General features: G+C 45.5%; 1 protein-coding gene across 1 annotated transcript; it reads right to left on the bottom strand.

Moving 5' to 3' along the window:
• Positions 1 to 8,740: 8,740 nt before the first annotated feature.
• On the bottom strand, positions 8,741 to 45,465 carry DLX4 (distal-less homeobox 4). Its single transcript, XM_060255831.1, has 3 exons — positions 45,108 to 45,465; positions 23,258 to 23,451; positions 8,741 to 9,000 (listed from the first exon to the last, which is right to left on the bottom strand). Exons 1-3 carry the CDS (start codon positions 45,463 to 45,465, stop codon positions 8,749 to 8,751), a joined length of 804 nt encoding a protein of 267 aa, XP_060111814.1. The 3' UTR covers positions 8,741 to 8,748.
• Positions 45,466 to 72,089: the final 26,624 nt, after the last annotated feature.

The raw sequence follows: 72,089 nt of genomic DNA on the forward strand, positions 1-72,089 counted from the left end.
GACAGCAAAACCAATGAATATCCGATGTAAGGTATCTGCTAAATATTCACACATCCAGAGATTAGTCAGGGAATATTCACTATCATAATTAACCAAAGAAACTGTGAGTGAAATCTGAGTCCTGTCAGCAGATGAGGGCAGGAACCTTTCCCAAGGGCACTTTTGAGATGCCGAGCAACTCTGGGCATTTTTCACACATAACATCCATGTGCATCTTCTCTGCACACTGCCTAGTTAAAGTCAAAACTGTTCCCAAAGGGAGACAAGTATTAGAAAAGACTCCCTTCTCAGTTAAACGTACATATCCAAAGAAACGTGAGTTTTACAGCTGTCTTTCAGACACGGAACAAAATATCTTGATTCAAGATATTTTGTCAGTCAAGAAAGTAGGAAAACTGTCCCCCCCCCCAAAAAAAAACAACAGTTTTTAATTTGAGGTGCTTTAGACTGAGAGGGAGAATGACTGAGCCAAGATCACCCAGCAAACCTCATGGGTAGAGCAGGGCTTTGTATCTGGGCCTCCTAGATCCTAGTATGATATGCTTTTTACCAGGGCTTTTTTGTAGCAGGAACTCCTTTGTACTAAGTACCTGTACTAACAGCCCTGTAAGCTCTTTGAAGATTGGCTACATCAGGGGTGTGTGGCCTCATATGCAAAGGAGTTCCTGCTACAAAAATTAGCCCTACTAATTACTACACCAGATTCTCCACTCAACCATGGTTCCAGATTCTCCACTCAACCATGATAGGTTTACCAATCTCCAGGTGGCTAGGATTACAACTGATCTCCAGATAACAGGGATCAGTTTCCCAAGATAAAAGGGCTACTTTGGAGGGTGGACTCTATGCCATTGTATCATGCTTAGGTCCGTCACCAAACCCTGTCCTCCTCAGGCTCCGCCACAAAGTTTCCAGGTATTTCCCAACCCAGAGCTGGTAATCCTAACCATGAAACTTGCTGAACATTTTTGAATCAGTCATTCTTGGCCAATCTAATCTGCTTTACAAGGTACTTGCGAGATGAAAATGGAGGAGGGAAAACTGTGTACACTGCCCTGAGTGTCATGAAGCAAAGGAGGGATAAAAATATACTAGCTAGCCCTTCCCTAATCCTTGGCTGGCCCATTGGGTCAGATCCTTCTTTTTCTAAGGGTGAAAAAGCAGGGCTTTTTTGTAGCAGGAACTCCTTTGCATATGAAGCCACACACCCCTGATGAAGCCAATCTTCCAAGAGCTTACAGGGCTCTTAGTACAGGTACTTACCCCAAAGGCAAAGCCAAGGAGTGTGCAATCAAACACTACGTGGGATAGGGACTTTACTGAGAAGAGGAATTGGGCAAGATCAAGAGAAAAGCTGGCAGAATCCAACCAAACCTGAAACAAACCCCAGCAACCAAACCTATATCAAGGGATGGGGACGAACTGGCTCATGAACTAACGTTCGTGATTAATTTTGGCTGATTAGTGGTTTGAAAACTCAAGTTCCGGCAGGTAAACCAGGACAATCTAAAAATATTAACAGGATAGTGGAGGGAAATTATAATAAAATCTGGGAGAAGATAGAGAGGGATATGCAGCAGTGGGGGAAAAGGACGATGAGCCTGACCACTAGAATAAAGAGTGTATCGATGTTTTGGATGCCAAGGTTGTCGTACCTTTTTCAAATGATACCATTGGAGTTAGATAAGCAAAAAATGACTAACTGGAACACTAAAATAAGGGAATGGATATTTGGCAGTAGGAAACTTAGATTCCCCAAAAAATTGGCATACAATCATAAATCGGAACTTGGATGGGGAGTCCCAGATATAGTCAATTATTACAAAGCATTTCAGCTTAAGGCATTATTAGAAATAGAGAAGGAAGGGGATCAGAAATGGATAAGGTTTGAGAATGAAGCTAATAATGGGGTAGGAAAACATGGCATCTTTACGAACATGGGAGCAAAGGAACTTAATTTAAACGTGGGACCAAGGAAAAATGGGCTAAATGTTTGGAAGAAATGGCAACCGAAATGGCTGAATCGGGTATCTAGATGGACGCCATTAGAAATGTTGATGGAAGGAGATAAGGAGCATAGGTGGAGCGAACTACTTAAGGCTAAAGGATTTAGAAGGGTAGAAGATTTGTTAATACTAGATAAGTTAAAACCATTACATGAGTTTCAAGAAGTCGTAGGAATACAATACTGGCTTAAGGCTACAGGATTGTATACTAAAGTTAAGAAGGAAGTGGAGAAGAGTAATTTAAATGAAGAAGAACCTATGGAAAAGTTTTATAAATTAATGGGTAAAACAAAAAAAGGATTAGTAGGCATCCTATACAGGTTCATGAATTCAGGTAACGAAGGAGCAATAAGCTACCTTCAACGGTCATGGAGTTTAGAAGGCCAAATAACGAAACAAACAGGGGAGAAGATAATGGAAGGTTTAAAAAAAAGTTAAAATACATAAGGTTAGAGAAATGGAATTGAAATTTTTCACCAAATGGTATAGAACTCCGGCTACTTTAGCCAATATGTTTCCTGGGTTGAACCCTAAGTGTTGGCACTGTAAGAAAGAGAAGGGATGGTATTCCCACATGTGGAGGGAGTGTCCTGAGGCCAAGAAACTATGGGATACGGTAGTGGGAATGATAAAGAAATTCTTTCAGGTAGAGCCGAGAATTAACTTTGAACTAATGCAGATGAGTTTATTAGGGAATGAAAAAATAGGGAAGAACAATCAAGATTTACTAAAAGCAATGATATCAGCGGGTAAAGCGGTAATAGCGGCAGGATGGAAGGATAAAAGTAAATGGAAGGAAAGTACTTGGCATAACTACCTCTTTGATTTTGTCCAGTCAGATATAGCCGCTATAATGTTGCAAGAAGAATCATGGGAAGAAAGAAGATCAAGAATTAAAGAAAAGTGGCTGACGTATCTGAAATGGGCGAAGGAAGAAAGGAGAGTGGACATTCAGTGGAAGCTTAAAGTCCTTTGCTCCTGGCTGGAAGAAGAAAAGGATGTATAGACTAAGGGGGGTGGGTTGGGGGAAAATGTAAAATGGATATCAGAAACCATGTAGAGAAACGGATAATGTATAATAATAATAAAAATATACATAGAGGGGGGAAAAAACAGGACAATCTTTCCACAAACTGTCAGGCAGTTTGTGGAGGTTCATGCCAATTCATGAACAGGGAACTGGTCATTGTGAGTTTACTAGTAAAATGATGTGTTGAATGTCACTTATTTATATTTGAGATAAAAGTATATAAATTGGTGGAAGTGTTTTCATTACTACATCATGGTATTTTTCTGTTTCCTAATTTCCCCGTGATTCTCCCATTTTGGTTTTTCAATTCATGAATTGGAACATTTACAGACAGACTGTCTCTGATCAAACAAAATGTTCACCAAACTTCAAAGCAACAGGAGAGATGGAATTCTCCAGCCTTGAAAACACTCTTGTCAGTTTCAAATTAGTCCTGTCAGTTTCAAGAGGGCCCCTCCTTTGCTGGGTTCCTTTGTATCCCCTTCCAATTTTCTTGCACAGAGCTTTCAAAATCCCTTCCCCCCCCCCCACACACACACACCGGCTTGGATTTGTTGTGACTCTGCTTTGAGAGCAGTCCTTTTAAGCTTGCAGTGCCACGGTGGCACTGGGATCAGCTGGACATTCTGTACAATGAACTGGTTGTGCTGAGCTTGAAAAAAAAGCTCCCCCTCCAGTTTGTACTGCACAGATTCTCTGATTTGACATTAGTCCCCTTTTACTAGTATTGTTACAGTGCTACTGGGTTCTTCTGAGCACTAGTACATTGCACTGGTTCTGTTGGGCTTGCACCACACCTAGCTTGGAAAATGATTCTGTGCGTCACATCAGTCCTGGTGTTTGTTGCGGGGGAGGAAGATAGAGGAGATTGTGAGCCGCTCTGAGACTCTGATTCAGAGTGGAGGGCGGAATATAAATCCAATGTCCTTGTCCTCCTGCTGAGCTGGCATTGCCACAATGGCACTACTGGGCACTAATACATTACACTGCTTCTACTGCACTTGCAAATGCCACTGTCTGCACAGAATCACACTCCAAGCATCTCCTGTTGAGTCGGCATTTTCACAGTTGTACTGAATTCTGCTGGGCACTCTGATTGCACTGGTACTTCTGGGAACTCTATACATTGCACCAGTTCTGCTGGACTTGCAAAAATGATGCCTCACTTCTTCCAGTTTCTGCTGCAGAGATTATCTGTCTTACTCTTGACCTTAGTCCTGTTAAGTTAGCACTGCCATAGTGGCACTGGTTCTGCTGAATACAATGCACTGTTTTTGCTGGCTTTGCGAAAGTGCCCCCCCTTCAATTTCTACTGCAGAGATTCTCTAGTTTGACCTTAGTCCTCCTTTGGTTTTGCACCGACACTTATTCTGCTGAATACAGAGATTCTCTAGTTTGACCTTAGTCCTCCTTTGGTTTTGCACCGACATTTATTCTGCTGAATACATTGCATTGGTTCTTCTGGGCTTACAAAAACACACCCCTTCAGTTTCTACTGCAGATATTCCCCAGGACTTTATGTTCTGCTGGACTTCTATTGCCCTTGCTTTTTTGCTGACCCTCCCTCCCTTGGAAACAAGGGAGGATAGGGGCATCTTCTGGGGGGGGGCATAGCTTGGATCCTATAAATTCAATCATTACCACACTTGGACAGCAGGTAGAGGAGAGTTGGCAGGAGATCCTCTGCAAGTTTGGTGTCTCTAGTATGTCGGGGTGGGGGGTGTTCTACCATATCATGAACCACATGAACAAGCTAATCTTTCCAATTCATTTAGCTCCTAAAAGCTTATGACAGTTTGTGGTTCACAAACCAGGAATGCCATCAACCAAACCAGATTTTCCTGGTTTGTGTGCATCCCTAACAATATCTGCCAGGGAAGAGGAAAGTTTTTATACCAGTTTTCTGTATCTTAAGGTGTCTTACAATAACTTGGACCCCGTAAATTCAGTCATTACCAAACATGGGGGGCAGGCAGAGGAGAGATGGCAGGAGATCCTTTGCAAGTTTGGTGTCTCTAGCATGCTGGGGTGGGGGCATTCTACCATATCATTAACCTCACAAACTGAACCCATTCATTCAGCTCCTAAAAGTTACCTTCTCTCTTCCCACAATAGTAACCTTGTGAGGTGAATTGGGCTGAGAGAGTTCGGAGAGAACTGTAAAGAAGAGGTTGTGGTGGCAAGTACAGTTCATCCAGCCGGAGCCTACAACTGAAATAATTTATTTATCTGCCAGTGACCTCTATTTTCTCTTGAAGCAATCTGTGAACATTTTAGACAGCTTTTATTGGATTATTTATTGCATGATGTTATACTGCTGTCCTTGCGCTGTTTTTAAACTCTTTGTAATCCACCTCAAGTCTCAGCCTGAAAGGCAGACTACAACCCACCCTGAGCCTGTTCTATAGGTAGGGCAAGCTAAGAATAGAATAGAATAGAATAGAATAGAATAGAATAGAATAGAATAGAATAGAATAGAATAGAATACATAAGTTTTTTAAAAAAAAATCCCTACTGATCTGATCCTGGTATTGGAGAAGGATCAAAACATATCTTATGATGGCCTCTTATCAATTTGTTATAAAACAAAATAAAAAATGGACTCCACAATGTTGTTTTGTACAAAAAAAACTTATTTATAGTTTTACATTCTGTTTATAAAGAAAAAAAATACAATATACCAAAAGTTTAATTTCAATAAATAACATTTTTTTTTTGCTGCTATACTTGGCAAAAGTTTGGAGGAGAAAAGTTAAATTAATTAAGACGTCGCTTCATTAAATAGACTCAAGTTATTTTGAAGTGGGGATGAGGAAGCATTGGAGCTGTGTTTGAACGCTGCAAGAAACAGCAGTTGATTCTGACCATTTGTTACATTCTCATGTGTCCCTTGCTCCTCCCACCTCCAGTTGTGCACAGGCAACTTCCTCAGAAGTGTGTGTGTGTAAAAGTGCCATCAAGTCGCAGCTGACTTGTGACAATCCTATAGGCAGGTCTTTTTTTGTAGCAGGAACTCCTTTGCACATTAAGCCACACACCCCTGAAGCTTACAGTAGGCCCTGTACTAAGAACCCTGTAAGCTCGTGGGGTTCCTGCTACAAAAAAAAAAGCGCTGCCTATAGGGTTTGCAAGGCAAGAGACATCCAGAGGTGCTTTATCTAGGTTGCCAGGTCCCTCCTGGCGATTGGCATGGGATTGGGGGAGTTACCGAAAGAAAGACAAAGGCCCAAGCCTCTAGCTGGCATTGCACAGGAAGTGACATCATCACACTAGTGATGTCCAGGCAACACTCTAGTATTTAGGCAAAAACTTTATGGTAAAGCAGGCTTCCACCATGAAGTTTTGCCCAAATACCAGAGCATTGCCTGGACATCACTAGTTTGATGATGTCATGTCATTTCCTGTGCAACACTGGCCAGAGGCTTGAGCCTTTCACTCCTCCAGGTAAGTTCCCCCACCAGCCAGCTGATTGGTGGCTGGAGGGCAAGGCCTGTCAGTGGGGGACCCCTGCCTGCACTTGGTCTGACAACCCTACCCTTGCCTCTGCACAGCAACCCTGGACTTCCTTGGTGGTCTCCCATCCAAATACTGACCAGGGCTGATCTTGGTTAGTTTATGAGATCTGATGGCATTGGGCTACCTTGGGCTTTCCAGATCAGGGCATCTTTAATGGATCCAGCTCCAATTTACCATGATGTTCACATTCAGGTGCTTCAAAGAATTGCAGTTCCTTTAATCCACACAAAGCAGAATTCTAAATGAGGATTAAGCAGAGGTTTAGGCTGCAGTTCTAAGGACACTTTCCTCAGAGTGAGCCTCACCGAATGACAGAGGACTTACTTCTCAGTAGACCTGTTCAGGCATGCTCCCTTAGACTCCCAGCTTGCACAGAATAAACTCCAGTTCACTACGGTGTCTGTGTTGTCATTCAGCAATGAAATACAGCTAGATTAACTGCTGGACGCTAGTGACAGAGGAAGGTGGAAGGAGCAAGGAGTCCACAGGAACACCAAAACAGACTGTGCATGCACCCCATCAGAGTTTAATTGCAACTTGCAGTCATCATGTAGGAGCTGAAAGAAGAAGACTGCAGATTTATACCCCGCCCTTCTCTCTGAATCAGAGACTCAGAGTGGCTTACAATCTCTTATATCTTCTCCCCCGACAACAGACACCCTGTGAGGTGGGTGGGGCTGAGAGGGCTTTCACAGCAGCTGCTCTTTCAAGGACAACTCCTGCAATAGCTATGGCTAACCCAAGGCCATTCCAGCAGGTGCAAGTGGAGGAATGAGGAATCAAACCCGGTTCTCCCAGATAAGAGTCTGCACACTTAACCACTACACCAAACTGGCTCTCAATTAAAAGAAGAAAAAGCACAATTCTTCTCTTAAGAAGAGTAGGGGATATGAAAGAAATACAGGGCTTGCACCCACAAACTTTCTAAGAACTGTAAACATAACCCTGGCTTGAATACAGTTTTTTAAAAACAAAAGATTTTAGTGACAGATAAACTTGGAGGCAAATTCAACTTTGCAGAAAGGACCTGAATATAAAAAAACTAATTTTTTCAGCATGAGAAAGTTGGGGTTCTGTACAGAAATCAACTATCTGGAACCATCACTTATTTCTCTTGGAAAAGGAGGTGAAAGCTGATTAAACTTTTGTTTGGGGGGGGGGAGAGTGAGTAAAAGCTTTGACTTTTTGAGTCTGAGGCTGAATTAGATCCAGTCATATTTTCCATCTTTTGACCTGCACGGACAAAAGCTCTGTGTTATGGATTGGGCAAGATTCAGTGGAAAAGCTGGCTGGATCTAACCCACTGGATCATTGTCTCCAAGCTCACCTGTATCCTGTCCCCCCAAATCATGAAGCCATGTAGTTCTACACGGTATGTCATTCCTTTTCTAATAACTTTTGGAAGGAGAATCTTGTGCAGAACAAAATCCTGCTACACTAATTAGGAATGCCACATTTCCCCCACCCCACCCCCAGCAATGCTCCCAGGGCTTTTTTTGTAGCAGGAACTCCTTTGCCTATTAGGCGACACCCACCTGATGTAGCCAATCCTCTAAGAGCTTACAGTAGGCCCTGTGCTAAGACCCCTGTAAGCTCTTGGAGGACTGGCTACATCAGGGAGGTGTGGCCTAATATGCAAAGGAGTTCCTGCTATGGAAAAAAAGCCCTGAGTGCTCCTGTACCATCAACAGCAGAAAACCAACAAATGAGGCTTTCCTCTCACCTCCCTGCTGGGGAAAACCTTCATCCCTGGGATGGCTGCCTCATTTGAAAAGGCAGAAAGGTGCTACCGGGGCAGGGGAAAGTGGCCATCCTAATCCTGCTAAGACAGCTAGAGGAAACAGCGGCCATTGTCTTTGGAACAAAACATGAACACCAGTCTTGTAAATCCCTGATAAAGAGCCGCTGCTTGAAATGGGAGCCAGACTTCTGGTCAAGTTTGACATTGTGTGGGAGATCTCTCCCAGTCTTCACCTCGCATTTCCTGCCGCAGTTGAGAATTTCATCTGTGAACAGTTCAGGAAAAAAAATCCTTTGCATCTTCAGCCAGACAGCGGCTGTTGGGAGAGATTTGCTGGTGAGTCCTTCAAGGAAACGATCTCTTCCAGACGCACTCCTGCTTCCACGCTCCAGGGGGGTGTCCCTGATCCTAGCTTTGGAGCCTGACGGGTGCAAGCTGCTTAAGCTCTTTCCAGGTCACATCACCGGAGGCCTCCCCATGGCGTCTGGGTGTTGTGACTGGTGGTACCAAGGTCCAAAGCTGTTGATGTAGCCGCTGGGAGGGAGAGGAGTTCCTTTGCATGCCATGGGGATGTCCCAGAGCGGTGGTATGTTGGGAGAGCACGGGGATAAAGAGGAGGAGCTGTGGAGATGGTCTTCTTGGATGCTGGAGCCCTGCTTCATGATCTTTTTGAACTTGGAACGCTTGTTCTGGAACCAGATTTTTACCTGTAATAACCAAGAAGGCGGAGGCAAGTCAGAAGAGAGAAACGTCTTACATAGAATTGAAACGCAGTTGGTTTGGGAGGAGGGGAAACCAAAATGATGCTCCTAACCTGGATTTGTTGGGCAAATACATATATTCTAGATATTTTAAAAAAAACACAACGGTTTGAGCCATGGCCCCTTTAAGACCAACAAAGTTTAAATTTTCATGTGCAAGCACACTTCCTCAGATACCTGCACACAAAAGCTTATACCCAGAATTAAACTTTGTTGGAATTAAGGGGCCACTGGACTCAAACTTTGTTCTGTTGTTTCAGAGCAACATGGCTACTTTTTTAAAAAATCAGTTTTGTTGAATTTAGGAGTTTGAGATTGAGAAGCTTGAGAAGACAAGCATCACTGGGAAAAAAACAAGAATGCTAGGAAAACTTGAAGGCCATCAGCACGAGGAAGACGGCACATAAGATGGATGGATGGACTCAATGAAAGAAGCCATGGCCCTCAGTTTGCAGGACCCGAGCAAAACTTTTAACCAGAGGATTTTTGGGAGATCATTAATTCATAGGGTCACTATAAGTCAGAAAGGACTTGATGGTACTACACACACAGAGCGAGTGGGAAGGTACTAAATTTGCAAGCTGGGATTAAATGTTATTGCACTAACACTAAAAGGGAACTTGTCTGAAAATACTCCAAAGGTCAAAAACATGAATTCTGAACTTTGCCCATGAGAAAGGACTGGGTCCTGACTGCTGTTTCTATAGGCACAAGTTCATCCACTCATGGAGCTTGATTTTCCTGACTTTCCCCTCCTGCGGAGTCCAAAATGACCCCTGGAATCCTTTTCCTGGGGGACAGGGGACTCCCAGAATGTGGACCTGAGAGCAATGCTCCCTCTAAGCTGTGGGGTCTTGTGAGCTACTGGCATTAAAGTTGTGAGCTATTGCATAAACTGGTTTGCTCTGGGGCCATCATTCCTGAGCTAATACAAAAATGTGTAAGCCAGAGGCTAAAAAACTGTGAGTCGGCTCACTCACACTAGTTCAGCTTAGAGGGAACACGGCCTGAGAGGGACATTTTGAATTGCCATGGAAAGGTAAGAAATTGTGCTTCAGGAGAAGAAGCACATGCATTTACAAAAGCTGGGATCCAGTCCATTTATGTGTCCCTATATATATATCCAGTTTTGTGTTGGAAAATACCCGGAGACTTTGGGGGTGGATCCGGGAGGGGGCAGGTTTTGGAAACAGGAGAGGAGGGGAGGGGCCTCAGCATGGCACAGTACCATAGAGTCCACCCATCAAAGCAGCCATTTTCTCCAGGGGAGCTGATCTCTGCCATATGGAGATCAGTTGTAAAAACGGGAGATCTCCAGGCCTAGGGTTGCCAATCCCCAGGTGGGGGCAGGGGATCCCCTGGGTTGGAGGCCCTCCCTCCGCTTCAGGGTCATCAGAAAGCAAGGGGAGGGGAGGTAAATGTCTGCAGGGAACTCTAGCATTCCCTATGGAGATTTATTCCCATAGAAAATCATAGAGAATTGATCCGCGGGTAACTGGGGCTCTGGGGGGCCTGTTTTTTGGGGTAGAAGCACCAAATTTTCAGTATAGCATCTAGTGCCTCTCCCCAAAATACCCCCCAAGTTTCAAAAAGTTTGGACCCAGGAGTCCAATTCTATGAGCCCCCCCAAAAAGGTGCCCCATCCTTCATTATTTCCTATGAAAGGAAGGAATTGAAAAGGTGTGCCATCCCTTTAAATGTGATGGCCAGAACTCCCTTTGGAGTTCAATTATGCTCGTCACAGCCTTGATCTTGGCTCCACCCTTAATGTCTCCTGGCTCCACCCCCAAAATCTCCTGGCTCCACCCCCAAAGTCCCCAGATATTTCTTGAATTGGACTTGGCAACCTTATCCAGGCCCCACCTGGAGGCTGGCAACCCTAAGTCCATAGCTTGTGTGTGTGTGAGAGAGAGCTACATTGAATTTAGGAGCCCTAACCAGAAAAGATACTAAATGTGCAAACTGGAATTTTTGGAAAGTGCCATCAGATCAAAGCCAATTCATGGAGACCTCCTAGAGTTTTCAAGACAGAGATGTTCAGAGGTGGGTTGCCATTGCCTGGACTTCCTTGATGGTCTCCTATCCAAGTACCAGGGGTAGAACTCTAGCAGGAGCTCATTTGCATATTAGGCCACACCCCCATGATGTATCCAATCCTCCAAGAGTTTACAAGGCTCTTTTTTGTAAGCTCTTGGAGGATTGGCTACATCAGGGGTGTGTGGCCTAATATGCAAAGGAGCTCCTGCTAGAATTCCACCCCTGTCAACTACTAACCAGGGCCAACCTTGCTTAGCTTCTGAGATCTGATGAGATCAGGGTAGCCTGGACCATACAGGTCAGGGATGTGAATTCTGAACTTTGGCCTGACTTTGACTACGTGGGATGTTAATTTCTGCTCCAGAATATGTCTGAAGAAGTGTGAACGCACATGAAAGCTCATATCTTGAATAAAATTTTGTTGGTCTTAAAGGTGCTACTGGACTGCTTCAGACCAACATGGGTGTCCATTTCGGCTCACCAGCGGGAAGCAGTGCAGGGCTGGCACAGATTGTACCAAAAGTGGAGCTCAGCTGTGGGATTAGAGGCAGGGAAACAGGAAGGTGCCACCAGGAAGTGGCGCCCACATTACAGCAGCAGTGTGTGGGCTGGACTATAGCTCCACCTAGAAAGACTGTGGAACCAAAAGAACCTCCACCTACATTCAGGGTCAAACAACACAAACACACCATGGTGCGCTGTGTGCCCTCAAAGATTTATTGTTGCTTTTTCAGTGGATTACAGTCTTGAAGGCTGTAATCAAGAGCAGAAGGGGTCAGGAAATGAAATCCTCCCAACAGTAGATTCAAAACCACTTCCTGACCCTGTTGCTTTCCCCCATCCATGTAGAAAAAGGTACAAAATAGGGAAGCTCTGAGTTGGGAAATGCCTGGAGATGTTGGGGGCAGAGCCTGAAGATGGCAGGATCTGGGGTGGGTGTTTTTTAGCGCTCTTTTCCCCGATTAATTCCTTCACAAAGTAGCAACCATGGTGCCCCCACACCAGGGCCGGTTCTGCTACTAGGCAAACTAGGCAATTGCCTAGGGCACCCAATTTGGTGCCCCCATGTGACTTGGTGATTTTATCAGTATGGGGAGGAGGGGCAGAAGTTAGTTTTGCCTAGGGTGCCAGACAATCTAGGGGTGGCCCTGCCCCACACACACCATCTCTAGTCCAGGAGCTGTTGTGAAGAGGAGGAAGACACAGCCTTTGAAAACATTAGGGACTTTTATAGACTGGCAAACTTTACCAGCAACTGGCCCTCACTTGCACGTTCAAGCCTCACTGTTGTGGCGCAACTAGGGTTGTCAATCTACAGGCGAGGGCTTCAGTTCTCCCAGAGTTAGAGCTAATCGTTCATTCATGGCTTTTTTTGTAGCAGGAACTCCTTTGCATATTAGGCCACACACACCTGATGTAACCAATCCTCCAAGAGTTTACAGGGCTCTTCTGACAGGGCCTACTGTAAACTCCAGGAGGATTGACTACATCAGGGGTGTGTGGCCTAATATGAAAAGGAGTTCCTTCTACAAAAATGCCCTGCATCATTCATTCATTCATTCATTCATTCATTCATTCATTCATTCCCCTTCTCCTGGAGAAAATGGCTGCTTTGAAAGGTCAACTGCATGGCATTATACCCCACCAATGTGCCTCCCCTCCCATATCCATACTCCCCCCCCCATCCACACTTCCCCAGGTTCCATCCTCAAATCTCCAGTTATTTCCAGGTATTTCTAAGCCCAGAGTTGGTAACCCTAGACCCGACCCTAGTTAACATTTGCAAAATGCTTTCTTCTTGCACAGTAGCTTTTGCAGAAGGATCAGAGAAGGCAAAGTGTAAATGCTGGTCTTCAGGGCATGCCCAAAGATGGAAAAACACAGGGATGGGGAGCTCCCCCTCCTCCCAGCTTAAAACTCTGCACCAAACCAAATCAGTTCCATCTGATCATCTGCAAATCTGGGGACAGGGAGAGGGAAAGTTGCATTTTTTTTAAATAAATAAATATTGGATACCAGTTTCAAATAAGCAAGGGGGAGGCGATGAAAAAATCCATTGTCAAAACAATAAGCCTACTGTCTTAGGGTGGGGGCGGGAAGAGTTTTCTAAGATTTCAAGCTGAAGCATTTGCCATCGTTTGCCTCGTGTCAGTTCCTTGTTCTGTTTTTCATGTATCGTCATCATCATCATCTATGCCCAGCCATTCTCTACAGAGGGAGCCCCAGTAGCTTACATCATTCTCCTCTCCTCCATTTCATCCTTATAACAACCTTATGAGGTAGGTTAGGTCAAGAGTGTGCGACTGGTCCAAGGTCACCCAGTAAGCTTCTGTAGTAGAGTGGGGATTTGAACCCGGGTCTCCCAGATTCTACTCTCACCACTATGCCACACTGTTTTTTCCCCCCCATTTCCTGCCTCCTTCGTTGCACTCTAATCTGCCCTCTATTCCTTACAGAATTCTTGCCATATCCCTTCCATGTTTTCCTTAGACACTGGTTCATAGCATCCTTTTCTTTCGGCTCATATCAGAGCCAACCCAGTGTAGTGGTTTGGGTGTTCTGGGTTTGAATCCCCACTCTGGGAAGCTCACTTCAGTGGCCTTGGGCAAGTCTTTCACCTCACCGCCTTCACAGGGTGGTCATGAAGATAAAACAGAGGAGAAGAGAATGAGGCATGCTGCCCAGAGCTTATTGGAAGGAGGGCAGGATTGAAATAAAAACCAAGGGCAAGACTTGCCCTCTCTTCAACATTTATGCATTACTGAAGGTCTGTGTTGCTTTCTATAGGCTTTCTGGGCTTAAATTTTCAATAACTGCCTTTTTACCAATTACAAAAATCCAGGAGGACAATCCAAGTCATAGCTGTCCCCCAACAGGTTAGCAGCTCTAAATACAGCAACTGTTGGTGTGTCAAATGGTGTGTCAAACCGATAATGCACAGACATTTCCCAAAATCTGCACTAAAGACTATGGCACATATTCCCACCATTTGTGATGCAACTTCTGGGAAGGAAACTGAGCCCTAAAGAACACTAGTTCTGGTGGGATGCAGGCCAAGGTTGCCAACTCCAGTTTGGAAAACTCTTGGAGATTTGGGGTGATGCTTGGGGAGTACAGAGCCTGGAGAGCAGTCCTGGCAACTCTTCCTGCCGGAAGGCTGGTAACTCGAAGGCCAACAAGTCTTCCCCAGATGGCAATGATAAAATGGTGATGGTGGTTGATTAGTTATGCCTTCCTTCCTCCCCCTTTTCTGTAAGCTCAGAGTGCTTCTCCCCATCTCTATTTTACCTCCCCAGAAATCCTATGAAGTATTTATTACTTTCAATTTCTATCCTCCCCTTCCCTGGACAGCAGGGTTCAGGGTGGGTTACAACACAATCAACAGCTACAATTATAGCATTACAATAATAATAAACTATCACATTTAATTTACAATAGTGCATGATAAAGCCAATGCATTTATAATTGGTGGCCTGTTGGAGAAAATACGACAGAGAGTGGTTCTGGAATGACCACATTTTGTTTGTTTTAATTATTTAATTTGGCTAAGCTCGACTCATATATATTTTACTTATTTTATGCATATTAGCTCCCTATGTACTCTATAATCTAGGATTTTATATTATTTATATTGCTATTTTACTGCTAAATCTGTTTTATGCCAACAAAGGCTTGCTGTTTATTATTATTGTGATAATTGGTGACTATCAGGAACAGATATCTGAGAGGAGACTGAAACTTCAGGTTGGAGTCAGTATTCATCTAACTATCGCTATCCCCAACCATATGCTTGGTGGAACCTCTCTGTCTTGCAGGGTCTGCAAAATTGTTTCAGGTCTCGCTGGGCATTGGTCTCACTAGACCAGGGTTGGCCAAACTGCGGTTTAGGAATCACATGTGGGTCTTTCACACATATTGTGTGGTTTTCGAAGCTTCCACCATCCTATTGGCTGGCCTGGAGAAGGCATTTGCTTCTTTAAATCACTTCTCCAAGCCAAGCCAGCCAGCAGCTTGGAGAACACATTTAAAGCTAAAATTGCTTCCTTTCTACCTCTCTCCCTCCCCAATCCCCTTCCTTCCTTCCTTCCTTCCTTCCTTCCTTCCTTGCAGCTCTCAAACATCTGACATTTATTCTATGTGGCTCTTGTGTTAAGTAAGTTCGGCCACCCCTGCACTAGACAGAAAGTTCGTCGGGGAAGGACGGTGGCTCAGTGGTAGAGCATCTGCTTGGGAAGCAGAAGGTCCCTGGCATCTCCAAAAATGGGTCCAGGCAAATAGGTGTGAAACACCTCAGCTTGAGACCCTGGAGAGCCGCTGCCAGTCTGAGAAGACAATACTGACTTTGATGGACCAAAGGTCTGATTCAGTATAAGGCAGCTTCATATGTTCAAAGTTCCACCAGGTCGGAGCCAGGGCCAAATCTAGGCTATGTTGAGAGAGAATGGTTGGCCCAAGATTGCCCAGGGAGTTTCATGGCAAGCAGGGATTCGAACCTAGGTCAGCTCAAGCCTAAACTAAAGTCTGTCTTGCCTTTCTGCACTTTCTGCACTATCAGTTCTGTGCCCTTTTGCAGACCTGCTGATGTTGGGAGAGATGATTCTTTTCCTCCAGAGAGTGGAAGGTGATTCAGCTTCATGGGGAGAAGTGTTCGTGCCACTGCTGCTTCCTCTCAGTAAACAGATTTTGCAGGTTTCTATGTTGTTTCAAAAGCCTGTGAAACCTGTTTGACTAGAGGCAGATGTTGGGACAGAGGAAGACTTGTGTGCACCGTGGGATGTGTCCTTTCCTTCTAATCACCCTGAAGACTTTTTAAAAAAAAAAAACTGTCTCTGGCTTGATTCTTGTTGGCCTCACAGGACTTGCTAGGAGCAAATGTATTCAAGGAGATGAGAAGCAGATCTCAACATAAAGGGCCTTTGTGGTAAAAGCAGGGGGTGTAGTGTTTCCAACTCTGGCTTGGGGAATTGCTTGAGATCTGGAGGTAGAGACTGGGGAGGTCACAGTTTGGGGGAGAGGAGGGACCTCAGTAGGACATAATGCCATAGAGTCCACGTTCCAAAGCAGCCATTTAAACCAGGGGAACTGATCTCTGTAGTGTGAGGTCCATTATAATTCTGGGAGAACATGCTGATGATGGCGTGTGATGACAGAGAGCCAGTTTGGTGTAGTGGTTAAGTGTGCAGACTCTTATCTGGGAGAACCGGGTTTGATTCCCCACTTCTCCACTTGCAGCTGCTGGAATGGCCTTGGGTCAGCCATAACTCTGGCAGAGGTTGTCCTTGAAAGGACAGCTTCTGGGAGAGCTCTCTCAGCCCCACCCACCTCACAGGGTGTCTGTGGTAGGGGGAGAAGATGAAGGAGATTGTGAGCCGCTCTGAGACTCTGATTCAGAGAGAAGGGCAGGGTATAAATCTGCAATTCTTCTTCTTCTCTTCAGGGGCAGGGATCCCCCTGGTGGCCTACTCCTGGGCAGGGGATCCCCCGCCTCCAGTGGGAGCTTGGCAGCCCTAGGGATAACTCAAGACTCCACCAGGAGATTAGCAAGTAGTAGTGGGGTGTTGACCTAAAACCCACAAGTATATTTCACCCCATAAAATCCAAAATAAACGTCCATATAATGATTGGCCCTCAATCCAGAAGAGGAATAGAAAAGTATGCACACACTGCTATATCTGGTAGGATTGTCATATCTGGGTTGAGAAATACCTGAAGATTTGGGGGGGTGGAACCTTGGGAAGGCAAGGTTTTGGCAGGGGAGGGACCTTGGCAGGGTGTGAAGCCATACAGACCAGCCTCCAAAGCAGCCATTTTCTCCAGGGAAATGAATCTTGGTCATCTGGAGATCAACCGGAATAGCAAGCGATCACCAGGTACCACCTGGAAGTTGGCAACCCTAACACCTGGGAATAAACAGCATCTTGTATGGAAAATAATCCCACCTGGAAATTGCAACAGTGTAAGAGAGGGAGTTACAGGATTGTTCCTAGAGGTGCTTTTATTTTCTCCTTCCACATGCAGCAAAGTTCTGCACACCCTATGCCAGGGGTGGCCAATGGTAACTCTCCAGATGTTTTTGCCTACAACTCCCATCAGCCCCAGCCAGAATGGCTATTGGCTGGGGCTGATGGGAGTTGTAGGCAAAAAAACATCTGGAGAGCTACCGTTGGCCACCCCTGCCCTATGCAACAGGTGCCTATACGTCCACAGCTGGGACCAGATGTAATTCTGTGGCAGAGTAGGATTCAAACTTGGGTCTTCTATGCTGACACTCTAACCACTAAACAGCACTGGGTCAGGTAGGAAGGGTTTGGAAAGACCTCTGCCTGAGATTCTGAAGAGACGCTACCAGTCACAGTAGACAATGCTAATCTTGATAGACCAAGAGCACTTACAGACATGCGAAATAATGTCATTTCAATTAACTTCAGTTACTGTTTGCAAGTGGATGTGCCATTTCACATTTCGCACTGAGAGCGGATTGAAAATGTGTTCTCTAGTGTTTGTGAAAGTGTCCCAGCCGTCTGACTCCATCCAATGAGAATAAACCGACTTTGAAAGACCAGTAGTCTGCCTCAGTATAAGAAAACTTCCTCTAGGTGGTAGAACGGAGTAAACTACTATAGATTGAAGGGGAAGAGAGTCACATTCGTAGTGGTTTGGGGCTAGGGTACATGAAGGAACAGTCATAAGAACATAAGAAGAGCTCTGCTGGATCAAACCATTGGTTCATCTAGTCCAGCATCCTGGACTCACACAGTGATCAACCAGTTCTTCTGGAAGGCCAGCAACAGGGAACAGAGGCCGAGGCCTCCCCTTGATGTCGCTCTTGGCTCTAGGATTCAGAGGATTAGTGCCTCTGATTGTGAAGGTTCCCCTCCCCTCAGTCCCCATGGCTAGTAGCCATACTGTCCAGATCTTTCTCACAAGCCCTGATGTCTGCGCCCCTTCCTTCATATGTGAAGAGGGAGGCAACCAGAGACAGGGCTTTCCCTGTGGTGACCCCTAATTGTGAAATGACCTTCCCTTTGAGGCCTGCCTGGAGCCTGCCCTACTCTCTTTTAGGCACCAGGCCACCTGCTTTCTTTTTTGCCTAGGTTGGTAATTAAGGCATTCATCTTTTAGTGTTAACCTCATTTTTTTATCATTTGTTTTTCGCCTGAGAACTTTGTGATACTTGTTTTAAACTGCTTGGTGTTTTTTTTGTGTTTTTGCACTCTAGCAGGGTTTTAATTAACATCTTTTCTACGGTTTTAAAATTATTTTTTCTTTGCAAGCTGCCTTAGAGAGACGATAGAAATTTTCTGCATAAATAAATTAATAAGTAAATACTCTCTCGCGTAGAAATTCCCTACATACAATTAAAAAAAGCCTCGGCACTTCAAAGAGAATGGCTCTGTTCTATCATTTTTCACTTGCTGTGCAGCCTTCCCCACTTAGAGGCATTATGAATGTAGGAGACGTTTGAAAATAGACCCCTTCCCCTGTAGCCTGAAGTCATATGATCCAATCTACCATCTCAGCATTTTCCCTCTCTACCGTGCCACATGCATAATCCAGACCCAAGCTGGTAGCTAATGTCATGTTTTATTTACCACAGCCATCACGATATCTTGTGGTAGTGAGTTCCATAAGTTATCTGGAATCAGTATGCCATAACACAGAGACACACGTAAGCCAAAATTTCCATTAGGGTTCCCAAGTCCAACCCCAGAAATATCTGGGGACTTTGGGGGTGGAGCCAGGAGACTTTGGAGGTAGAGCCAGGAGAAACTGGAGTGGAGCTAGGGGGGAGGGGGGAAACGGCGCCGGGGAGCGTAGTGAGCCGCCCCATCTCGGAGTGGGCGAGGCCACTGCGCCGCTGCCACCTCTTCTCCACTCGCCGTGGCTGCTCCTCCAAGATGGGCTCAGCCTGAGCTCATCTCGGAGGAGCAGCCACGGCGAGCGGAGAAGAGGCGGCTGCGGCACGGTGGCCTCGCCCACTCCACTCCGCCTCTGGGGTGGAATCGGAGGGGGGTGGAGGCGGGCTGGGGGCGTGGTGAACCGCGAGTCCGGGTCCTAGAAGGGCCCAGATTCGCAGCTCGCCATGCTCCTGGCCTGCCTTGCCCTCCCCTGTGCTGCTGCCGCCTCTTGGCTGCTCCTCCGAGATGGGCTCAGCCTGGGCCCATCTCGGAGGAGCAGCTGCGGTGGGCGGGGAGGGGGTGGCAGCGGCATGGCAGCCTCGCCCGCTCCTGGATGCGACGGCTCGCCATGCTCCCCGGCGCCGTTTCCCCCCTCCCCCCGCTTCCATTTTTTTGAGGAGCAGGGGAAGAGGGTGGAAATCCTGGGGTCCCCCGCCAGGACGGGAGGGTTGGGAAGCCTAATTTCCATTGATGTTTCTGTTAAGAAACCCTCTCAGGCAGCTCATATCAGAATATTCTGTGCAGGCGTTTGTAATGTTCCAGTTCACACAAAAGCAATCGAGCAAGCAAGGTCTACTTTACATCTGATTTCTCTGGAGAAAGAGCCCCATTTTATAATCCTTCACAGCATTTTCTACCTTAGTGCCCCCCTTCCCAAATCTCCAGCACACAGATTACAGCAGGTTTTCACTTGACTTTCTTCTCTCTCCCCAAAATAAATCTTATTTTTGCCTCTGGCTGTGGCTCACCCCTGACATCTGTCTACCGATCTCTGTCAGCTGCTCAGCCACCTGTAAGGAAGGCTGCTGGGTGAGTAGGCACTTGCAACATAACTCTACCCCACCCCCACCCCCACCCAAGCAAGACCTCTGCCAGTGGAAAGATGACCAACACAAGCCTTGTTGGAACAAATGGGAGCTGTTGAAAGTGTGGCAATAGCGCTGGATCGCGCCCTGTGATTTGAAACATGGGGCGAGTTCAAATCCTACTTAGTAAACATTACCATCTGTATATAACTGGTTGCCACTTTTGTTTTTCATAATTAACAACAACCTGGGCTGCAGTGGACAAATACAAACAAAGCTACAAACTGCTGCACAATAATGAGATTATAATATAATAGATACAAATACAGAGTTGCTGCAAAAGCATACCAAGCAATGTCACAAAGCGGCTCACAATCTCCTTTATCTTCCTCCCTCACAACAGACACCCTGTGAGGTGGGTGGGGCTGAGAGGACTCTCACACCAGCTGACCTTTCAAGGACAACCTCTGCCAGAGCTATGGCTGACCCAAGGCCATTCCAGCAGGTATTAGTGGAGGAGTGGGGGATTAAACCTGGTTCTCCCAGATAAGAGTCTGCCGAAACTGAAAAATTAAAAAAATATGGCATTTCTCAATGTGGAGCATTATTGTTTCAAATTTATTCTTTAGATATTTATATTTACACAAATGCCACATTGCATATACAAAGCATGTGTCAGTCCACAGATAATCGAATGAGGAAAATCAGGATTACAATGTATCCAAAGATTTCTAAAGTCCACTCAAAATCAGCTAACCAGCCATCGATAATTGCAAGGAAAACACAATTTAAGATAGGAGTGCCTAAGCCTCTTCAATGCAAAACAGACCTTCTCACATTTCAGTTGGGCGTGCTTTGGTTTGTATTGAAGAGGTTTAGGCACTCCTATCTTAAATTGTGTTTTCCTCACAATTATTCATATTTCAGGTTATGAGGAAATTACCATGGTCCTTTATCAGCTTTCTGAAAAAGGCAAGTTCCGAATCTGGCAGAGTTATCGATAGCTGTATAGCTGATCTTGAGTGGACTTTAGAAATCTTCAGATACACTGTAATCCTGATATTCATCATTCGATTATTGTTACCTGTAGACTGACACATACTTTGCATATGCAACATGGCATTTGTGTAACATTGACATTGCTTGGTATGCTTTTGTAGCAACTCTGTTATTTGTGTCTTCCATTATATTATTATCTCATTATTGTGCAGCGGTTGGTAGCTTTGTTTACTTTCGTTTTTCATGGCAGGCAGAACAATTCAAGAGATAAATTGATAAATTGATAAATTTCCCATGACTCCCCTACATGGGAAAACTTTGCAGCTCACCTCATTTTGCCTGCAAATCTATTGCCAACCAAACTGATTCCCGCTACCCTTCTGACAACATCTCCAATCTTTCTCCATTCCTGTCTTGTCTAAGGTAGACTGTCACGTGTTCTGGGCAGTGATTCTGTCACTGCTGTGCTTGGTACACACCTAGCACCATGCATGATACACACAGCAGCAGTGTGTCAATCTGACTCAAATGGGGACTTGCGCTTATTATAATTATCAGTTGCTTATCATTCTTTTTCTGATATGACTAGGAGAAATGGCTTTTGTCAGCCATTCACTTAGCAGATGACCTTAAACAAACCACTGTTTGTTTTTTGCCATCTTCTGGGCGTGGAGCGGGTGTCACTGGGGGCGTGGCAGGTATTTGTGAGTTCCCTGCATTGTGCAGGGGGTTGGACTAGATGGCTCTGGAGAGCCCTCCCAAATTTATGATTCTATGATTCTACATTGTCTTTCAGCTGATATTGGAACAAGAGCTGCTTTGATTCTACAGAACATGCACATTAAGATGCTCACAGATATGGCTGTTTCCTTTCCTCCCCCACTCCCCAGCACCCTCCTTGAGACCTCCAAGAAACTGATATTGACTCGCATAGACAAAAAAGCTATGTGGTTTGCAGGATTGCAGTGAGGAGGGGGGCCCAGGACAGCACTGCTTCTGCACCAATGGAATCTTCATTGAAGAGGGAAGAAGGGGGTGTACAGTTTTGCCTAGTTCCTCCATTTATTTGTTAAATACTTATAGCCCATCTTCCTCCCGCATCCAAAGGTGGTGGAAAGAACCACACCACTGCAAAGTTTAAGGCTGTAAATACATATCAAAGCATTATAAATACAGCCCTGACCAGCCCGTTCACATCTTGGAAGTTAAGCAGAGTCGGCCCTGGCAAGTCCTTGGAAGGGAGACCTCTAAGGAATACCAGGGCTGGACACAGAGGCAGGCAATATCCAAGCTATCTCCCTGAAACATTCTAGCCCCATGAGGGGTCACCAGAAATCGCCATGACATTTGGGCACACAAGCACATACATACACACAATACTAAAAAAATACAACATTACAAATACAAACTTAGAAAAACAGGGGGAAAAGCCATCCTCACTTCATTTCCACAACACATGCTCAGCCACATGATACTTTGCATCAAGGATTCAACTATCCTCAAAAAGTCTTGAAACAAGGAAATCTGACAAGTGGGGGTATGGTAGTGAAGAAGATGATGATGATATCGGATTTATGTCCCACCCTCCATTCCGAATCTCAAAGCCTCAGAGCGGCTCACAATCTCCTTTATCTTCCTCCTCCACAAAAGACACCCTGTGAGGTGGGTGGGGCTGAGAGTATTCTCACAGCAGCTGCCCTTTCAAGGACAACCTCTGCCAGAGCTATGGCTGACCCAAGGCCATTCCAGCAGGTGCAAGTGGAGGAGTGGGGAATCAAACCCGGTTCTCCCAGATAAGAGTCTGCCGAAACTGAAAACTGAAAAAGATTATGGCATTTCCCAATGTGGAGCATTATCCTTTCAAATTTAAACTTTAGATATTCATATTTATATTCTGCTTTCCTTTCCGGTGAAAACCCAGAACGGCTTACCACATCCTTTCAAAGTTGGCTGCAAATGAAAATGTGAAAGTAGGATGGGTCTCATTATCAACTGGTCCATGGGTGGTAGGAACATGCAAGCCCCAGGATTCCTGGAGTTCATTCACCAAACAAAAAAACATAGAGGCTATAATTCATTCTAACCCACTTCACAGGACTGTTAGAAGGAGGAGGATTTATACCCACCCTTTACTCAGAGTAGTTTACAATATCCTTCCCTTCCTACCCCCACAACAGCCACTCTGTGAGGTAGGTGGGTGGGGCAGAGAGAGCTCTGAAAGAACTGCTTTTGAGCGAACAGCTCTGAGAGAACTGTGCCTGACCCAGGGTCACCCAATCAGCTGCATGTGGAGGAGAGGGGGATCAAACCCAGTTCTCCAGACTAGAGTTCTCCACTCCTGACCAGTACACCAAAACTTGGAAGAACCTCACATTTGCCACCCTTTGGCTTCTTGGAGGAAAAACAGGTTAACAAATATCATGGATAAATAGCAGCACATGCTTTTTTCTGACTCTGCCTCACCTGCGTCTGGGTTAAACCCAACTGCGCTGCGAGTTCTGCCCGCTCAGGTAATGCCAGATATTGGGTCTGCTGGAAACGCTGGTTGAGGGCTTGGAGTTGGAGACTGGAGTAGATGGTGCGTGGCTTGCGGATCTTCTTGCCTTTCCCGTTGATGCGGATTTCCCCGTTCTCAATTATGGTGGATTTTTCCAGCTCTTCCAGAAGAAACAGATTTCAAAAGTGAGAAAGAAAAAGTAAGACCATCTGCAACTGGACCTAGTTTCTATTGCTGTCAAAACATCATCAGCATATAATGACTTCGGGCCAATACAAACAACCCCTGGAGGGTTCTTGTTTTAAATCAGACTTGGCTCTTTCCCCTGAATGTGCTTGAAATGTGCTTACGGCAGGAAAGTCTGAAGCACAACATGAATGCAAAATACCCACCCCAGACTTTTGAGATGAGGAAAACAGGCAGTGTTTAGAGTGGCAGAATGAACTATACTGTAGGTGGCAGGGAATGCTGCTTTCAACTCTTCCTCCATATCAGAAAATGTCCCTGCAAACAGAGATCTGGAATATCAGGGAAAGGTTCCAGCTGCAGTCCCGCAGTAGCAAGGGAGTCAAGTTCCTTTGAAGAGCCCTGCTTGAACCCACACTTGCCATGAAGCCCTGAGCCCTTGTAACAAAGGCGTGATATCTTGCTGGGGCAGAGAAAAGCACTCTGAGCATGCACAAAAACAGTCCTCTCACCTGCCAGTCTGGGGAGGCATCTAAAAACTTCAACTCAACCCGTGCTGAATTCAGTGCTGGCCCTAGGCTGTCTGGCACCCTAGGCAAGACTTCTGCCCCCCCCCCCATCTGTACTGTACTGATAATGTCACCAAGCCACATGGGGCACCCAATTTGGCACCCCAGAAGGCTAGAACCCTAGGCAATTGCCTAGTTTGCCAGTGGCAGGGGCAACCCTGGCCGAATTCCTAAATGGAGAGGCGATGGGGGATTTTGTCTTTTGATATAATCGGCGATGGTGAGCTGTAGTGACAGAAAAGGCCTTCTGTACATGCCTTTTCTGTCTTTAGCCAAAAGGAAAGGCAGGCAACAATTATTTTAATACATGAATAATATAAATTAATAAATGGGCATGTTCAAGGGGATAGAGAGAAAGGAAATTCAAGATATGTGCTCAGACAATGGCAAAGCACTCCATGTGTGCTCAGAGGCACTAATTCATGCGTTTAAATTCTAAGTCTTTGTTCACAGAGGGCCCCAAGGATAAGCACAATTTCCAGAGCATTTGTGTTTCTACAACAAATTCTTTCACAATAACCTCAGTGATGTGTTATTTTAGGGAACTGAAGTATAATCTTAAACAGAGTTACACACTTCTAGGGCTGTTGAAGTCATTGGGTTTAGAAGGGCATAACTGTGTAGGATTTCATTGTTGCATTCTCCATAGAAAGGACACTTAAGTGATGCTTTAGCGGGGATTTTTTTTTTTTTTAGAAAAAGCCCAGCTCTAATTCATTTGCATATTAGGCCGCATCCCCTGATGACAGCCCAGCCAGATCGCACCCCCTGACTAGGTCGCACCCCCTGATGCCAACCCAGCATTCCTGCTTTTTTAAAAAACCAAAAAGTCCTGTGCTTTAGTATTCCCACATTTAGTTAGTCTAAGAAAGACAATGGGCCCTGGCATTTTAAAAGCCCAGAAGCAACTCTGTGAATCAACTGTTCCAATCCAAGACTAAAATTTCAAGGCACATTTAGATGTTCCTATAATTTACAGGAGAATGTGTGACCACTTTCACTTCCAAAGTATCACATTTGGAGCAATGTGAAACTAAGTCATTGTTTTGATAGTTCCATTCTTAGGTAATGAACATGCACGTGAAAACACAGGTCAGATTTCAGCTGAGTTCTTAGATGGATGCATAGGATTGAATAAGAGAACACATGGGACAGAGGCAGCTATGCAAAACACCCACAGGACATTTCAACATCCAAACTCTCAACTATGGTAGCTTGCCCTCTTCCTGAGGAATTCTGGGAACTGTAGTTCCACGGTGAGAATTCCTGTAAGGCTTCTTCACACACACAAGCCTCTCTTGTTTTTCCCGTGTGCTATCGTGTATACACACAACCACATGAAAAAATGCTAGAAAGAATTAGACAATCCAGGGAGACAACCACACCAAGGACCATGACTGTAGCTACTGAAAACAGTGGAACCATGACTGTGAAAACTATCCAATGTACCACCTGTTTCACACATCCAGGTATCCAACCTTGAGGAAAAAATAAATAGAGCATGCCATACGGATCAGCTCAAAGAAGGTTCACAGGCCCCACACAAAACTGTAGTTCTTTTGGGGGATCCATGGTGTTTCTCAAAGAGCTATTTGAAGCAGTATAATGAGTCTAGGGCAGAGGTGCTGAACTCATTTGTTATGAGGATCAAATCTGATATAAACGAGACCTGGACGGGCCAGGCCATGTTGGGCCAGGCCATATGTATACCTATTTAAGATTAGATAGTAGGGATATAAACTTTATAAAGGACACAGACAAACACAATTAAAGATTTTTTTTAACTTAAACCATGCTTAAAATATTAGCGCTCATTGGTCTTTCTTTGTATCTCTCCCATGGGAACCAGGGAACTGAGCAAAGGAAGCTCTGGTTCTTTCCCTTCCTTCCCAGGGGACCAGGACGGGGAGGAGCCTCAGCCAATGGAGAAAATAGAGGTTTTGCTCTGTAGCTCCTGTGTGATTGAGCAAGCCTTGCAAAGCAAGCTGTGAGACAGAAGGAAGCAAGAGAGAGGGAGAAGGAAGCAGATGACAGCCAGTTGCTCGGGGGGGGCTGATAGCAGCCCTCCAAGGGCCTGATTTGGCCCCCAGGCCAGATGTTTGATACCCCTGGTCTAGGGCATTGAAACACTGGCCAAGAATTTATGCCAAGGCACAGCCTGACCTAAATTTCTGATTTTTGATACTTGGAAAATGTTCAAAGCAAACTTCCTGGAAATAATTAGCCATCGGAAAGAAAAGCCATTGTCATTCAAGCTTTCTAAAGCTCTTACTTGCCTGACATTCTAGGACCAGGCCAAAACAAGGACACTTTTTAATGAAACAGAGACACTTTTAAATGAAAACTTTCACAAACAGCAGAAAAAACATCTTTTCCCGGTGATGCTGCAAGTAATAGCAAAATCATTCAGTCATTCGGACCGAGGACAAGAAGCAAAGCCCCCATTTCACAGTAAATTTGGTATGTCATAGCCAAAAGTTATTGGCTATGAACATAAAAACATAAGAGAAGCCATGTTGGATCAGATCAATGGCCCATCCAGTCCAACACTCTGTGTCACACACTGGCCAAAAAACCCCAGGTGCCATCAGGAGGTCTATCAGTGGTGCCAGGACACTAGAAGCCCTCCCACTGTTGCCCCCCAGCACCAAGAAAAAGAGCATCACTGCCTAGACAGAGAGTTCCATCTATACCCTGTGTAGTGGCGGACTGGACAGGGTGTCAGCTTGCTCGATGTTGGCCCCTCATGAAGTGGGTACCAAACAATAGACAAGATGTTTAAAATGTTAACAACCTTTTAGTAGCTTGGAAATATAATAGAAGTTCCAGTATTATTATTGTAATGCAACTAAAATTTATGTTGTATTTAGGGTTGCCAGCCTCCAGGTGGGGCCTGGGGATCTCCCACTTTTACAATTGATCTCCAGCTGGCAAAGATCAGCTCCCCTGGAGAAAATGCAATCTATATTTACATTTAGTGTCTACTGTATACTGCCAGTAATATATGTACACTGTAATTACTAATATTTATATATATTTCTCAAAAGTTTTAATTGTACCTTTTTTCCACTTATGTTTTTTTTTAAAATGTTATTTCTTTCTTACAAAAATTAAATGATAGTCTTATAGTTGTGGGTGGGCCTCCTATGTCTCCTGGCAACCAATATTTTTAGACTCGGTCTGCTACTGACCCTGTGGCTAATAGCCACTGATGGACCATATGTTTATCCACAATAGTGTGACAATAGTGAAACATGGGGCATCATTATGACAGCTGGTCATGACTGGCTCCAATCACAACAGTGGGAAAGAGCGGTCCCATTTTAGACAAGAGGGACATTTCAAATCTCCCCAAGTACTTTTCTTACATTGAAAATGTTTGTTTGAGGGAGATGGCTCAGTGGCACAGTCTGTGCTTTGCATGCAGAAGGTTACAGGTTCAAGCTCCAGCACTTCCAGTTAAAAGGGTCAGGTGATAGATAATATGAAAGACCATGACCGGAAACTTGCTGCCAATCTGAAAAGATAATACTGGCCTCGATAGACTAATGGGCTGACTCAGTAAAAAGCAGCTTCGTGTGTTCATGTGAGTATTGCTTGTGAACAGTGAGTACAATCTTATGAAATTTAGCATCTCCCCTCTAAAAACTAAGCATGAATGCATACATATGTACATCCAGGGCTTTTTTTTGAGCAGGAATGCACAGGAACAAAGTTCCAGCTGACTTGGTGTCATTTGCCTAATATGCAAATGAGTTCCTGCTGTTCCTTTCTACAAAAAGCCCTATATGAAACAATGGTGACATCAGGGTGTGTGTCCTAATATGCAAATAAGTTCCTGCTGGGCTTTTTCTACAAAAATGTCCTGTATACGTCCATCCATTCTCAATCTCCTCTAACAGATTTTCACCTCATGGCTGTTGATGTATCATACAGTATTAATGTAGCATACAATGCCAATAATTTAAAGAACAAAAGAATAGGGAATTGAGGCTGCATACACAGCTTTTCTCAGCCCTACAGATTGCACAAAAATTCCAGTTATTGTGTTATGTTACATTCCTCATTATATCCTGTGGTTTTTTTTAAGAAAAAAGAAAGAAAAACCTGTTCCTTCCCCAAGGAGAAAATAATTGAGAAGAAAGCCAGGCCACAAAATGCAAACAGTATCAGAACAGTGTTGTTGTCCAATCGCAGGCCATGCTTTCCCTCCTCTGGGCTTGGATTCGTGTCAGGGGAAGGAAGAAGAGGTCTCTCTCTAGTGCTGGTTTTAATTCTCACTGGGGAAAATTTTAATTAAGAAGCTCAATTGATGTGCAGCGCAGAGACAAGCTGTACAGCTTAACAAAGAACACTCCCTAGACGCCTCAATAAACCGCATCCATGTGCTACCGAAGAAGCCACAATAAGTTAAGAGAGCAAAAGTTTTGACAAGTTTTTTTTTAACAGGAGGAAGATTATGAGAGTGCTGCTTTAAAGAAAGGATGTATATGTGTGTGTGTGTGTGTGTGTATATATAAAAAGCTAAATAGACTTAACAGTAGGGCTTTTTTTGAGCAGGAACACAGTTCCAGCTGGCTTGGTGACAGGAGGTGTGGCCTGATATGCAAATGAATTTCTGCTGGGCTTTGTGTGAAACAATGGTGATGTCCAGGGGTGTGGCTTAATATGCAAATAAGTTCCTGCTGGGCTTTTTCTACCAAAAAAGCCCTGCTTAACAGCAACTTTTTAAAGCTTGAAGTTTGTAGGTGCATCAGAAAGGGACTGAAAGGAAGATCTACTTCCCCTTCATCAGGACTCATTGAACCATTTGAGCAAACTAGGCAGTCACTTAGGGTGCCCGGATTTAAAAGGCATCAAATCAGAGAAAAGGGAATTTAATAAAATGCTTTAAAATACTCTCTCTCTTTTTGCATTGTTTGTTTCAAATGCCAAGTAAATCAGGTAAACATTAATCTTAGATTTCTAGTTTTCCCATACTTAATATGGTGACAAAGTCATAATTCTTCTAGGGAATGAAAACCCCTGGGGCTGGCCTGATTCACCCCCACATTTTAAGATTTGTGGGGAAGCAGTGGCCCCAACATGGAGACCTGTGAAGCTTCAGAAAAGCACACTCCTGCCTTGGAGAATAACTGACACCAATATTAAAGGTTGGGGCACCCAGAGAAATGCAAGCCTTTTATAGTTGCATCTTCTGCAGTATTGCATTGGGATCTGGGAATGCAGGCTCTTGTGCCTTCAGGATATCAGCAGTTCTTCCTGCCTCTCCCAACTTGCTCACCTGTATAATAAGGTAGACTAGCATGTATTTATTATTTGAAATATATGAGGCTATAAATATGAACATATGAAGCTGCATTATACTGAATCAGACCCTCAGTCCATCAAAATCAGTATTGTCTACTCAGACAGGCAGCAGCTCTCCAGGGTCTCAAGCTGAGGTTTTTCACACCTATTTGTCTGTACCCTTTTTAGTTGGAGATGCCAGGGATTGAACCTGGGACCTTCTGCTTACCACACAGATGCTGTACCACTGAGCCACCATCCCTCCCCGATGTAACTCTATTTGGAATACTGGTTTTGTATCTCCAGATTTAAAAAAAAAAATAGACATGACATTTGCTGTTGCAAGACATTTAAAGAAAACAATTAAGTTACATTTACAATTAACTCATCCTCTAAAAATGATGTTCAAAAGTAGGTCTCTCTCTGCTTTTCTATTCCTTTAAAAAAATACATCCTGTACTCTTAGACATAAGAGCTTTCTTTCTCAGTGATCCTTAAAAAGGTAACAAGAGCTTTTTTTGTAGGAAAAAACCCAACAGGAACTCATTTGCATATTAGGCCACACCCCCTGACATCAAGCCAGCCGGAACTGCATTTCTGTGCATTCCTGCTAAAAAAGGGGGGCCCTGAACATGACCTTGAAAAGTGTTTACAAATTCTTTCTTCACACCTGCAGTCCTGTGCATACTTAAGGAGCTGTGAGTCGCACTGAGTTCAGTACGACATGACATGCTTTAGAACGGGGTGGCCAAACTTGCTTCACATAAAAGTCAAACTTGCTTCACATAAAATAGAATAAATGCCAGATGTCTGAGAGCCAAAGGACATGAACATCAGATGTCCGAGAGGCACAAAATAGGAAGGAAGAGAGGGAGGGAAGCAAATAGCTGGGGAAGGAGAGGGAGATAGAGGTGGAAAGAAAGCAACTTTTTTTGTATTATTCTACAACATATTATATCACTATTTCATTTACTTCTCTCAAATAAAAGTCAATATGTTGCATCACATTTTCCACCTCCCCTCCTCCCTTTCAAGATTTCCCCAGTGTTACTTACAATATAAAAGCAATAAAAGTAATTTAACATTTTAAACAAAACTGTTTAAAAAGAAAAAAGGAACTTATATTTCTTTATGGTTATTACCTCATTCGATTAATGATCCAATATATTACTAAATTAAGTCATATTATCTATCTTATTATAATCTTTTAAGAAAGAACAAAATATTTTCTCATACTCTCATTTTAACTATCATTCTTGTCCCAGTAAATTAAAAATAACTAATAAACAAGTTATCCATTATCAAATATCACCAAGTGTCCTTTCACTCTCCAATGTTTTTCCACATAGTTCTGAAACTTTCGCCATTCATTATTAAATTTTTCCATATCAAGTTCCTTTAGTGTTCTTGTTAATTTGTCCATTTCACTCCAGTGCATAGTTTTCATAACCCAATCCCATTTTTCTGGAATTTTATTTTGCTACCACAGCTGCGCATACAATGTCTAGAAAGAAACAACTTTAACTTTAAATGCATTCTCCAAACTTCCAGTTGGCTTGGCGAAGTGATTTAAAGAGACAAATGCCTTCTCCAACCTTGCCACACAAGAGCCACAGAATATGTGTGGAAGAACAGCACGTGGCTTCCGAGCCACAGTTTGGCCACCCCTGCTTTAGAATAATCATGCATACAATCAGACTGTTCAATTGTCACTGCCTACAGCTGTGATTCTTAATGGGGGGTGATCTATAAATTTGTTGGGGGGGATTCAGAACATAGGCAGCATCCTGGAACTGTCTGCAGTCCTTTCTCCCTTTTGCAATGGTTTCTGGCAGCCAACAGAGGAGAGCTCCTTTATTCTGCTCACCTCGCCCTGAAGACAAAATCCCAGATCCTAGATTTCTCCCCCAGGCCCTTAAAAAGGCAACACACAACAAATAAGCCTACCATAAAAGGAGTTGGCTGATAGCCCCACAGGCTCAAGGGTCTCACTGAATGTACCCCTGAGATCTCACTGAATGTACCCCTGAGATGATGAAATAATAAATATACCTATAAAAATAAAGTTACCTCACCCAGAGTGCTTTCATGTCCTAACTTTTACTCACAAGGAGGGTGTTGACCTCCAGGGGCCACCTCCCCTTTAAGGCCACATGATACTTCCCAAACCAACTAATTTTGTGCCTGAGACAAGAATATAAAATTGCATCCCCTATATCAGGGGTGGCCAAACTTTCTTAATATAAAAGTCACATGTTAAATGCTTCAGAGTCTCAAGACATGGACAAATATCATGCACACGTCTTTATTAAAACTCTTAATACTTTCTTTGCACAGAAAGATAAAATGCATATCTATGCACTTTACAACATGACCATACTAGAAGGAGACTTTTTTATATAAAACATTAGCTGGGAATAACAGTCCCCATAAGACCAGTACAGGGAAAAGTTGAGAAATTAATTTTTTGGCACCAATGGGAGAAGGAAACACACATGTACCATATAAAATCACAGACCACTGTTTGTATCATTATGCCTTGACACTAAGGTTAGTAAATACAGCTAGGCTGAAGTCCAGTAATACTTTTTTTTTTTTGCTGTCAAGTTGCAGCTGACTTATACAACCCCCCATGTTCAGAGGTGGTTTGCCACTGCCTGCCTCCACATCATGGCCCTGATATTCCAACCAAAGAGGTCTCCCATCCAAACAATAGCCAGGGTCTGCCCTGCTTAGCTTTCAAGGTCAGGCTAGCCTGGGCTATTCAGATCAGTAAACAGAAAACAGATCAGTAAACAGAAACCTTCCCTCATTAGAACTATAAATAAGGAGACCTCATCTTAATCATGGTTTTTCTACATTATAATTAGGGTTGCCAGCTCTTGGTTGGAAAATACTTGGAGATTTGGGGGTGGAGCCTGAGGAAGTGGGGTTTGGAGAGGGGAGGGACTTCAGTGGGGTAGAATGTCACAGAGTCCACTTCCCAAAGAGGCCCTGTTCTCCAGGGGAACTGATACGTCACCTGGAGATCAGTCATAAGAGTGGGAGATCTCCAGCCAACACATGGAGGTTACAAATCAGAAATACACTGTTCCAGGCACAACAATATAATGACAATTTAGTAGTAGCCAGTCATACACAACAAAACATACACATTCCCAAATATAAATCCCAAATATATGGATATACACAGGGCCCTTTTTGTAGAAAACGCCCAGCAGGGACTCATTTACATATTAAGCCACTCCCCCTGCCACCAAGCCAGCCGGAACTGCATTCCTGTGCATTCCTGCTCAGAAAAAGCCCTGGATATACAAATTCCAGATATGAATTCCAAATATACAGACAATGGTGGGTCGATCCAAAGTACACCATTTCAAATCTTCATCAGGTCCAAGGATGAAAGGATGAATTTATAGCCCTGTTCGTTAAGGTTAAGAAAACACAAGCTAAATATGTATATGACTGGTGACTACTGAATTATCATTATTTTGTTGTGCCTGGAGCAGTGTATTTTTGATTTGCATTCTCCACACTGCAATCCATTGTTCTGACTACTTACCACATGGAAGCTGGCAACCCCAAGTCATTACAAAGCTGGTCAATTTAAACTAAGTTGGATGGGTTAAGAACATAAGAGAAGCCATGTTGGATCAGGCCAACGGTCCATGCAGTCCAACACTCTGTGTCACACAGTGGCAGAAAATTTTATATATTCACTCACACTGTGGCTAATAGCCACTGATGGACCTGTGCTCCATATTTTTATCTAAACCCCACTTGAAGGTGGCTATACTTGTGGCCGCCACCACCTCCTGTGGCAGTGAATTCCACATGTTAATCACCCTTTGGGTGAAGAAGTACTTCCTTTTATCCGTTTTAACCTGTCTGCTCAGCAATTTCATCGAATGCCCACGAGTTCTTGTATTGTGAGAAAGGGAGAAAAGTACTTCTTTCTCTACTTTCTCCATCCCATGCATTATCTTGTAAACCTCTATCATGTCACCCCGCAGTCGACGTTTCTCCAAGCTAAAGAGTCCCAAGCGTTTCAACCTTTCTTCATAGGGAAAGTGCTCCAGCCCTTTAATCATTCTAGTTGCCCTTCTCTGGACTTTCTCCAATGCTATAATATCCTTTTTGAGGTGCGGCGACCAGTTTGCAAGTTTGAGTTTGCAAGTTTGAGTTTTTGTTTGCATTTAGATTAGAAAGAAAGAAAGAAAGAAAGAAAGAAAGAAAGAAAGAAAGAAAGAAAGAAAGAAAGAAAGAAAGAAAGAAAGAAAGAAAGAAAGAAAGAAAGAAAGAAAGAAAGAAAGAAAGAAAGAAAGAAAGAAAGAAAGAAAGAAAGAAAGAAATTGCCTTTAAGGCATTACACATTCCTTCTACCCCACAGAGCGATCCTCACAAATGACTGGCTGGTGCTCTAACCACTAAACAACACTGCCTTTTGGTCACCTTAGTGCCACTGAGATACGGCTACTTTGCTTTTGTCTTACTAAACCTTAAAGGCTAACTGTTTTTAGTGTGGCATAATGCTTTTAGGAGCCATAGCCCACCATCAAACATATTAAGTATTACATTCTCTCTGTATGTATTTGTTTATTAGGGACCCCAAGCTGTTCCCTCCCCCCCCCATTTTATCCTCCCAACAACCCCAGGTAGGTAGATGAGGTGGAGTGTGTGTGACTAGTCCCAAGTCACCCAGCAAGCTTCCAAGGCAGAGTGGGGAATCCATCCGACCTAGCACTCCTTGACCCTAGACTGACAATGACCCCTATACCACATTGAATTGGATTGCCTGGCAGTTCATATAAACACAGGGACTTCACTGTAATAAAAGATTCCTCCCCCCCCCCCCCCTAGCTAAACACTGAAGTAAATATTTGACAAACACAGGGGAAGGACTCAACATTCTTCCACTTTGGGATCTCAGGCTGGATTTCTTTTCAGGGGGGGACCCTATTGTGTACATAGTTGAACCCTCTTTTGCAAATTGACAACCTCTCCCTCCTCCCCTCTTTATACCAAGAGGATCTGGTCGAAGCCTGGAAGATCATCTCAAGCCTTCAGACGCTTCCACACATGCTAAATAATGTAGTTTCAATCCACTTGCAATCATTTGCAAGTGGATTTTGTTATTTTGCACAATAAAATGCAGTTGCAAAGTGCACTGAAAGTAGATTTAGAGTGCATCATTTAGTATGTGTGAAACCGCCCTTCCTTTCGTCCTTTTGAGCGGCTGTCCTTGAGGAGTCGGGCCCCATTGTACTTAGTGAGCCTTAGGTCTGAATGAACAAGCAGAAGACCAGACTTTAAAACCTGGAAGACCCTGCTCAAATAGGCCCGGTTTTGCTGCTGTAAAATATTTGCCCCATTGATGTTATTCAGTTCAGCCTGGTGAAAGAAGTGGTTCTCTTGGCTCCCCCGGCTGCAGCCCCGACGACACTGTTCTGAGACTAAGCCCCGCAGAGCACTTACTTTTAAGTAGACCTACAGCTTGCTGCCTTTTTATTGTTCTCTCCCATGAACGTTAGTTTGCTGAGAATTCCTTTGCTCCAATTCCAGTGCAATGAAAGCTCATAACACATATTTTCAACCAACAAGCCAGGCCAACATCATGCCGTGATTTCCGTCCAAACAAGGTTTCCAAGGAAGGCGTTTTTCTTTCTGTTCAGGATTGTTTGTGTTTTGTGCTTCTTTCAAACTCAGCCAGACGCCAGCCCCATAAGGAGGCAATTGATCCCGCGCTCCGTGAAAAAGCGATCTTTGCACTGAAAAGAGGTTGGCAACGACACACGCTCGGGGGGAGGGGAACCTGAGTGAAAATTAATATCCAAGCTATTATAATTCAGCTTTAAGAGGCGTGTTAAAACCTAGTTAATTCAGGTCCCCCTCCCCCCCCCCTTCAACCACCTCTTCTATGATTTCCTCCCCTCGTTTGCTCAGAACACGTCGTCGTTAATTATTCCTTGGCTCCAATCGCGCATACTAAACAATGCACTTTCAATCCACTCTGCAACTGGATTTTACTGCGTGAACCGGCAAGATCCAGTTGGAAAGTGCATTGAAAGTGCACTCTTTAGTGTGTGGGATCAAAGCCCTTGTCAATTTCATTGGCTAATTTTTGCACCCTTCCTTTCTAGTACAACAACAATTAATAAAACGATGATAGTAGTAGTAATAATAATAATCTCGTCAATTTCGTTGGCTACTTTCCACTCCCTTCCTTTCGCTACTAAATGAAATGGTGGGATTTAAAGGACAATGTTCCGCTCATGTGACCTCCCCCCCCCAACCCCCCCCCCCCCACTTTCCCGGGAGTAGACCCCAGCAGGTTTCTGATAAGACCTCTTTAGAATTAGACCTTCGAGTGGCACCCGCTTCCGTGTAAACCTGCGCAGGACCGGGCTGGGACTCTTAAAGGGGAGGCAGGAACCGGCGGGGGAGTTCTCCTGCGCAAGCCCCACTTGAAGAGCATTTCACACACCCCTTCCTGATTATTTCGGAAATCCCGGAGGTGCATGTATTGTGGACCACCTTGAACAAGAACCTAAGGTCGATCTTTCTATAGAACATCTCGCTGGAACAACAAATAGAAAAATTCAACGCTCACTTGAAATGTTCTTTTTAAAAATATATATATATATATCTTTTTTAATATCTTACCGTGGTTTTATGTTCCACGTATTTACATGAGTGTGTAAGCCGCCCTGAGCCCGCTTTCGCGGGGAGGGCGGGATAGAAATGGAATAAAATAAATAAATGGCTGTGCCTTCAATAAACCAGCAGCAGCAGCGTCCATACCCGCCGGGGCAGCAGAGGAGTCGTCAGCGAGTCGACAAGATTAAAGTGGGTTGGGCCTTTTGGGGGGGTAAATGGAAAAGCCCTTCAGGAAGAATTCAGGTTGCTCACCGAGGCAATCCTAAACAGAGTCACACCCCCTTCTAAGCCCACTGAAGCTCACGGGCTGAGGAAGGGTGTTAACTCCGTTTAGGATTGCACAGCGCCACCCGCGCCGCCCTCGGCTCGCTTCAAACGAAGCGTGTTGGACATTTCCAAAACAAAACCTCGACGCGGTGGAGAACCCAAAACCTCAGCGGGGGGAGGAGGGAGCCTTAAATATTTCTGCTGAACCTAGAAAACGATTTTGTGGCTGCACCTAGTAGGCCAAAGGATTTGTAACGTGCGGGAGGTGGGGGGGGGGGGGCAGGGAAACCGCCCCTGAACAAACCCAGATTCAAAGCCAAGGGTGCGGGGAGAAGAAAAAAAAAATATTGGATTTATATCCCGCTCTATACTCTGAATCTCAGAGTGGTCACAATCTCCTTTACCTTCCCCCCCCCCCCGCCCCAAACACACTGTGAGGTGGGTGGGGCTGAGAGACCTCTTATAGCAGCTGCCCTTTCAAAGACAACTCCTGCGAGAACTATTGGCTGACTCAAGGCCATTCCAGCAGGTGCAAGTGGAGGAGTGGGGAATCAAACCTGGTTCTCCCAGATGAGAGTCCGCGCACTTAACCACGACACCAAACTGAATAACCCAAAGCGCACCGTGGGGGGGATATACTGGGAATACCAGATTCTCCAAACTCCTCCCCCCTCCTCCATAGAGGATGTGATCCAGTCCCACTGACTGCTACTCCACATCTGCGTCAGGTGTAACCGAGGGAGTCACCCGCAGTAGCCCCACTGCGCCCCAGCTTAGCCGGGTTCGGCTGCCAGCGGGGTTACCTGGGACGGCCTCGCCCTCCTTCTCTGCAGGCGTTCTTGAAAGGGCCGGCCGCTCAAGGGAAGTTCCCCGAAAACCAGCCCACGCGGTTGCGCAGATCTTCCGGCCGGATCATGCGGTTGGGGGGGGGAGGGGAGGGAGGCTCCATCCCAGCCGGTGTCTGCCCGAGGGAGGTCCTCCCACCACCAGTGTTCCCTCGAAGCTGAGTTAGTGTGAGCTAGCTCACCGTTTCTTAGCCTCCAGCTCGCACATTTTTGTCTCAGCTCAGGAAAAATGGCCCCAGAGCAAACTAATCTATGCAGGAGCTCACAACTTTCGTGCCAGCAGCTCACCACGTAGACTTTTTGCTCACAAGGCTCCACAGCTTAGAGGGAACGTTGCCCACCACCACAATTTTCCATCCACGGGGTCTAAAAAAACCTATCATTTCCCTTCCTCTCTCGCCTTTGTACATTTCTTAATCGCCCGATCGTTAACGTGGGTTTTAAAATACCTAAAACCTGCGAAGCTTGGAAATTTCGAATGCACACGAATCAACCGATTCTTGGAAACCGAGGTAGGATCGTCTTTATAAACCAATGTTCACAATAACAGAAAGCCGTACGCTAGATTGCCCCAACATGGTTTTTTTCGAAATATAAACAAACAAAAATCCTCCGAACCCCAAGAAGCTTCCAAGCAAGTTTTCAAAGTGCGCTAGTCGCTTCGCTTGCTTTCGAAATCAAGCGCCTCGCAATCCGTTTACCCCTAAAGACCCCGAAACCGGCTCGAAATGGCCCAAATGCTATCGTTTCAACAGTCTACCTAAAACGCTGCGGGAATTTAGCCTAAGTGGCAGGGCGATAGATCCGCATTAGAAATAGACGTAATTAAATTCCAAGGTCTTAACGACGGCTCTTCTCTCAAGACTTTCAAGGCAGCGTTGAAACTGACCAGTGAAATTAACCAGCCGCGAACCCCGGCTGCCGAGTTAAAACCACAAGTAGGAGAAATCACTAAACAGCGGGAGAAATGCAAATGGGCGAGGTGAAATTCACTTGCTATTTAACATCGCAGAAATAAAATACAGGCCTCCAGGAAGACGAAGGCCACGGGGGAAGGGAGAACCAATCAACTAAATCGCTAATTCGAAATTACAGATGGACGATTCATAAAGAGAATGATATCTTGCCTTCTAATCCCTACTTGCTCGCAAACTGATCTATATTTGTATGGCTTGGCGAGACGGGGGTGGGCGGTGGGGGTAGACCAACAAGCGAAGATCAGAAAGGGGGGGGGGGGGAGAAGCTTCTATGTTGGTGTGGTTCCTAATATGATGGAAAGACATGCGCCGTTTGTCTAAAACCACTCAAATACTGTGGGTTTTTTAGAAGGGAGAGCGTAACGAAGGTAGGGTCTCTTATACTGGGGTTATAGGGTGTGAATTCGGAGCGCCCACGTAGGATTTCCACCAGCTTGGGCTCCAAGGCAGACTTCCCAAATCCAATAGGTGTAAACAGTCAAGGTTGTACCGCCTCCGCCGGGCCCTTTGTTTTTTTTGTTTTGTTTTTTTAAATTTTAATACGCCGGTTTGAATTGGAGATGTTTTGCATTCCAAAAGCCTCATTACATCGACGGATTAGGGTTTTAACGCCCTCTGCTTTCACCTGGAACTCTTCAAAACGCGCACAAAAAAGCCTTTGAGCCTGGCTGGCTACCTGGGGATGCGGGGGGAAACCACGGACACAAGTTTCTCAGCCGTGTAATCTCCTTTTTCCCCCCCGCCCCCCCCCCGAAGAATTTGTTCCTTCTGCGCAAGTACTTTTTAGAAGCCTGCACAAACCGACTCCTCTTTCCGTCGAAACCGGCTAGATCTATTTACACGGCGTCATTTGCCTTTTACTCAGAAGCCTTGCTGTGCTCCCTCGGGTTTACGCCAGCGTAAAACGTGTACAGGTTGGCAGCCTTATTTAAGAGTGTTGGGTCTATAAATTTCCCCCTCCTGTCCCGGAAAAGGAAATCGAAAGGCGCCCTTGGAAAGCGGGGAGAACAATTTTCTCGGGAGTAATCCCATCGGCTTTAGACTTCACCAATCAAGCTTGGTCAACAATTTAAAGGGAACAGCTCCTTGACTTATTTTGTAAGGTTTGCGTGGCTAATAGATCGGCTGTAAGGAGAGAACAGCCTATAGTTGGCAATACGCTAGTCCCCCGCCCCGTGTTAGAAAAGGAAAATTGTGTGCCCTTCCCAAACTGACAAATCCCTTTACCACCAACAAAAAACACAATTAAAAATATTGGTTCCTTTCTCCCACCCCTCTGTACAACAGGCTGGCGATCCAGTCCGAGGCACATTCATACCAAAGTGAACCCTATTCATTTCAGCCTGCTCACTTCCTGTTATGTAGACTTGCATCTCTTTGCAGGCAGCGCAGTATGTTAAATATGCCTAAACCCAGTGGTCTCACTTGCACCTAATCAGACAATTCCACTGCAATCCTACCCACATTCACATGGGATGAAGCCCCCCCTGAGGTCCGTGATGCTTACTTCTGAGTAAACACACACTGCATCAGGATGTCCAATATTGACAGCGACGAAGGAGTATGCTTTTCCCCTTGGTGATGCTAGCTTTCATTTATCGCATCTGAGCAAGTGTTCGGAAGAACTGGAAAGGTGAGTTAATACCTGGCCTCCAACTTGGGGGGGGGGGGGGGAGGAAGAATATAATGTTGGTCCTGAGCTGAGATTGGTATCTTGCACATCTGAAGAAGCAAGGTCGGACCTGTGAAAGTTTTGGATGATGATGATTATGTCATCATGTCTTGAAGGTGCCCCCTTGGATTCTCACTTTATTTTGTTATCGACCGATATGTCTTGATCAACACTGGGATGCCTTCCTGGTTCTAGGATCTCACTGGCAGGATTCCGACTTTGGGCAAAGAGCTGCTACTGTTGCACCTAATAATTATCACCTGTTTGCATTCGAGCACTGCAGCGCCTTCCAAGGCTAATGAGAAGGCACTGGGGTGATCCACATTCTCATAATACCTAGATCTTGTTTGCATAGACAGGGGACCAGAGATAGAAGAACAATCCCTTTGATGGATTCCTGGTGACAACCATTGCCCTCAAACAGCATTAAGCTGTCTTCTGTCACTCTCCACAATCTTGACAGGTGCCAATTTAAAACAAAGAAAGGAAAGCTGGGATTCAGCCATACAAAGAACAAAGGTCTAGGTAGGGCCATCTGGAAGCTGTTCCTCTCCTCCCAGTTCAAGAGGGACACGTGATGGAGCAGGCTTAATGGAGTCACTCTTTACATGCTCAGGTGCACTCTTGTATTGCTTGAGTACAGAAAACTGGTGCATGGCTAATCTCTGGTGAGCCCCATCTTAATTCAGGTTCCATCTCTATTTGGCACACAGCCAATCCTATTAAAACTTTTACAGATCGTTGGACATCACAATATTTTACAAAGGTCTTTGTCTGGGAAACTGAAGTATCATAAAACAGGGGCAAACTTTTGGGAATACGAAACTTCTTCCAAGTTTACAGCCTGCTCATCAAGAAACCAGTTCAGCCAAACTAACTTGGATTTCCCCTGAAATTTTGGCACAACTGGTGTGGCAGCATTCTGGAAGAGGTTTCGGTTCAGCTTTTGGGGAGACTCGCATAGGGGCATTCCAAATTCACACCTCTTAAAATGGGGCTTGTGGGCTAATCTGACACCTAGGTTGCTAGAGGATCTTTGAAAACTAGTTCCACAAATATTTCAGAAAGGGGTGGCAGTTTTAGTGTAGATCATGGATGGCCATTTGTCCAGTCGCTTCCTGAAATGTTCAAGAGCACGTTTATTTGGAATGTGAGTGATCCTGAGGTGTCCTTTACAGGAGTCTCTACTCCCTTTCTTAATCAAAGCTTTTTTTATATTAGTTTCCAAAAAATAAAAGTTTCCATGACAGATTTAGAACCAAATATCAAAACAAAAGGAAATGTTACAAGGTTCAGATGTTACCCATTTAGGAACCACTGGATAGATTTTAGCATTTTTTTTAAAAAAAAGATCAATTGCTTCTTTTCAATCCAATATATATATTTTTCCAACTCAGCAGGCCTTTAAACAAACATACACAAATCATCCTTTGCTATTTACAGTGTAATCCTAGACAGAGTTTCACAATTCTAAATTCACTGAAGTTAATGGGCTTAGAAGGCTATAACTCTGCTCAGGATTTCACTGTTATTTTTCTGGGAGGGGGAAGGGGGGACAGGATCCCTTTTTTTGCTAGGATCCTGAAGCCAGTTTGGTTGGGAGCTACATTCAGCAGAGACCTCAGACTACGTGGTTTGCATTGCAAACAGACGAAGGGAAAATATTAATATTTCTGCATGCACTTTTAAAATAATAAACAAAGCAGTTTTCAATTAAGGGATTCCACAGACTTTGCCCTGATGTTTGAGAAAACATCTGGATTTTGTCAAAATTATTTAAAATGCTACTCTTTTTGAGGGGTGTGGGGCTTAAGCATTTGGCAACATGGAACCCAAAATCTGAAGAATAAGTTTGTAAAGGAGTTGCTTGCAACATATCCCCTGATTACAGGGTATGAGGGAGAGAATGAGAAGGGAAAATGGCCCTTTAGACATGTCTAGAAGGAGCTGAGTGTATGTAGGGGGGGGGGGGGGATCTCCCTTTAAACCAAAATCTAAAAATTGTTTCATCCACAAAAATGATTCTGACAGTCCTGACATGGGTAAAAAATCTCTTCCAGTGTGGACTGGGCATCGGAATTGAACAAGAAAGCGCACATCAGAGGCAGAAATAAAAAAGGTACAAAGAACGGCCTGTGAGGAGGGCAGGCTTAGGTTGAAATGGTACTTGAGTCAGGTTTAATTTCAAACATGGGGTCTCTAGAACTGGGCCTGGCTTGGAGGCATCCCCTCTTCTCTGAGAAGTGACAGCAAAGTGCAGCTCTTAGGCAACAAGGAAACAATGCTCCGCGCATGACTATGAACGTGAGTTGTGTGATACAGGTTTGGATCCGCAGCTGATGACAACTCATGCAACAGTCTTTGGCAAGCCCCTCTTTCTCAGCTGCATGTCTGCAACAGAGAATACGATGGCACCGGCCTACCTTCCAGGGCTGCTGTACAGATTACAACAAGATAAGGCACATGCTTTGCTGCTGCTGTGATTTTTAAACCCTGTGCATTTATGTTACAGTGTCTTCTCAGCACAAGTCAGACCTATCTGAACATCAGCAGTGGAAGCTGCCAGCCCGAGCATGAAAAGCCATTCCTCACACTAGGTGGCTAAACCACACTCATCCTCTTGTGGCAAGTTGTTATTTATGTACTACCATCAATTACAGAGTTGTACAAGGGGGGAAAAAGATAAGGCCTTGCCTGGGGGGAAACGACAGAGCAGGGCGGGCTGATGAGGCTGTGGGTGTGAGCAGATGCAACCTCAGGTTTCAGTTCGGTGGGAGAGAGAGACTAGGAAGCTGGTGATCTTGCAGAAAGTCTCTTTTGCCATGACTGCAGTTCCACCTTCTCTGTGGTGCCCATTTGTACAGACAGGAAGATTGAGGCAGATAAGATCAGGGCTTCCCCCACACATGCACCAGCTAGCTGACATTCGAACCCAGGTCTCAAACGACAGTTACTATCACAGAACTGGAAAGGGTCTGGAGGTCAATGGACCCAGACTTGCCTTCACACACAAGCTGGAACATCCCTATCCAAAAACTAGGGCTTTTTTTCCTTTGGTAGAAAAAGCCCAGCAGGAACTCATTTGTATATTAGGCCACACCCCTGACTCCGAGCCAGCAGGATCTGCATTCCTGCTCAAAAAAAGCCATGCCTACAACTAATATCATCCAAATCATGGGGTGCCAAAGCAGAAAGGGAAGGGGGTCCAAAGAATGGAATGGTCTGGGGGCACTGAGTATGCTGTGCTGGAGTCGCTGGGCTGTCGGGACTACAGTCTGAGAGACCACGGTTCGAATCCCTGCTTTTCAGTGGAAGCTGGCTGCAGGGCCGGATCTAGGGGAGAGCAGAGGGGGCACTTGCCCCAAGCCCTGCCAGAGAGAGGGGCACCAAATTGGGTATGGAGTCCATTTGATTCTATGGGCCCATAAGATAGAACAGGCTCATAAGGGGGCATCATTTTTTAATTTTGTTCCCCCCCCCCTCAAAAAACATGTAGATATGGTCTTAGCTGGCTGGATGGCATTGGGCCAGTCACATATCCCCAGCCTTGCCTACCTCACAGGGTTATTGCGACGATAAAACAGAGGATGAGGAAGGGCAGGGTATAAATGAAATAAATGTTAAAAACTAATCATTTTTTATGTCTGGCTCCCTCCCACCCACCCCCAATCAGTCATGTGCTATGACTCAAGCTGGTTGCCCCACTAGCTAATGCATTGGGGGGGGGGGTGTTTCCCACCAATAAGACTGTTTTCAGCTAGTTAAAGGGAGAAGAGAGAAGGAGGGATATCTTTATGGGTGTTTTTTGCAAGGTATGGGGAATTATAAATTGCAAATAATAATAATAATAATAATAATAATAATAATAATAATAATAATAATAATAATAATAATAATAATAATAATAATAATAATAATAATAATAATAATAATAATAATACCACCTCTGGAATCATTTGTTTGGTGGTGAAAACCACAGGTTTGTAAGTGGATCCTGCACCCAGAAAGTTCACAATCACTATCTGCACTATAGTGTGTGTGTGTGGGGGGGGGGGTGGTTTGGAAAGAAATTTTAGGTCTGGAGAAATGGGATGCATTCAGACCTAAGATTCCCCCCCCACACACACACACACACAATAGTGCAGATAGTTATTGTGAACTTTCTGGATGCAGAATCCATTTAAAAACCTGTGGTTTTCAGCACCAAGCAAATGATTCCAGATTTATTTATTTTGCGATTTATAATTCCCTATACCGTGCAACAATCCCTCCCCCCCCATAAAGATATCCCCCTTTCTTATAAAGTGCCCCTCCTCTTCTCTGTTCTCCCTGTGTGTTTGCTAGCAAGGCCCCCAGCACGTGTGAATGTTGATTCAGGGATGCTGGGCACAAAGTGTGTGTGTGGGGGGGGGGGGCGGAGAGTGGCTACCTAGGCTTACGTACAGAATGTCAATTTGCTGGGCTGAGATCCTCCGGTGGCAATTTTTCCAAACAAACAAAAGGCAACCCAAAGCTCTGGTGGGCTCGCTTAGCGCGGGCTTCAGAGAAAGTCTCTTAAAGTGCCGCCAGATTTTCGGGGCAGGCAAAATGCAATTTGGTGCTTTCCCAAAAGGTCTGCACGCTGCTGTTTGCAGCTCCACAATGACAATGTCCGGGCTTGACTTAAAAACAAGAATCCCACTTCTGGGCATGCGTTTGAGAGCCCGACTGACACACCGGCGCCACTCAAGGGACCCCCAGTTTCCCTGCATACGCGCGTGGACCTTCCCCACGTTCAAACAACGCCCCTCCATCTGTTTCTGCACCATTTTGAAATGAGCGTGGGGCCCGGCCATCTTCAGCCAGGGGATAGGGCCTTCCTTCCTTTCGGGCATCCCGAAAGGGGCTTGGACGCGTGTTTTTCCAGCTGACACGGTGGTGTAAACAGGAACCCAGTTCCCCAAATGCGCGCCGAGGTTCGGGAAGGCAAGGCCTGCTCCGTCCGCAGCGTTCGCTCCCAACTGAGTGAGTGTGAGTTCGCTCACAGTTTTTTAGCCTCCGGCTCACACCTTTTTGTCTTCGCTCAGGGAAAAGGGCCCCAGTGCAACCTAATGCCTGCAGGAGCTCACCACTTCCTGGCCAGTGGCCGTTTCGTAGAGAAAAGGGTGCAGGAGCTCCGTAGCACATCTCATTGGCATCTGCCCCGGGATCTGTGTGGAGCGGGGACAGAACTGCCCACTGCACGCAGAGCCTGGCTGGAGGTTGAGGAGCTGCGCTTCTGTGAGCTCCTGCTGAATTCCAGCCCGGCCAGTCGCTCCCCAGACGCCGCCTGTGCCCCCCGCCCCGGGTCCCCCCAGCCTCCCGCCTCGCCTTACCGGTCTCCTCCAGCAGGGTGGCGGGGCCCAGGGCGCCGGAGGGCTGCTGGTAAGGCGAGTAGGAGGCGCCCTGGTGCTGGTGGTGGTGGTAGAAGGCGCGGGGGCTGCCGCCGCTGGCCGCCGCCGCCGTCGCGGGGTAGGCGGGGTAGGCGAGGGCTCTTCCGTAGGCGGGGGCCGCGAAGGCGCCGGCGTCGTGTTGCTGGGGGGCCGGCGGGGCGTGGAGGGCTTGCAGCGCGTAGGGCGCCAGGCTGGCCGGGGCTTGCTGGGGCGAGGCGGGGGGCCCGAGCGCGAAGTCCAGGAAAGGCGGCTTGGCCGGCTCCCCCAGCAGGCTCTCGGCCAGAGAGTTCATCGTCATCATCGCAAGTGGGGCCGCCGCGCCGCTCGCTGCCGGAGGAGGAGGAGGAGGAGCAGCCGGAGAGGCGCGCAGCTTGCGCCCGGGCGCAGCGGCATCCAGAGAGGCGGCCGGGCTAACCGCGGGCGCCGGGCCAGAGGCGGCGGCACCAGCAGCAGCCGCGGGGCAGCTTCATGCCGCGGCAGCGCCAGCAAAGGGCGGCTGCTGCTTCTCCTTGGCCGCCGCCTCCTCCTCCGCCGCCGCCGCTGCCTGCGGGCCTCCAGACTGGCCGAGCCTCGCCGAGCCTGGATCGCCCCCCGCGCGCCCTCCTTTTTTCCTCTCCCTCCCTGCTCAGGAGCTCGCAGGAGGGCCGGCCGGCCCGACGGGGCGTGGCCCCCCGCCCCCTCCCCTCGCCCCCTTTCATCTCCCCTGCCACGCCCCCTCCGCGCCTTTCATCTCCCCCCCAACCACACCCCCTCCGCTCCCCGATTGGCCCGCGCCTCCAGTGACGTCCCCGGAGCCCCCGGGGACTTCCCTCGTTAAGAGAGGCTTCTGGGGTCGGGACTTCGAAAAAGGCAGCTGGGTCAGTTCTGTCGCCTTCCCTCCTGGGAGGGAGGAAAGGGGGGGGGGGGCAGAGAGAATAAGTTGGAGATCAAACAGCGGCAGGTCCGGGCTTGTCTATTTTTCTCACCTGGGTTGGGGGAGGGGGGGGAGGAAGTCTGGGTTTGAAGGGGCGGGGGCTGGTTGGAGAGTCCCTAAAATCCAGAGGAAAAACGATACAGTGGCTAATTAATACCGATGGGGGTGGAAGGAGGACCCCCCCCCCTTCTCGCTATGGCTTCTCATCAACAGGTTTGAACAAGTCTCTTCCCCCTCCACCGTGTCCTCTGGAGGGATGAGAAAGGAGTCCAGATAGAAATGTTTGTCAACACACAGGGGGAGGGAAGCCTTCCTCTAAAGACTTTACAGAGAAAGGAAGTAATTCCAGGGGAAGGGGGGGGGAGCAAGAATTGCAGGATGGTGGAGCCACGAACTTGGGGATTTAAAACAAAAACTTTTAAGGAAGTCTAAGACTTGAAGGAGGGGAGTTCTGACTCTTGAAAAGTTATGCTGCAACTCAATCCAACTTCAGTGCACTGTCCCACTGAATTTGGTTTGAAAGTGCACTGAGAGTGGATGGAAACGGCATTATTTAGCACGTGTGATTGCATTGGACATGCATGGTTGTGTTGCTGCAACAGACTAACAGGGTCTCAGACCAGCTGGAAAAGACACCCTGGGCAAGAGACAGTGTGGGCTAGTGGTTAAAGCACTGCACTGGGAAATCCACATTCGAACTCCCACTCTGCCATGAAAGCTTGCTGGGTGGCATTGTGCCAGTCACACTACTCTCAGCCTAGCCTACCTCACAGAGGTGTTGTGAGGATTAAACAGAGGAGAGGAGAATGATGAAAGCTGCTTTCATTCCCCATTGTGGGAGAAAGGTGGGACATAAACTTATTTATTATTTATTACTTTAAATTTCTATCCCACCCTCTCCGCAAGCAGACTCAGGGCGGCTGACAACATTCATATTCTCAAGTTAAAACCAATAAAAACCAATACAACATAATTACAATTACAATTTAAACTTTTAAAAACCATTCCGTGGTCCTGTGAAAATAAATACGTTTCTGCCCATTCCATATTGCTACATATAGCCTTTTGTTCCTTTACAGCATCAGATTCTCACCTGCCTATGATATATTGTTAATTTAGAACACTTCTCCCAGCATCTGGACATTAAATGAATGGCAAATCTTTTATGCCTTCAGTGGGACGGAAATGTGATGGCAACAGAGGCGATTCCAAGGAAATACACTGCGCACGCACACACACACACACACACAACACTAGATTAGAGATAAAAAACCTTTCAATCAAGGTGATTATTGCTCATTAGTGTTATTAGTAATTTTGTCTCACAAACACCACGTATAGGCAAGGAATTTAAGTGAACCATAAGTGGCAAACAAAGTGAATTAAAGAATATTTACATTCTTTATTTATTGCTTTCCTTTCTCCTGGAGACCCAAAACAGATTACACAGTGGAAAACAATGCCGTCAAATAGCATGGCACAGGGCTTTTTTTTTAGTAGGAATGCACAGGAACGGAGTTCCGGCTGGCTTGGCATCAGGAGGTGTGGCCTAATATTCAAATGAGTTCTTGCTGGGCTTTTTCTACAAAAAAGCCCTGTCATGACATATCCAACAACGCAATAGGAGTAGGACAAAGTTCACAAAAATAGAAGCATGCAAAAAGCATCAGGCACAATATGTCATAAACAATGCAAAAAGGAGAGAGATTAGTAGAATGATAAAACTGGAAAGTAATACAGTGACCGCGAGATAACACAATGAACAGTGGAATAGAGTACACCTGTGTTCCCTTTTGACCAGGGGTACCCAACACACAGTGCTCATGGGCACCTTTTCTGTTGCCCATCAAACACTTTTAGAAAGTGGTCAGGGCAAGGCGGGGTATTTGCTCAGCAGGACATCTGATTGACTTTGCAGATTAAAAGGCATTCTGCCTGGAATGTTAAATGTTTACTATTAGAGTTATACAAAGGCCTCAGATTCTGCAGGAGCTCACAGGAGCACAACTCCTGAACCTTTCCGAGGGTTCCCCCTCCTTCTCCCCACCTTGTCCATTGAATAGTAGGTGCAGCTGCATAACAATCCCTGGATGAGCTCCACCACCTATTTTTTTCTACAAAACGACCCCTGGTTATACATAACCTCACACCCTGACATTTTATAGTTGGCTCACCTCATCTCAGAGGATCACTACATCTATTATTGTGGGCAAGAATCCTGTGGCCTTTATAGTTAACAAGAGAGTGAGGAAGGCAGTAATGGGATACAATCTTAAAAATGACAGAATGATCTCGGTCTGTATCCAAGGCGAACCATTCAATATCACAGTAATCCAAGTCTATGCCCCAACCACTGATGCAGAAGAGGCTGAAATGGACCAGTTCTATGAAGATCTACAACACCTTCTAGAATTAACACCAAAAAAAGATGTCCTCCTTATCATAGGGGACTGGAATGCCAAAGTGGAAAGTCAAAAGGTAACTGGAACAACTGACAAGTTTGGCCTTGGAGAACAAAATGAAGCCAGGCAAAGGCTAATAGAGTTTTGTTAAGAGAACAAGCTGGTCATAGCGAACACCCTCTTCCAACAACCTAAAAGGTGACTCTACACATGGACATCACCTGATGGGCAACACAGAAATCGGATTGATTATATACTCTGCAGTCAAAAATGGAGAAGCTCCTTACAGTCAGCAAAAACAAGACCTGGAGCTGACTGCGGCTCAGATCATGAGCTACTCATTGCAAAATTCAGGCTTAAACTGAAGAAAACTGGGGAAGTCATTAGGCCATTCAGGTTTGACCTTGATCAAATCCCTTATGAATATACAGTGGAGGTGATTAATAGATTTAAGGGACTAGAGTTGACAGACAGAGTGCCTGAAGAACTATGGATGGAGGTTCATGACATTGTACAGAAGGCAGCAACCAGCACCATCCCAAAGAAAAAAAAATGCAAGAAAGCAAAGTGGCTATCTGATGAGGCTTTACAAATAGCTGAGGAAAAAAGGGAAGTGAAAGGCAAAGGTGAAAAGGAAAGATTCACCCAACTGAATGCAGATTTCCAGAGAACAGCAAGGAGAGATAAGGAGGCCTTCCTGAGGGAACAATGCAAAGCAACAGAGGAAAATAATAGAATGGGAAGGACAAGAGATCTCTTCAAGAAAACTGGAGAAATCAAGGAAACGTTTCGTGCAAAGATGGCCATGATAAAGGACAAAAACGGTAGGGACCTAACAGAAGGAGAAGAGATCAGGAAGAGGTGGCAAGAATACACAGAAGAATTATACAAGAAGGATCTCAATGTCCCAGACAACCATGACAGTGAAATCGCTGACCTTGAGCCAAACATTCTGGAGTGTGAAGTCAAATGGGCCTTAGAAAGCATTACTAACAAGAAAGCAAGCAGAGATTATGGTATCCCAATTGAGCTATTCAAAGTCCTAAAAGATGATGTTGTTAAAGTGATGCACACATTATGTCAACAAATTTGGAAAATGCAACAGTGGCCACAGGATTGGAAAAGGTCAGTTTATATTCCAATCCCAAAGAAGGGTAATGCCAAGGAATGTTCAAACTATCGCACCATTGCACTCATTTCACATGCCAGCAAGGTCATGTTAAAGATCCTACAAGCTAGGCTTCAGCAGTATGTAGATTGGGAACTACCAGAAGTTCAAGCTGGGTTTCGGAGAGGTAGAGGAACTAGAGATCAAATTGCCAACATTTGCTGGATTATGGAGAAAGCATGGGAGTATCAGAAAAACGCCTATTTCTGTTTCATTGACTATGCTAAAGCCTTTGATTATGTGGATCACAACAAACTGTGGCAAATCCTTAAAGAGATGGGAGTACCAGACCACTTCACTTGTCTCCTGAGAAACCTGTATAAGAGTAAAGAAGCAACTGTCAGAACAGGATATGGAACAACTGATTGGTTTAGAATAGGAAAATTAGTTCAACAAGGATGTATATTGTCACCCTGCTTATTTAATTTATATGCAGAGTACATCATGCAGAATGCTGGCCTGGATGAAGCACAAGCCGGCATTAAGATTGTTGGGGAAAACATCAACAACCTCATATGCAGATGACACCACTCTAATGGCAGAAAGTGAGGAGGACCTAAAGTATCTCTTGTTGAGGGTGACAGAGGAGAGCACAAAAGTAGGCTTGAAACTCAATATCAAAAAAACTAAGATCATGGCATCCGGCCCCATCACACCTTGGCAAATAGAAGGGAAAGACATGGAAGTAGTGACAGACTTCACATTTCTGGGATCCAAGATCACTGCAGATGGTGACTGTAGCCATGAAATTAAAAGACGTTTGCTTCTTGGGAGGACAGCTATGGCGAACCTGGGCAGTATAATAAAAAGTAGAGACATCAACCTGCCAACAAAAGTCCGTATAGTCAAAGCGATGGTATTCACAGTAGTAATGTATGGCTGTGAGAGCTGGACCATAAGGAAGGCTGAGCGTAGAAGAATAGATGCTTTTGAGCTGTGGTGCTGGAGAAGAATCTTGAGAGTCCCTTGGACTGCAAGAAGATCAAATCAGTCAGTCCTAAGGTAAATCAACCCAGACTGTTTCCTGGAAAGTCAGATGCTGAAGCTGAAGCTCAAATACTCTGGCCACCAAATGAGAAGGGAGCACTCACTGGAGAAGATCCTGATGCTTGGAAAGACAGCAGGCAAAAGAAGAAGGGGACGGCAAAAGATGAGATGGCTGGACAGTGTTACTGATGTAACAAACACAAATTTGAGCAGACTTTGGAGGATGGTGGAAGACAGGAGGGCCTGGCGTGACTTTGTCCATGGGGTCGCAAAGAGTCGGACTTGACTGAACAACAACAATAGGATGGCTGCGATCATACAGACTAAATAATGCACTTTCAATGCACTTTCCAACTAGATTTTGCCAGTTCACACAGTAGAATCCAGTTGGAAAATGGATTGAAAGTGCATTATTTAGGATCCCATGTCTGAAATGACCACTAATAAACAGAGTAGTGACTTCTAAAACTCAAAGAATTCTGGTGGGAAAAAGCAACCAGTTTTTGTCCTTTGTTATCAAACAGAGTACTTTTAATAACCAAACTGATGTACAATTGTTGACTCCTTTGTCTTCATAGTGATCATATTTTATACCTGTTGAACTTTTGTGGTTTTCCTCAAAGAATCTTGGGAATTGTGGTTTGGTAAGCATGTGAAACATCCTCCATTAGAGATCCCCAAAGAACTGAAGAGGGAGGCTTTCCCCAGCATGGAGCTAAAGCGATTGAAAATAAATTAGCAATGTTTGTTGATTTCAAAAACTTCACAGGTTGTTATTACACAATCTTTTTTTTCTTCTGTTATTATTCAGTTTTGTTCTCTCTACTTGTGTATCACTTTCAGGGTTGTGGCATCCGGTAATCATCCATGTAGCTGGCCAGCCAGCTAACATGAATTTGAAGAGGATCTCTCCTCTTTCCTTGGCCCTTGGACACTGTTTTACACATTGCCTGTTTTGGATTGAGAAATTCCTGGAGGTTTGGGTTGGGAAATTCCTGAACGTTTTGGGGGTGATGCCTGGAAATGGAGGGTTTTTTGGAGGGGAGGGTCTTCAACAGGGTAAAATTCTATAAAGATCAACTTTCAAAGCATCCATTTTCTCCAGGGGGGAAGGATCTTGGTTGACTGGAGTTCAGTTGTAATCCTGGGAGATCTCTAGCCACTACCTGGAAGTTGGCCACCCTACCAAGTTTCCATACTGTGATGCACCATGAGAAATGTAGTCTTCAAGGTACCTAACGTTTGGCACCTTGGGATTACATTTCTCAAGGCGCAACAAGGCACCAGGCGAGGGGGGAAGAAAGAGATGGTATTTTCATCTATCCATTAACAGAGTTGCCAGTCTCTGGTGCCACCACACCCCACTATGCCAAGCTCTAAAAAAAAAAAAACAAGTGAATGGCATTCTTTCATTACTTGCCCCTTTCCAAATAAGTTGGGTTTTCTCAGATAATCTGGAAACAAATGCATATCCCTAAGTGGAAAAGCTTTACTTGCTGCATTTCTGCTCATCAAGCACAGTTCCAAGTTGAAGACCCTGATGTATGATCTACATAGGCAAGAAAGGGGAGAAGAGAATTTGTGTAAATTGTTTATTCTCTCCTTTTCTCCCCATCAGGGATCAAATGAGCTTATGACATTAATCTTCACCCCTCCATTTTATCCAAGCAACAACAACCCCATGACATATGTTCGTCTGAGAGAGGAGGTTATTGGCCAAAGGCTTCCCAGCAGGCATCCATACAGCTGTGGGAGCATTTTAAACTGTCTGTCCAGATCCTAGTTCAACATTATCCACTACATCAAATATATTAGAAAAGGGCTTTTTTAAAAGAAAAAGCCTAGCAGGAACCTATTTGCATATTAGGCCTCATCCTCTGACATCACCATTGTTTTATATAGGGCTTTTTTGTAGAAAAAGTCCAGCAGGAACTCATTTGCATATTAGGCCACACCCTCTGACATCACCATTGTTTTGCATAGGGCTTTTTTGTACAAAAAACCCAGCAGGAACTCATATGCATATTAGGCCACACCACTTAATACCAAGCCAGCTGGAATTGCGTTCCTGTGCATGCCTGCTTTTAAGAAAGAAAGAAAGCAAGAAGCCCTGCATTAGAAATCCAGTGTATTTTTTAATGTCTGTATTTATGGATCTGAATGAGAATTTCCATTCCTCCCCCTCACCAATTCATTTCAGAAATTGCCACCATCCTTCCCAGGCGATAGGAAGCAGCCAGAAGTGCAGATTTGGTTCCCTAGCCACTTTACAGGTTTTGCTGTCCATCACCAATCCTAAATGAGGCTTTAATTGTTTCCTACTGAAAAAGACAACTGATCTACATTGTTAGAAACTGACTGTCTGGGACACAGAATGCCAAATGAATCCAGTGCTGCGGAAAACCCACAAGGCAGGAGATCATGAGAAGACAGCTTCAGAAAGCATACCTGTTATCACTCACCCCGCCAAAATCAACAATGGGATAGGAAGAGACAAAAACCCACTTTGGCTGTTTAAGTGATTTCTTAACGTTGTTTATTTAGTCTTAATACACTTCAGCTCCTTCTCCTTTGTACTTAAGACTTTGCATTAGCCAAGTTTCTAGTCCTAGTGGTGCTAGGGAGATACACTAACCTCTAAAGCTTTTCAGGTGAATTTTGGAAGATCAGTTAACCCTGTTTATTTAGCCTCAATATGCTTCAACGCTTTCTCCTTTGCGCTAAAGTCTTTGGATTACCTAAGATTCTAGTCCTTATGGTGCTCTCTCTCCAAGGGCTTAAGTTATATAATAAGAGGGTTCAGAGTAGATTAGAAGCTGTTCCTCTGAAAACCAGATGCCTGTAAGCTGGTTGTGATTCTCAGCTGGGAGGGGGGGAATGCACTCTGCCCATGCTAAAGGGCATTTCCCTTTGATTATTAATACACGTCTCAGCCTGTGTGCTCACTTCTAAATCAGATTCTTGGGTCAGACATAGCCTCCATTCCACCTCTCATACTTCCGAGTTGCCGCCCTGTTTCGCCCCATGGTACTTCGTCTGTTCTCAGCCCTCTTCTTCCCTTTCCATTCCTTCTTGCAGGACATGCTTTGCACAAACACCCAATTTCTGCACTTGGCTTTCAATTTCTACCGCTTTGCCAATCATTTATTTATTGCTTAGTTCAATTTTTAAACCGCCCTTCCCCGTGGGACAGGCCTCAGGGCAGCGTACATCAAAGAAGCCTTTCCGTAATAATAAAAACTTTAAAATCATAAAAATGTACAACAACAATTAGGGGCTTGGAGGAAAATGTCAACGGCAGACAGGGCATGTATTTCTCCAGGCGGTGGGCAAGCCTTGTCTGTCACCAATGCATCAGTTTTGATAAGTGACATGTGCTCATGTTTTTGACTGACTTCTTCCTTGCAAGAGACCTCTGCATTCCAATGAGTACTAGGGAGGCAGATGTAGATTATGGGATGATTTTATATTTTCAGCTGGTTCATCAACTGCCTGCTTCTCTGTTTCCAGCACGGAAGCCTGCAATGCCTCCCACACAGAAGAACCTCACCCCTCCCTCTTCACGTCCAAACTTTTCCACAGGATATACACCTTCTGTATAAATCTCCTTTCCTGGTCCCATCTTTCTTTCCCAGCACTTCCTGGCCTTGTCCCACCCTTTTACTTTAGAATCACACAGAACTGGGAGGGGTTATAGAGGCCATCTGGTCCAACCCCCTGATCAATGCAGGATCAGCTTAGCTTAGAACCGTCCCTGTTAAATGTTTGTTCAGCCACTGCTTAAAGACTGCCAGGGAGGGGGAGCTCACCACCTCCCTAGGGAGCTGATTCCATAGTTGAATAACTCTTATTGTAAATAAGGTTTTCCTAATATCCAGCCAGTACCTTCCCACTCTTAATTTAAACCCATTATAGTGAGTCCTCTCCACTCCTGCCAACAGGAACAGCTCCCTGCCCTCCTGTAAGTGACAGCCCTTCACATACTTAAAGAAGAGGAGATTGGATTTAGATTCTGCCCTTCACTTGGGAGTCTCAGAGTGTTTTACAATCTCCTTTCCCTTCCTCTCCCCACAACAGACACTCTGTGAGATAGGTGGGGCTGAGAGAGCTTTCAAGAACCATGACTGACCCAAGGTTATCTGCCTGGCTGCATGTGAAGGTGTGGTGAATCAAACTCGGTTCTCTCAGATTAGAGTCAGTACACTTAACCACTACACCACACTGGCTCTTTGTCATGTCTCCCCTCAGCCTCCTCTTCTCCAGACCGAACAATCCAAAGTCTCTCAGCCTTTCCTCCAGACTGAACATTCCCACACTCCAATCAGTTTGGGTTTTGGGGCAGCCACAAAATAACAGGCCACAAAGTGCTATCAAACCAAATTCCTATAGTTAAAGAATCATCATGTATTAAAGCCATTCCTCAATAAATATATTCCAGACTTTAAGAGAAGAGCAGGATTAGGGGAAAAATGCCTAAAAGCTGACAAAGTCTTATGTAAAAAGGAATAAACGTTATTTAAATAGCATGATTAGCAGCATTCAAAATCAGCTGAAGGGTAGGTACAACGTGTGTGGGGGGATACCAAATGATATGCAGCTCAGTTTTTAACCAGCAGGCAATCCAACTTCATAATCTTATTTAGGATTTTTTGAAAGTGATAATGATCTACAGAATACTTGGAAAATACATTTTCATTAATATTGGGGGGGGGGGGGAGAGAGTGAAGCCTGGAGGTTTGGGAAGTGGGGGACCTCAGAGGGGTAATAATAATCATAATTATAGTATGGCTTTGTGTGTGGTATAGCCAGGAGATCCTAAGATTGTCTGGCTATCTGAAGTACTAGCTCTTTTTAGCATTATCCACCACTATGTGGCGAACTAGACTTATTTTGGGGGCTGAGAGAGTTCTGAGAGAGAGCAGTGACTGACCCAAGGTCACACAGCTGGCTTCATGTGGAGGAGTGAGGAATCGAACCCAGTTCTCCAGATTAAAGGCCTCTGCTCCTAACCACTACACCACCCTGGCTTCCCCTCAGACAGGTATAATGCCATAGAGTTCACCCTCCAGAGCAGCCATTTTCTCCAGGGGAACTGATCTCCCAGTTGTATTCCTGGGAGATCTCAAGGCCCTACCTAGAACTGCTATCATCAAATTACTAATAATCCCTATTTCTACTGAAGGCCAATACATCAAATATTCAAAAAAAATTCATCTATTATTATATCAAGACACCCAGTGAGTATCATAAAGATTTTCCAATGTATATAAAAATTTTTACAAAATCATATCGGATTTTTGCAAAATCATCAGCATAAATATCATCAATGTTCAAGCCAAACATCAATCTTCAGCATATATCTTCTCACTCATCCCTTCAGGCAAGAGAGGCTGGCGACTGGAGACTGACGTTTGGATTGAACATTGATGATATTTATACTGATATTGCAGGGCTTTTTTGCAGCAGGAACTCCTTTACATATTAGGCTACACCCCCCCCCCCCCGCTGCAGTCAATCCTCCAAGAGTTTACAGAGCTCGTACAGGGCCTACTGTAAGCTCTTGGAGGACTGGCTACATCAGGGGTGTGTGGCCTAATATGCAAAGGAGTTCCTGCTACAAAAAAGCCCTGCTGATATGATTTGGTAAAAATTGTTGTATATATTGGGAAATCTTTTAATACTCACTGGATGTCTAGATGAATTCTTTATGAGTATTTGAGGTATTGGTCTTTAGTAGAAATAAGGAGTGTTAGTAATTTGATCACAGTTCTTGCCTCTTGTTTTTGGACGTTCTGCATTCCATGATTCCCTCTGCTTTTCTATCTAACCTATCAAAAGCAGGGGCAACCACAATCCTTGGCTCTTTCTGACCCGTATGTCAAAGCACTGTAGATTTTTTTTGATGTAGACTGGGCAGGAGCTGTGTCGTTTTTTCACAGTCCTTATCTGTCATGTGCATTATTAAACGGATCTTTATGCTAGTCCGGAATCATTCCATTGACTGCATTAATTCCACTGGCTGTTTATTCCAAGTCCTCCTGATTCTGTGTAGACTCCCATGGTTCACAGATTTCAGTATTCAAAATAAACAGGAATCTTGTTGAGTGTTTGACCTAAATTCCACCTTTTTAAAAAATCAAGGCCAGAAGCATGTGTCATTAGCGTGGTGCCGGTGGCTCCTCACCTTTGGAATTCCCTCCCCTTGAGGCTTGCCTGGCCCCTCCTTCACTTCAGGAAACAGGTTAAAAAAACATTCCTGGTTTTTTGGGGGGATCCAGGGTATTTTTAACTGCTTTGTGGTCTGTTCCAGGCTCAAAGGCTGTTTTTCCAATACTATTTTTGACAACTCCTTTTTATGGCTTGCTTTTATTGGTTGCAAGAGCCCCGGTGGCGCAGAGTGTTAAAGCTGCAGTACTGCAGTCCTAAGCTCTGCTCACGACCTGAGTTCGAAAGCTGGTTCAGGTAGCCGGCTTGAGGTTGTCTCAGCCTTCCATCCTTCCAAGGTCGTTAAAATGAGTACCCAGTTTGTTGGGGGGAAAGTGTAGACGACTGGGGAAGGCAATGGCAAACCACCCCGTAAAAAGTCTGCTGTGAAAACGTCGTGAAAGCAATGTCACCCCAGAGTTGGAAACAACAGGTGCTTGCACAGGGGACCTTTCCTTTCCTTTATTGGTTGTTTTTATTATCATGATTTTAAAAATTGGCTTATACTGTTTTGCTGATATTTTTAATGGGTATGCTTTTTAAAAAAAATTCTCTGTTGCAAGCTGCCTTGACTTATACCAGGGGTGGCCAAACTGCAGCTCGGGAGCCACATGTGGTTCTTTCACACATATTGTGTGGCTCTCAAAGCCCCCACCGCCCTGTTGGTCAGCTTGGAGAAGACATTTGTTTCTTTAAATCACTTCTCCAAGCCAAGTCATCTGGTGGCTTGGAGAATGCATTTAAAGTTAAAGTTGCTTGCTTTCCACCTTCCCTCCCTCCCCTATCTCCCTGCTCGCAAACATCTGATGTTCATGCCTTGTGGCTCTCAAGCATCTGAGGTTTAATCTATGTGGCTCTTATGTTAAGCAAGTTTAGCCATCCCTGACTTATGCTGTTGGCTTATACTCAGGGGTCGTTTTGTAGAAAAATAGGTGGTGGAGCTCATCCAGGGATTGTTATGCAGTTGCGCCTACTATTCAATGGACAAGGAGGTGGAACTCTCAGAAGGAAGAGGTGGAACTCTCAGAAAGGTTCAGGAGCTGTGCTCCTGTGAGCTCCCACTGAATCCGAGGCCTGCTTATACTGTCTTGGCTTTTTCTGCTTATACAGCTTGGCTTATACTACTTTGACTTATACTGCCTTTGCTGCCTTGGTTTATTGTACGGGTATGCAAGCTGCCTTGGCTTATACTGTTGGCTTATACTGTTTTACTGATATATTTTAATGGGTATGCTTTTTAAAATTCTGTCTGGATTTGTTTAATGGTTGCAAGCTGTCTTGAGCCCCTCCGAAGAGACAAAATACACATTTTGCTACCTCCATGCGTATTGGGAGCCTCCCAAGTGCACACGGATCCTCTTGGTATGTGGGGTCACTCTAGAGTTGCCAGCTTCCAGGAGGTTAGATAGAACAGGAGGAGATTGCAGTGCAGTGTCAAAATGAAATACAAACGAAGGCTCCCTCAATTATGTATCACTGGTATTGTTACATGGGGGGGGGGGGTGGAATCCAAATTTTGAGAAAGAAAATATTACATGATCTGCCTGAAGTAGCACCGTTGCCATTTTTCTGATTGTTTTATTGTTTTAATATTGTTTTTGTTTACTGTCTATTTTATGCTGTTAGCCACCTTGAGTCTATACAGAATGGGCGGGGTATAAATATAACGTAAATAAACAAATAACAATCAACAATTATATAATTCATTCAAAATCTACACAATAACAGTTTCAACCTATCACAAAAAAAAATCCAATTGCAACACTAATTTCTTTCAAACTTACCTTCAAGTACTACCGAGATGTAAGATTGATGGATTTTCTTAAAAGACAATATGGTCTTCTTTTAGAATAGTGGACTTACATATGGGTTATAATTATGAATTAGTGTCAAAATTGTATTTTTCATGATAGACGCTGTTATTGTGCAGATTTTGAATGAATTATATTGTTGTTGATTGTTATTTGGATTTTCCCCTTACATGACAATGCTAGTGATGCATGATTGCAGGAGCCTTAGGTTCTATTTCATTTTGAAACTCCTGAGTGGTGGCTGGAGATCTCTTGGAGAAAATGGCCACTTTGGAAGATAGACTGGACAGCGTTATACCCCAGTGAAGTAGGAGAAGGGCTGGCAACCCTGCCTGGTAACAATTAATAGGTGTTTAGCTTTCAGTTTAATCTAGGACTCGGATAATGTCATGCTTCCACTGTTTTCTCATTTTTTTTCATATTCACATTGCATCATTGGTTTTGTAGTCTTGATGCCAACAAATTGCTGTATCACAGGTAAATTTTGCTCTAATATGTAAGGCTTTGACTGTTTTGCATTGAACTTGGTGGACCTTACTTTCAGTGGCAACCCTGCCATCGAAAAGGGAACAGCTGGCGACCTCCTCAGGCTCCACCTCCCCCAACCCCTCCAAGTATTTCCTGACCCAGAGCAGGTAACCCTGGGTCACCACCAGTGTTCCCTCTAAGCTGAGTTAGTGTGAGCTAGCTCACAGATTTTTAGCCTCCAGCTCACACATTTTTGTCTTAGTTCAGGAAAAATACCCCCAGAGAACAATAATGTAAGCAGTAGCTCACAACTATAATGCCAGTAACTCACAACTTTAATACCAGCAGCTCACAAAGTGGAATTTTTGCTCACAAGACTCTGCAGGTTAGAGGGAACATTGGTCACCCCATTGTCTGAACAAGGGAACACAGGCATTTTTCATGGGTTTACAGCTTTGATATGCACAAGGGAACTGTTAGCTTTTCCAGGTTCTTCCTCAGATATCTTAAAGGTGTAAATAGAAGAAGAAGTGTGCTCTTTTGTTCAGTGAACATGGAGATTGCACATATCAGGAGCACACTCCCAATATGCATGGGGACATAAAAGCCCAAAAGGGCTTTTGTTATGATCTCCTCTAAAGTCTTCCAGATAAAAAGCAATTGGCATGTTTTTATCCATCCACATAATGTTAAGTTTGTATAATCAATGTCCTGTAGCTTTGTGAGGTTATTAACAACCAACTTGAACAGTTGGGTAAATGAAAAGGTCAGAGGCCCTTATCTGTTTCCCATTCTTTTTATCCACCCCAGGTCCTTTTGGCTATGGCCTATAGCAGGCTATCCAGTTCCGTGTCATAATTACAGCTGGGTCAGAGTGCATCAGCAATGTCGAAACAGCCCGTAAGTGTGAGCTTGTGAGCTGCTGGGTTATCAAGCCAGCCTCTGAGAAGCAACTCGGAGTTCAAAGTGTGCAGTTATGCAAATCAGGTCTGCTTTCCATGAAAAGGGAAGAACAGCCAAGGTTTGGCTGAGTTTGCTGTTGCCAGAGCAATTAAATCCTGTATGGGTGTTGAGTTTCTTGGGGGACTGCAGGCACCGCTTTCAACAAGGGAAGGCAGGGCGGGGCTCCAAGATTTGATGTGATAATTGCCCAGAAAAGCAGCCTGGAAATGGAAATCCAAACTCCGGCCTCCTTGTCTGGGAGAAGAACCAGGCAACACCTGTCTTCTAAGAACCTGTTGACATGGAAGCAGCTTGTACATTGGCTACATGAAAAGCAGGGCTGGGCGGGTGGGATATGTGTACCTTTTATTGTCTGGCGTTCTAGTGCGCATACAGCACAAATAGAACTATTGGGGGTGAAACTCTGAGATGTGATTGCATGTGACCAGGGCTTTTTTTTGTAGCAGGAACTCCTTTGCATATTAGGCCACACACCCCTGTTGTAGCTAATCCTCCAAGAGCTTAAAGGGCTCTTAGTACAGGGCCTGCTGTAAGCTCCAGGAGGATTGGCTACAGCAGGGATGTGTGGCCTAATATGCAAAGGAGTTCCTGCTACAAAAAAAAGCCCTGCATGTGACAATCTCCATGTGAGTGTCGCAGGAACATATGAAGAGCCCTGCTGCATCAGACCAGTGGTCCAGCATTCTGGTGGCCAATCCGTTGCCCTGGAGCAGAGGTGGCCAAACTGAGGCTCGGGACCCACAGCGGCTCTTTCACACATATGATGTGGCTCTCAAAGCCTCCACCACCCTGTTGGCTGGCTTGGAGAAGGCATTTGTCTCTTTAAATCACTTCTCCAAGCCAAGCCATCCGGTGGCTTGGAGAATGCATTTACAGTTAAAGTTGCTTTCTTTCCACCTCCACCTCCCCCATCTATTTGCTTTCTTTCCACATTTCCTTCCTTCCTTCCTTCCTTCCTTCCTTCCTTCCTTCCTTCCTTCCTTCCTTCCTTCCTTCCTTCCTTCCTTCCTTCCTTCATCTTATGGCTCTGGAACATCTTTTTTTTATGGTACCACTTCACTTTATTTAATGCTTACAATTACAATCATGACATGTCCGTACAGTTCACATAGACAAGATCAAACTAATGTTGAAAACAAAGTACGAGGTCTAAAAGTCAGTTGTGCAGAATATACAAAATAACTCCAAATCAAAAATAAATGAGTTTTCTGTAAAATGAATTCTGAGGTACAATATCATGTTCCATTAAATATGATATTATAGGACACCAAAAAGAAACAACATATCCTTCATACTGCTCTAAATTCAATTTGAATGAGTTGCAAGCTACCTTATTGATTACAAACAGTTCCCATAATTTCTGAAACCAATATTCTAATGATGGCAGAGAGGAGTTTATCCAGTTAGCCGCTATTGTAAGTCTAGCAGCTGCATGTCTCTCAAACATCTGGTGTTCATGTCTTGCAGCTCTCAAACATCTGACATTTATTCTATGTGGCTCTTATGTTAAGCAAGTTTGGCCACCCCTGTCCTGGAGGGTCAACAGAGAGGGTACAGAGGGCAAGGCTGCCCCTGGACACATAAAGGTGTCCATCAGGTAGACTATATCAGCCTAAATCAGTCCATCAAGGTCAGTATTGTCTAGTCTGACTTGGAGTGGCTCTGCACAATCTCAGCCGCGGCTCTTTCCCATAATCAGCCACCACCTCATCTTTTAAAATAAAGATGCCTGGGATTGAACCTGGGATCTTCTGCATGACAAGCAGATGCTCTACCAATGAGTAGAGGGGCTATAGCTTAGTGGCAGAGCATCTGCTTGGCATGCAGAAGATCCCAGGTTCAATCCCCAGCATCTCTGGCAGAATGGATCAGGTGATGTGAAAGACCTCCACTTGAGATCCTGAACAGCTGCTGCCAGCCTCAGTAGACGATACTGACTTTGCTGGACCAAGGGTCTGATTCTGTATTAAGTAGCTTTATGTGTTCATGAGCAGGGGTCATTTCATAGACAAAGAGGTGCCAGAGCTTATTAGCACAACTCATTTGCATATGCCACACATCGCTGACATCATTAGAAGGTGTACTAAATTATATCAGCTCAGCATCTACCTTAAAATGCTTCTTGAATTATAATTGTCATAATAAAACCTTACTCCCATCATACTTTTAAAATTCTCCTATATGGCCACAGTGGCATGAGGAAGATTTCCATCTGTCTGCTTTATATGTTTTGGTCCTTTCTTTCTTTCTTTCTTTCTTTCTTTCTTTCTTTCTTTCTTTCTTTCTTTCTTTCTTTCTTTCTTTCTTTCTTTCTTTCTTTCTTTCTTTCTTTCTTTCTTTCTTTCTTTCTTTCTTTCTTTCTTTCCAGCAAAATTCTCACAGGGGGTTTGAACAATGGAGCCCAGAAGTACTTTTCTTTGGGGGGGTGGTGGTAAGAAAGAAAGAGCACAAAATGTAGAGGAGCTCTGCTCCTGTGAACTCCTGCCCAAAGTGAGGCCTGTTCATGAGTCTCAAGCACCAATATTCAGAAGTAACTGACCCTGAATATGGAGGTTTCTTTTAGTTAGGAGTCAATAATGGATCTCTCCTCCGTGAATCTGTCCAATCCACTTGGAAAAGCCATGTGTATTCACGGCCATCACAACATCCACAGGCAATGAATCCTGCAATTTAATTACTCTTGCTTTTTTAATTAATCCTGTCCTGCTTTTCCCTACATGAAACCTGAAAGTTCTTTCTGTGCAGGGTAAGTCACTTTCAAGGCCCACGCCTTGCATGGAAAACAAACATACGGGCTCAGTTGAGACACAAGGCGCAAGAAAGCCTGGTTTGTTTAAATTATGGCTAGCTTATGAAAGCAGGATTTGGTTTGCAGACAATTATTCCAATCTGGGTTTGTTTCCAGAAATGCCAGTTCCCTCACTTTACTACACAGAGCTTGCATTCTGGCATTCATACAGCACACAAAACCATCATAAAGACCAACGGTGTGGTTAATAAACATAAGTGTTTCAGATCCTGGTTTGACATAATTGAACAAAGTTTAAGCCCAGTGGCACTTTTAAGACCAACAAAGTTTAATTCTGGGTATAAGCTTCCATGCATACGCACACATATGTGCACATGAAAATGTATACCCAGTCTGCAGTTAAAGGTAGTACATAAGTTTACCAGTTCAGGTACTAAAGATTGATCCTTCCTTCCTTCCTTCCTTCCTTCCTTCCTTCCTTCCTTCCTTCCTTCCTTCCTTCCTTCCTTCCTTCCTTCCTTCCTTCCTTCCTTCCTTCCTTCCTTCCTTCCTTCCTTCCTTCCTCCCTCCCTCCCTCCCTCCCTCCCTCCCTCCCTCCCTTCCTTCCTTCCTTCCTTCCTTCCTTCCTTCCTTCCTTCCTTCCTTCCTTCCTTCCTTCCTTCCTTTCTATCATTTCACAAACTCCAAGGCTAAGATCTAAAGTAGCTGAATTCTGCCCATCGTTCATCATTGCAACCCTACCCCCACTCAACACACAAATCATTTTAGCCCCTCTGGTTATGTTTGCAAAGGAGGAGGAGGCGCTGTCATCCCAAGAAGAACATTTTGCAGAAGTCTGGGAGGATGCAACACCTCCAGATGAGACCATCTTCCAACCAAGCTTCCATTCAGCATCATTTGGAAATAATTGTGTCACTCATGAACCACCAGCAGACCCTGATATAAATAGCAAAGAAAACATAGCACAGCAGAGGTGAGGAATTCTGGAGACATTTTGTCCTATCCTGGTCAACCCCAACCACCTCTCTGGATCAGGGATGCCAGTCTCCAGGTGGGCAACGGAAAAAAAAAATTCATACCAGGAAACATCTGCAGTACCTATTCTATGGCAAAAGAGAGTTACAGCCATCTTCTGCTGCATGACAATAGCTCTATGTAATTTATATCAATGAATTCACAGTAACTCTTGAGATTTTCTGTTTTTATTGTATATATGAAGAAATGCTTGCAATCTTCATTATGATGCATTCTATGACTACAGACAATGTGTCTGCACCATGTTGTATACAGTTGTGAAGGATGTGTGCTGGACAACCAACACCAACTAATTCTCTCTTTAATTGATGCTTCAAGGCAAGGAAGACATTTTTGCTTCCAGAGTGATTGATTCCTCCAAAATTAGTGTTTGTGTGGCCACCAAAGAATGCAACACACTTCATAAGGAGGCTGTGGTCTTTTAATGCTTGGTTAACACAGTTCTGATTTTGTTTCTGATTTTGCATGCTCTTCAGCTGTATCAATTTTGATTTCATACCATGAAGTTTATGGAAATATTGTATCACAACAGGGGAATAGTGTTTGTGACCCATAGATGGTTACCGCCATCAATGGAAACACCTAAGCAGAATATTTCATTTAAATCCTGAATTGCCATAGAAACAGAGCGTAGAGCAAACATTCTATTGACAATGGCCTAATTTTTGTTCTTGCACAAGAAACTTTTCCCACTACACCTGAATTATATTGACCGAGTCCACACAGTTTTAGAACAAAAAATGAGATACTTGGATTTGAGATTCGATTAACTTCGCCTGTCTGAATCTGATCCTAGGATAATGGTATAGATGTGTTATTATAGATTTTTGACTGAGGGGAGGGGGATTTAAAGGGTTAAGATTTTGTGAATACTTGACTGCACTTGCTGTATATTGTTTTTAAAAAATTAATTTAAAAAAGAGAATGCTGAAAAAAAAATATTAAAGAGTGCATGAACACAAAGCATTCAGGATAGAAAGCGAGGCCTTCAGTGGAACCCAAAAGGAATGTCCAAGATCCCTGCACTTCCTGACAGTGGGTGGGATCTTTGTGCCATTGCTAAGGGGAAGGGAGGAGTTGTGGGAAAAGGCAGTCATGTGAACTGTTACGTTGGAATTGTCCTTAGGAGGTGACCTAAGGAAGAAGAAGAAATTGGATTTATACCCTGCTCTTCTCCCCACAACAGACACCCTGTGAGGAAGGTGGGACTGTGAAAGCTCTGCGAGAAACTGCTCTGAGAGAACTGTGACTGGCCCAGGTCACTCAGCTGCTGAGGTTTTTTTGAGCAGGAAGGCACAGGAATGCAGTTCCAGCTGGCTTGGTGTCAGGTGGTGTGGCCTAATATGCAAATTAGTTCCTGCTGGACTTTTTCTACAAAAAAAGCCCTGTGTGAAACTGTGACATCAGGGAACGTAGCCTAATATGCAAATGAGTTCCTGCTGGGCTGTTTCTATCAAAAAAAGCCCTGCCCAGCTGGAAGTGTTATTCAAAACGCATGCTAGGAAGTAGTGCTGATGGCCAAACTGGAGCTTCTCTCCTATGAGGGGACTGCGGGCAAAATAGGCTAAGCCTTCCAACAAGAGAGAGAGAGAACATTTTCACCAGCTTTTTTTTTAAAGAGTCTCAAAGAGGACAAGACATCACAAAGAGAGGATATGTCCTCTAAATAAAAAGGACATCTGGTCCCCCACACGTCTTCTTCCTGCTTGTGTGCCCTTCCCTACCCGTGTCTGCTCACCAGCTCTCCCACTGCCCAGGTACACAGCTTTCTACAGTCATTTCCCTAGCGGCATTGGGCAGTGAGGGCAGAAGGACACAAGGGTGGTGCACTACCAGCAGGGGGTGCTGGCAGCAGTAGACCCAGCCAGAAATCCCAGGGGCCTTGAGAGCTGCCCCACCTGAGGGTGTGCTGACGCCAGCCCTGCTGAACAAGCAACCCAATAAAGATTTCCAACATGCCAGAACTGTAGATTAACATCCTTGGCTGTGGATGTTTCCCCGTTTCTCGCATTCACGGAGCTTCCCAAAAGAAACATTACAAGTCTGCACAAACATGATATTTCACTCAGCGAGGCTGACGCTTGTCGTTCTGCTTCCTTCAGCCTTTTTGATCATGCTAGTCCAGGAGGCAGAGAACACAGGCTCTGGTTTTATGGGCTGGTGGACGGGAGATTGAGGTTATCCAGGAAGACCTGTTACAGAAGGAGCTTTTGCCCAGCATTCAAGACCTAGTTGGAGCTTCAGAGTCGGTGGGCAAAACCTCCCTTCAGGCTGCTTGGCAAATAGTAATCAAGAGTGCTCCTGAACATGTGCAGGGTGACTTTTCCCACATGAGCAACTGTAAGCAGGGCTTTATTTGAGCAGGAACACAGTTCCAGCTGGCTTGGCATAAGAGGGTGTGGCCTCATATACAAATGAGTTCCTTCCAGGGGTTTTCTACAAAAAAGCCATGTGTGGTGATGTCAGGGGATGTGGTTAAATATGCAAATGAGTCCCTGCTGGGCTTTTTCTACAAAAAAAGCCCTGATTGTAACCATTGGCACACACCTGCAGAAGAAGCAAAAGGACATCATAGAACCATGGAATCAAAGGGTTGGAAGGTTTGTACAAGTCATCTAGGCCACCACCCTGCTCAATGCAGGATCAGCTTAGAGCAGGGGTGGCCAACGGTAGCTCTCCAGATGTTTTTTGCCTACAACTCCCATCAGCCCCAGCCAGCATGGCCTATGGCTGGGGCTGATGGGAGTTGTAGGCAAAAACATCTGGAGAGCTACCGTTGGCCACCCCTGGCTTAGAGCATCCATGACAAGTGAATCTCTGATGTTCAAGGGGAAATTTTTCCATGCAGACTCCCTGCTTATTTTAGAAACTAATTTTGCCTCATCACCAGTTTGCATTCATTAAAATTTGTCAGGAACCACCCAGGAAATAAAAGCGGTATCTGCATTGCAAGAGAACCCTTTTTGTCAAATTTTTCTCCAAGGAGCTCACCTCCCCCACCCCCATCTTCTTCAGCAGATCCACACAACAACCCTGTAAAGAATGTAGGGATGCCAGCCTCCAGGTGGGATCTAGAGCTGCTTGAAATTACAGCCCATTTCCAGATTGCAGAGATCAGTTCTCCTGGGGAAAATGCATGCTTTGGAGGATGGACTCTATGGTATTGTACCCCACTGCAGTCTTTCCCAGGCTCCATCCCCAAATCTCCAGGAGTTCCCCAACCAGGATCTACTGATGGCCAGGGGGGACCTGGCAACCCTAAAATTAAGTCAGACTTAGAAGGAAAGAGTGAGTAGTTCAAGATCATCCAGAGAGATTTGTGGCAGAGTGGGAATGTGAACTCAGGTCTCCGTGGTCCTAGTTCAGCCATTTCAAATAGCTTTGACATCAAATTGGTTCTGGTAAAGTTTGATGGGGCTGGCCTTCATCTGTTTCTTTTCAAATTCATAAGCTGCATTTCATCCTCCTCCTCCCCACAATGATAACAACTGCATTTGCAAGGGGCTTCCCCAGCGAGGCCCTGCTTATTAAATCTATTCTACTTGGCAGGGGCCCTGATTTTTCCTCATCTGCCCCAAGGGCAGAAAAGGACAAACTGGGAGGAAAGACACATTGAATTGCAGGGTGTTGTGTCTGGCGTTCGTGCCGGAAGGTACAGCACAGCGCATCTGTGGGCGGTGCCTGGAAGGGACGAATGCAGCCCGCCTATGATGATCAAAGGCCGGAAGTTTAACTGGCCAGGATTCGACCTGACCAGGAAGAAGGTTGTTCCGGGAAATGTATATAATAGGGGACCCGGCCCCACCATTTTCTCTTTGTGATGTACTCGATAATAAAGCATGTTGCCATCTGAACGTCTCCGACCTCAGTATATTACACTGGTGATGAAGGTAGGATACCGGTGAGCAGAAGCAGCCTCCAGCGCTCCGAGCTCTAGTGTTCCCACGGCCGAGGTTATGGCTACTACTCCCAGACAAATCCTACCGGCATTCGACATCACCCGGCACAACTTATAGGAATCATGGGTGGACCAGATCAACTACTACATAGAGCTGCACAAAATGGAGGCAGCAGCTGAAAAGAAGGCCCTTCTTCTGAGTTCGTGCGGGGTGGAGACCATCCAGCTGATGAAGCGACTCATCGTGCTGACCACCCTTGCAAGGGCCACCTATGACCAGCTGGTCAAGGAGATGACAAACCACATGGCGCCCCAGCCGTACCGTCTCACACGCGGGCACGCATTCTACATGAGAAAGCAGAGACACACTGAGTCCGCTGGTGAGTATCTTGCGGAGTTCCGTGGATTAGCCCTGAGATGCAATTGGAAGAGATAGCCCTGGAAGAGATCCTGCTGGACCGCTTCGCGGTTGGTGTCCGGGAGGAGAAAATGCGCCAGAAGTTGCTAGCATACGAGGACAAATACATCAACCTCGTGAAAGCACTTTGACAGGCAACCACCTTCGAACAGACGCATACCCGCCCTTCCGTGAACCAGGCCACCACTGCCTCGATCTTGGATGGCTCCAACGAGGAAGGGCACACCAGCTTCGCTGCCAGCCACGCAGCAAGCTATAAATACCAACCTGACCACGGGCAGCGGAGAAGCCAAGCACCAAGAGTGCCAGCTGTGGGGACCCACACAAGCACCGAGACTGCCCCTACCACGACGCGGTTTGCAGAAGCTGCGGAAAAGTGGGCCACATCACCCGAGCTTGCAGGGCCAGAACCAACAGGAGGCCCCAGTCCGCATACCATGACTCGACAGATGCACACACGACGGCCTCAAACAGCATCCAGGTAATGAACTTGCCCCTGGACACCCTCAACAAGGTCAAAGTGCAGGTCTTGATTGAGGGGGGTCCCTGCCTGATGGAATTGGACACGGGATCCTCCATCTCCATAATTTCCAAGGAGATCCTTAGTAAACTCTGCCCCCACTACCGGCCGGCCCTCCAGCCCGCGGAATTCATATTGCGGGACTTTCAAAAGAATCCGGTGCAGATAATGGGGTGGGCCAGAGTTAGGGTGGAGTTCAAAAATTTTAAAGGGGTCCTGGACATACTTGTGGTGAAGCGCCTGCTCACCACCCTTTTGGGATTTGCTTGGTTTAAGCCACTGGGCATCAAAATAGTTGGGGCGGACCACATGCAGGCCCACAATTTCGACCAAGTGTGCCAGGAGTTCCCAGAAGCATTCGATGGAGCTCTGGGAACCTACAAGGAGTCACCTATCGCGCTGCAGTTGGACCCCACGGTTAGGCCCTTAACGGGTTCCGTTTGTGCTTAAGCCAAAAATTGAAGCCGAACTGGACCGCCTTGTGGCCCAGGGGGTGCTAGAGCCCGTCTCCCACACCACTTGGGAAACCCCCATAGTCACCCCAGTCAAGCCGAACGGGGACGTGTGCATCTGTGCGGACTACAAATGCACAATTAATAAAGCACCACAGGACCACCCATGCCCCGTCCCGGTGGTCAGCCATGTCCTCACCTCCCTGGCCGACTCTAAGATTTTCAGGAAGTTGGATTTGGCCCAAGCATACCAACAACTTCCGGTGGATGAGCAAACGGCTGAGGCTGAGACCATCGTTATGCACCGGAGCGCTTTCAAGGTGTGGAGGCTACAATTTGGGGTCAGCATGGCTCCAGGAATTTTCCAAAGCTTAATGCACTCTCTCCTTAAAGGGATTTCCAGAGTACAACCCTTTTTCAATGACATTTTGATAGTGGCACCTGACACCGATGAATTCTGTCACTGCCTTCGAGAGGTGCTCCACCATTTCCAGAATGCGGGTCTCAAGGTGAAGTGGAAGAAGTGCTCACTGGGGGGTGCCAAGGGTGGAGTTCCTGGGGTTTGCAGTGAACGCTGCAGGAATTCACCCAATGACCGACAAGACCAGGGCAATAGTCCAGGCCCCGGCCCCCGCTTGCAAGGCAGAGCTTCAAAGTTTTTTGGGGCTTCTGAACTTTTACCACTCATTCCTGCCCCACAAAGCAGCCCTGGCCGAACCCCTACACAGACTCCTAGATAAGGGCGCCCCATGGGCCTGGGGAAAAAAGCAGGCTGCAGCCTTCCAGGTGGTCAAGGACATCTTGGTTTCAAACAAGGTACTCCACCATTTTGATGAGTCCCTCCCCATGATTTTAGCCTGTGATGCTTCCCCTTATGGAGTGGGCACCGTCCTGGGCCACCAACTCCCGGAGGGGAGAGAGGTCCCCATGGCCTATTACTCTCAGACTTTGAACCAGGCTGAGCGCAACTACGCCCAAATAGACAAGGAGGCATTGGCTATAGACAAGGAGGCATTGGCAATCATGGTGGGTGTATACAAATTCAACAACTACCTGTATGGCAGGCACTTCACGATTGCCACAGATCACAAGCCATTGCTTGGCCTACTTGCCCCAGACCACCAGACGCCGCAGATCCTGTTGCAGCGGGTCCTGAGGTAGAATGAGTTCCTAAACTCCTACACCTACAAGCTAGTCTACCGCCCTGGCAAGGCAATGGGCTACGCAGATGTCCTCAGCTGCCTTCCGCTGCCGAAGATGGACCCTGATCCGGCCCCGGCCCACTGTGTGATGTTTCTGGAGTTTCTACCAGAGCAGCCCTTCCACACCACTGAAGTAGCCAGATCCACGGGTAGCGACCGCATCCTTGCATGCGTTTCGGACTGGGTGGGGAGGGGTTGGCCTACAGGCAAATTGGATGCTGAATTCAGGCCTTTTGTTTTCCGCCTGGAGGAACTCTCCTTACACAAAGGGTGTATTCTGTGGGGCAGCAGAGTGGTGGTTCCTCTCCCACTCCAGAAGCAAGTGCTTGAAGTCGTGCACGAGACTCAACCTGGGATAGTGCATATGAAAGCTCTGGCGCGGAGCTATGTATGGTGGCCGAGGATGGATGAAGAGATAGAGGGGTGGGTTAGGAGGTGCCCGCCCTGCCAAGAGTCCCAGCCAACTCTGCCCGGTGCCCCCGTTCACTGCTGGGAATCCAATCGGGTGCCGTGGTCGCGGCTACACTTAGATTTTGCGGGGCCATACCGGGGGCAAATATTCTTTATTTTGGTGAATGCTTACACAAAGTGGTTGGAGATCATCCCAGTTGCTTCCATCTCCACCGTGGCCGCAGTCAGAGCCTTACGGAGGGATTTTTGCACCCATGGGATCCCTGACACCGTAGTGATAGACAACGGCATCCCTTTTATCTCCCAGGAGTTCCAGGAATTCCTGAAAAGGTACCTCATCCACTACATAGGGTCTGCTCCCTTTCACCCTGCCACTAACGGCCAAGCAGAGTGCATGGTTCACACAACCAAGGAGGCCCTGGGTCGCATAGTTCAAGGGAAATGGAACCACCGACTGTACGCATTCTTATTTGGGAACAGGATCAATCCTAACCCAGCTAAGGGTGTAAGCCCTCCGAGTTACTCATGGGCAGGAGGTTAACCACCCAGCTCGATAGGCTACACCCCGACTGGGTCCCAGACCTCCGCAGCTCCCCCGAGACCAGGGAGGTCACTAGGGTGTTCTTTCCAGGGGATCCGGTCTATGCCAAGAACTTTGCAAGCGGGTCAGAGTGGATACCAGCTCGGGTGCTGCGGCTCACCAGGTCCCACTCATACGAGGTCTTGTTGGAAGGGCGGCAGCTCCTCCGCAGACATATAGACCAACTTTGCCACCGCATGCTCCTGGAGGAACCAGCAGGGCCACAGGGAGTGGGGAATGGGGAGAGCATGGAACTGCTGCAAGAAGCGACCCTGCTGGGCTCGCCAGGTTCGCTGGCAGAGTAGCCTTACAGGGACAGGGTGGGGGAGATACCTCCGCAGGCTCAAGACAATGCTCTGCTGACTGCACCCCAAAGCGAGGAACCAGTGGTTATAGAACCCCAGGCAGCAGCTCCAGCTCTCCAGATCGAACCTCGGCTGTCATACAGAGAGCAGCGGCTGCCTGCTCATTTGAAAGGCTATGTATCTTGAACTGGGGGGGAGGAGTGTTGTGTCTGGCGTTCGTCCCAGAAGGTACAGCACAGTGCACCTGTGGGCGGTGCCTGGAAGGGACGAATGCAGCCCGCCTATGACAATCAGTGACTGGAAGTTTAACTGGCCAGAATTGGACCTGACCAAGAAGAAGGTTGTTCCAGGAAATGTATATAACAGGGGACCCGGACTTGACATGTTCTCTTTGTGATGTACTCGCTAATAAAGCATGTTGCCATCTGAACGTCTCCGA

Source organism: Heteronotia binoei, chromosome 15 (assembly GCF_032191835.1).
Source record: "Heteronotia binoei isolate CCM8104 ecotype False Entrance Well chromosome 15, APGP_CSIRO_Hbin_v1, whole genome shotgun sequence".
In the NCBI taxonomy this organism is placed as follows: domain Eukaryota; kingdom Metazoa; phylum Chordata; class Lepidosauria; order Squamata; family Gekkonidae; genus Heteronotia; species Heteronotia binoei.

Bases quoted from the DNA above. Each gene is read 5' to 3' on its own strand.
- DLX4 (XM_060255831.1), bottom strand. From the start codon at position 45,465: ATGATGACGATGAACTCTCTGGCCGAGAGCCTGCTGGGGGAGCCGGCC. The intron at 23,452-45,107 runs GTAAGGCGAGGC...TTCTTCTGGAAG, and splicing joins CACCCTGCTGGAGGAGACCG to AGCTGGAAAAATCCACCATA. The intron at 9,001-23,257 runs GTGAGGCAGAGT...TGGTTATTACAG, and splicing joins TGGGTTTAACCCAGACGCAG to GTAAAAATCTGGTTCCAGAA.